A 72,089-nucleotide genomic window follows, 5' to 3' on the forward strand; every position below is an offset into this window, starting at 1 on the left:
AAAACGCGGGCGAAACACCAGAAAATGAAGCAGTTCTGCCGTGAAGCATTGCAGTTCCCAATGTAAAGACGATGCAGTTCACTTCTGTTGAGCGTGCAGTGCGGAAGTGTTGTCAGAATAACTATTCTGCTAATATTAGCATAACAGACTGGATGTATATATATATATAAATATATATAGACAGAGAGAGTAACACTATTCTGATCCCAGGATCAGAATAGTTATTCGGATCACGACGCCCTATATAGGGCCCGATGACTTGTTTCTAAACTCCCGAACCGAGCAGTGACAGAAACAAAAGCGCACCCTCCCTCGATCCCCCACCATTCCCCCAATCCCCACCTCCCACAGCTCCCGTCCCCAACGGCGACGCGCCCGCCGCCCCGTCCCTAACCGGCGGTGCCGCCGCCCGGCCGCCCCAACCCCCCTAACCAGAGACGTGACCGTCGCTGCCTAGCCACGCCACAACCGGAGACACCGCCGTCCCAAAATCCCACCTCCATCGCCACCTGCGCTCATCGCCGGCGTTGTGGTCCCTAGCTTTCCCCGTCGCCGCGCCCAGCCTCCCACGCGCTCGCCTCCTGCCTCTGCGCACTGCCGCCCTACCTCCCGCGCGCCGCAGCCTGCCTCTGCGCACCACCGTCCCCCATCCGGCCATCCCACGAGCCGCTGCTTCACCTCCGTGCACCGCTGCCTTCTTGGTTTCTGCCGCGTGCGTGCGTAGCATAGAGAGAAGCAGGGAAGCAGGAGGATGGTGCCGGGGGATCAGGCGGAGGAGTCCATCGTGACCATGGCGGATGGCGGCCATGGCGGTGGCAAGGAGGGCGCGCGTGTGATGGACGGCGGTGAGCAATCGGAGCACGGGCACGACGACGGTAGGTTCACCATGAAGGACATGCTCTGGCATGGCGGATCTGTGTGGGACTCCTGGTTCAGCTGCGCTTCCAAACAGGTACGCACTTCTTCTCCATGCAGTTTAACGATGGAAGGCATTCCTCATCATTGCCGGTTGGTCTAGATCGGATCCGCGTGCGTGGGTGCAGGTGGCGCAGGTGCTGCTGACGCTGCCCTACTCCTTCTAGCAGCTGGGGATGGCCTCCGGGCTGCTGCTGCAGGTGTTCTACGGCCTCATGGGAAGCTGGACCGCCTACCTCAACAACGTCCTCTATGTTGGGTACCGCGCCCGCAAGGAGAGGGAGAGCCTCAGCTTCAAGAACCATGTCATCCAGGCCGGCCCGTCATACGTCTCCAACGTATCTTTAATTTTTGATTGCTCCATGCTATTATGTTATCTGTTTTGGATGTTAATGGGCTTTATTTTACACTTTTATATCATTTTTGGGACTAACCTATTAACCAGAGGCCCAGCCCAAATTGTTGTTCTTTTTTCCCTATTTCAGTGTTTCACAAAAAAGGAATATCAAACGAAGTCCAAACGGAATGAAACCTTCGGGAACGTGATTTTCTCAACAAACGTCATCCAAGAGACTTGGTGTGGGTGTCAAGAAACAATCGAGGAGGCCACGAGGCAGGGGGCGCGCCTACCCCCTGGGCACGCCCTCCACCCTCGTGGGCTCCTCGTTGCTCCACCAACCCACTTCTTCCTACTATGTAAGTCCATGTACCCCGTAAACATCCACGAGCACCACGAAAACCTAATTCCACCGCCGCAACCTTCTGTACCCGAGAGATCCCATCTTGGGGCCTTTTCTGGAGCTCCCCTGGAGGGGGCATTGATCACGGAGGTCATCTACATCAACTCCATGGCCTCTCCGGTGATGTGTGAGTAGTTTACTTCAGACCTTCGAGTCCATAGCTAGTAGCTAGATGGCTTCTTCTCTCCCTTTGGATCTCAATACAAAGTTCTCCTCGATTCTCTTGGAGATCTATTCAATGTAATCTTCTTTTGCAGTGTGTTTGTCGAGATCCGATGAATTGTGGGTTTATGATCCAGATTATCTATGAACAATATTTGATTCTTCTCTGAATTCTTTTATGTATGATTGGTTTATCTTTGCAAGTCTCTTTGAATTATCAGTTTGGTTTGGCCTACTAGATTGATCTTTCTTGCAATGGGAGAAGTGCTTAGCTTTGGGTTCAATCTTGCGGTGCTCGATCCCAGTGACAGCAGGGGAAACGACACGTATTGTATTGTTGCCATCGAGGATAAAAAGATGGGGTTTATATCATATTGCATGAGTTTATCCCTCCACATCATGTCATCTTGCATAAGGCATTACTCTGTTCTTATGAACTTAATACTCTAGATGCATGCTGGATAGCGGACAATGTGTGGAGTAATAGTAGTAGATGCAGGTAGGAGTCAGTCTACTTGTCGTGGACGTGATGCCTATATACATGATCATGCCTGGATATTCTCATAATTATTCGCTTTTTTATCAATTGCTCGACAGTAATTTGTTCACCCACCATAATACTTATGCTATCTTGAGAGAAGCCACTAGTGAAACCTATGGCCCCCGGGTCTATTTTCCATCATACAAGTCTCCAATCTACTTTATTTTGCAATCTTTAATTTCAATCTATATCATAAAAATACAGATAATATTTATCTTATTATTATTATCTCTATCAGATCTCACTCTTGCAAGTGGCCGTGAAGGGATTGACACCCCATTTATCGCGTTGGTTGCGAGGTTCTTATTTGTTGGTGTAGGTACGAGGTGACTCGCGCGTGGTCTCCTACTGGATTGGTACCTTGGTTCTCAAAAACTGAGGGAAATACTTACGCTGCTCTACTACATCACCATTTCCTCTTCAAGGGAAAACCAACGCAGTGCTCAAGAGGTAGCAAGAAGGATTTCTGGCACCGTTGTCGGGGAGATCTACGCCAAGTCAAGACATACCAAGTACACATCACAACTCTTATCCTCCGCATTACATTATTGTCCATTTGCCTCTTGTTTTCCTCTCCCCCACTTCACCCTTGCCGTTTTATTCGCCCTCTTTTTCCATTCCCCTTCTCTTTTTGCCTGTTTCTTATTTGCTTGTGTGTTGGATTGCTTGCTTGTCACGATGGCTCAAGATAATACTAAATGATGTGACTTTAACAATACCAACAATAATGATTTTATTAGCACTCCGATTGCTCCTCTTACCGATGCTGAATCTTGTGAAATTAATACTGCTTTGCTGAATCTTGTCATGAAAGATCCGTTTTCTGGCCTTCCTAGTGAAGATGCCGCTACCCATCTAAACAACTTTGTTGATTTATGTGATATGCAAAAGAAGAAAGATGTGGATAATGATATTGTTAAACTTAAGCTATTTCCGTTTTTTCTTAGAGGTCGTGCTAAATCTTGGTTTTCATCTTTGCCTAAAAATAGTATTGATTCATGGAATAAGTGCAAAGATGGTTTTATCTCTAAGTATTTTCCTCCCGTTAATATCATCTCTCTTAGAAACGATATTGCGAATTTTAAGCAACTTGATCATGAACATGTTGCACAATCTTGGGAGAGGATGAAATTAATGATACATAATTGCCCTACACATGGTTTGAATTTATGGATGATTATACAAAAAAATTATGCCAGATTGAATTTTGCTTCTAGAAATCTTTTACATTCGGCCACGGGAGGCACTTTTATGGAAATCACTTTAGGAGAAGCTACCAAACTCCTAGATAATATTATGGTTAATTATTATCAATGGCACACCAAAAGATCTACTAGTAAAAAAGTTCATGCAATTGAAGAGATTAATGTTTTGAGTGGAAAGATGGATGGACTTATGAAATTGTTTGCTAATAAGAGTGCTCCTATTGATCCTAATGATTTTCCTTTGTCTACTTTGATTGAGAATAATAATGAATCTATGGATGTGAATTTTGTTGGTAGGAACAATTGTGGTAACAATGCGTATAGAGGTAATTTTAATCCTAGGCCGTTTCTTAGTAATTCGTCTAATAATTATGGTAATTCCTACAACAATTCTTTTGGAAATTATAATAAGATGCCCTCTGATTTTGAATCTAGTATTAAAGAATTTATTAGTTTGCAAAAGAGTTTCAATGCTTTGATTGAATAAAAATTGCTTAAGATTGATGAGTTGGCTAGGAACGTGAATAGAATTTCTCTTGATGTTGATTCTTTGAAACTTAGATCTATTACACCTAAGCATGATATCAATGAGTCTCTAAAAGCCATAAGAATTTCCATTGATGAGTGCAAAGAAAGAACCACTAGGATGCGTGCTAAGAGAGATTGCTTTGTGAAAGCGTGTTCTTCTAGTTTTCATGACAATAAGGATGAAGATCTAAAAGTGATTGATGTGTCCCCTATTAAATCTTTGTTTTGCAATATGAATCTTGATAATGAGGGGACTGGAGATCAGTCAACTTTAGATAGAAGGCGTCCCAATAATTCAGAGTTTTTAGATCTTGATGCAAAAAATGTTAAAAGTAGGATTGAAGAGGTTAAAACTTTAAATAGCAACGAACCCACTATCTTGGATTTCAAGGAATATAATTATGATAATTTCTCTTTGATAGATTGTATGTCCTTGTTGCAATCCGTGCTAAATTCTCCTCATGCTTATAGTCAAAATAAAGCTTTTACTAAACATATCGTTGATGCTTCGATGCAATCTTATGAAGAAAAACTTGAGTTGGAAGTTTCTATACCTAGAAAATTTTATGATGAGTGGTAACCTTCTATTAAAATTAAAATTATAGATAATGAGTGCTATGCTTTTTGTGATTTGGGTGCTAGTGTTTCCACGATTCCAAAAACTTTGTGTGATTTGCTAGGTTTCCGTGAATTTGATGATTGTTCTCTAAACTTGCACCTTGCGGATTCCACTATTAATAAACCTATGGGAAAGATTAATGATGTTCTTATTGTCGCAAATAGGAATTATGTGCCCGTAGATTTCATTGTTCTTGATATAGATTGCAATCCTTCATGTTCTATTATTCTTGGTAGACCTTTCCTTAGAAAGATTGGTGCAATTATTGATATGAAGGAAGGGAATATTAAATTCCAATTTCCATTAAGGAAAGGCATGGAACACTTCCCTATAAATAAAGTTAAATTACCATATTAATCTATTATGACAGCCACTTATGGATTGCCTACCAAAGATGGCAATACCTAGATCTATCTTCGCTTTTATGCCTAGCTAAGGGCGTTAAACGATAGCGCTTGTTGGGAGGCAACCCAATTTTATTTTTATTCCTTGATTTTTGCTCCTGTTTAGTAATAAATAATTTATCTAGACTCTTTTTAGGTTGTGTTTTTTGAGTTTAATTAGTGTTTGTGCCAAGTAGAACCGTTGGGAAGACTTGGGGCAAGTCTTTCTGATCCTGCTGTAAAAAACAGAAACTTTAGTGCTCACGAGAATTGCTCCCATTTTTTTATTGGAGAGTGATATTTAATTAATTCTTTTTGAAGATGATTAATAGATAAATTCCTAACGTCCAGAAATTTATTTTAGAATTTATGGGGTTCAAGAAGTTAGCGTTAGTTACAGATTACTACAGACTGTTCTGTTTTTGATAGATTCTGTTTTTCCTGTGTTGTTTGCTTATTTTAATGAATCTATGGCTAGTAAAAGAGTTTATAAAGCATAGAGAAGTTGGAATACAGTAAGTTTAACACAAATATAAATATATAATGAGTTCATTACAGTAGCTTGAAGTGATGTTTTGTTTTCTTTCGCTAACGGAGCTCACGAGATTCTCTTGTTAAGTTTTGTGCTGTGAAGTTTTCAAGTTTTGGGTAAAGATTTGATGGATTATGGAACAAGGAGTGGCAAGAGCCTAAGCTTGGGGATGCCCATGTAACCCCAAGGTAAAATACAAGGACACCAAAAATCCTAAGCTTGGGGATGCCCCGGAAGGCATCCCCTCTTTTGTCTTCGTTCATCGGTAACTTTACTTGGAGCTATATTTTATTTCGCCACATGATATTTGTTTTGCTTGGAGTGTCTTGTATGATTTGAGTCTTTGATTTTTAGTTTACCACAATCATCCTTGCTGTACACACCTTTTGAGAGAGACACACATGAATTGGAATTTATTAGAATACTCTATATGCTTCACTTATATCTTTTGAGCTATATAGTTTTTGCTCTAGTGCTTCACTTATATCTTTTAGAGGACGGTGGTCATTTTCTTTTTATAGTAATAATTGATCTCTCATGCTTCACTTATATTATTTTGAGAGTCCTTTAGAACAACATGGCAATTTGCTTTTAGGCATAATAAAAACTTTCATAGAAGTGCATTGAATACTATGAGAAGTTTGATACTTGATGATTGTTTTGAGATATGGAGATGGTGATATTAGAGTCATGCTAGTTGAGTAGTTGTGAATTTGAGAAATACTTGTGTTGAATTTTGTGATTCCCATAGCATGCACGCATGGTGAACCATTATGTGATGAAGTCGGAGCATGATTTATTTATTGATTGCCTTCCTTATGAGTGGCGGTCGAGGACGAGCGATGGTCTTTTCCTACCAATCTATCCCCCTAGGAGCATGCGCGTAGTACTTTGTTTCGATAACTAATAGATTTTTGCAATAAGTATGTGAGTTCTTTATGACTAATATTGAGTCCATGGATTATACGCACCCTCACCATTCCACAATTGCTAGCCTCTCTAGTACCGCGCAACTTTCGTCGGTACCATAAACCCACCATATACCTTCCTCAAAACAGCCACCATACCTACCTATTATGGCATTTCCATAGCCATTCCGAGATATATTGCCATGCAACTTTCCACCGTTCCGTTTGCTAAGACACGCTTCATCATTGTCATATTGCTTTGCATGATCATGTAGTTGACATCGTATTTGTGGCAAAGCCACCGTTCATAATTTTTTCATACATGTCACTCTTGATTCATTGCGTATCCCGGTACACCGCGGAGGCATTCAAATAGAGTCATATTTTGTTCTAAGTATTGAGTTGTAATTCTTGAGTTGTAAGTAAAAAGGAGTGTGATGATCATCATTATTAGAGCATTGTCCCAATGAGGAAAGGATGATGGATACAATGATTCCCCCACAAGTCGGGATGAGACTCCAGACGAAAAAAAGAAAAAAAAAAGAAGGCCCAAATAAAAAAGGAAAAAAATGAAATGAGAGAGAAAGAGAGGAGGGACAATGTTACTATCCTTTTTCCACATTTGTGCTTCAAAGTAGTACCATGATCTTCATGATAGAGAGTCTCTTATGTTGTCACTTCCATAAACTAGTGGGAATTTTACATTATACAACTTGGCTTGTATATTCCAATGATGGGCTTCCTCAAATTGCCCTAGGTCTTCGTGAGCAAGCAAGTTGGATGCACACCCACTTAGTTTCTTTTGTTGAGCTTTCATACACTTATAGCTCTAGTGCATCCGTTGCATGGAAATCCCTACTCACTCACATTGATATCTATTAATGGGCATCTCCATAGCCTGTTGGTATGCCTAGTTGATGTGAGACTATCTTCTCCTTTTTTGTCTTCTCCACAACCACCATTCTATTCCACCATAGTGCTATATCCATGGCTCACGCTCATATATTGCGTGAAGATTGAAAATGTTTGAGAACATCAAAAGTATGAAACAATTGCTTGGCTTGTCATCGGGGTTGTGCATGATTTAAATATTTTGTGTGGTGAAGATAGAGCATAGCCAGAATATATGATTTTGCAGGGATAACTTCTTTGGCCATGTTATTTTGAGAAGACATGATTGCTTAGTTAGTATACTTGAAGTATTATTACTTTTATGTCAATATTAAACTTTTATCTTGAATATTTCGGATCTGAACATTCATGCCACAATAAATAAAAAATACATTGAGAAATATGTTAGAAAGCATTTCATATCAAAAATTATTTTTTATCATTTACCTACTCGAGGATAACCAGGAATTAAGCTTGGGGATGCTTGATACGTCTCCAACGTATCTATAATTTTTGATTGCTCCATGTTATTATATTATCTATTTTGGGTGTTAATGGGCTTTATTTTACACTTTTATATCATTTTTGGGACTAACCTATTAATCGGAGGCCCAGCCCAAATTGTTGTTTTTTGCCTATTTCAGTGTTTCGCAGAAAAGGAATATCAAACGAAGTCCAAACGGAATTAAACCTTCGGGAACGTGATTTTCTCAACAAACATGATCTAGGAGACTTGGAGTGGGCGTCAAGAAACAATCGAGGAGGCCACGAGGCAGGGGGCGCACCTACCCCCCTGGGCGCGCCCTCCACCCTCATGGGCCCCTCGTTGCTCCACCGACCTACTTCTTCCTACTATATAAGTCCACGTACCCCGCAAATATCCAGGAGCACCACGAAAACCTAATTGCACCGCCGCAACCTTCTGTACCCGAGAGATCCCATCATGGGGCCTTTTCCGGAGCTCCACCGGAGGGGGCATTGATCACGGAGGGCCTCTACATCAACTCCATAGCCTCTCTAGTGATGTGTGAGTAGTTTACTTCAGACCTTCGGGTCCATAGCTAGTAGCTAGATGGCTTCTTCTCTCTCTTTGGATCTCAATACAAAGTTCTCCTCGATTCTCTTGGAGATCTATTCGATGTAATCTTATTTTTCGGTGTGTTTGTCGAGATCCGATGAATTGTGGGTTTATGATCCAGATTATCTATGAACAATATTTGATTCTTCTCTAGATTCTTTTATGTATGATTGGTTTATCTTTGCAAGTATCTTCGAATTATCAGTTTGGTTTGGCCTACTAGATTGATCTTTCTTGCAATGGGAGAAGTGCTTAGCTTTGGGTTCAATCTTGCGGTGCTCGATCCCAGTGACAGTAGGGGAAACGACACGTATTGTATTGTTGCCATCGAGGATAAAAAGATGGGGTTTATATCATATTGCATGAGTTATCCCTCTACATCATGGTATCTTGCTTAAGGTGTTACTCTGTTCTTATGAACTTAATACTCTAGATGCATGCTGGATAGCGGTCGATGTGTGGAGTAATAGTAGTAGATGCAGGCAGGAGTCGGTCTACTTGTCGCGGACGTGATGCCTATATACATGATCATTCCTAGATATTCTCATAATTATTCGCTTTTCTATCAATTGCTCGACAGTAATTTGTTCACCCACCGTAATACTTATGCTATCTTGAGAGAACCCACTAGTGAAACCTATGGCCCCCGGGTCTATTTTCCATCATACAAGTTTCCAATCTATTTTATTTTGCAATCTTTACTTTCAATCTATATCATAAAAATACCAAAAATATTTATCTTATTATTATTATGTCTATCAGATCTCACTCTTGCAAGTGGCCATGAAGGGATTGACAACCCCTTTATCGCGTTAGTTGCGAGGTTCTTATTTGTTTGTGTAGGTACGAGGTGACTCACGCGTGGTCTCCTACTGGATTGATACCTTGGTTCTCAAAAACTGAGGGAAATACTGACGTTGCTCTACTGCATCACCCTTTCCTCTTCAAGGGAAAACCAATGCAGTGCTCAAGAGGTAGCAGCCCGTCCATCCATCACTCCATTTCCACTCCACTCCACTCTGCCTCAGTCAGTTTTTCAGTTTCCTTCTTTCTTCTCCGGCTTTCCTGCATACATTCCAGTCTTAGTATGTACTACCAGAATTGGATCCCTCCGCCCCTCGGGATGATTGTGTTGGGGAAGAAAAGGCACTTTGCATGTTGACCACTTCCTTATCGCTGAAGCAAAACCGCAGTGGGATAAGCATGCATTGCATGCACCCATCCTTATCCATCCTCGCATCAAACTCGAATGTTACTAAAGTGGTAAATTATTATGTTTCCTAGGGGTACTGAATTGAATTGAATTGAATTGATTGCTTTGCTCTCTTGATGGGATACAGTGGTTCGAGGTCCTGGACGGGCTGCTGGGCCCGTACTGGAAGGCGGACGGGTTGGCCTTCAACTGCACCTTCCTGCTCTTTAGCTCCGTCATCCAGCTCATCGCCTGCGCAAGGTTCTTCATCCACTTCCTTCCTTCACACCTGTTAATCTATGTATATCTGTTGGAGACTCATGAAATAACATGTGGATTGCTGAAAAACCATCATACCTATTGTCTATGACAGTAACATCTACTACATCAACCACCGGCTGGACAAGAGGATGTGGACGGCACGCTCCTCTGTGACCGCTGACCTCACCAGCGTCATTTTTATTTTATTTTTCTGAAGTTTAGATTTAGCATATAGAGAAGATTTAGCGTTCAGAACACAGACTCCTATCAACATGGATTTAATTTTTCGCATTCCTGATTCATGTATCTTGTTTCTATGTTTTGTGTTTGGGAAGTGCAAATTTTTGTGTTGGTGAGGTTAATTCATGGATTGTTGAAGTGTGTGCGTCCAAATTTTGCAGCAACAAATCACACAACATGTTTTTAGGGATACTGAAGTTCAGAATGAATGAGCATTAATGTTCAGAGATGTATTTTTCATTACATATAGAGATGGTTGGCAGAACCTACAACTTCTGCGCAAACTTCCTTCCAGCCTCCGGGGCAGAAAGATCCAGGGACTTTTCGCCGGGCGCGAACGTAGGCTGGCGGGCCCGTCTAAACCTGGCCGTCAGTTAGGATCGGCCGGACACGCGCGTGGGCTCGAGTGTCATGGCAGGTGCAAGAACGAGATGGCAGCAGATGGCGATACGAGGTGGACGGGCGAGCCGCCGGGCGGACGCGTGTGCAGCGGCAGCGTGTTCCTTGCCGCTCCAACTTCGTCCATAGGCACATGACGCGAAACGCTTGTTGGTTACTACTGCTGCATGCCGTCTTCGTTTTCTCTCCTGCTGGTACGAGGATGGAGCCACACTCCGGGGTGGCACGCCGAGAGGTACGAGTGTAGACTTTGAGATTTGCAAGTTTGAAGTTTTCAGGAAAGTGTGCTCTCGTACATACATTTCTCAGTCTCGCAGTGTGCGGGCTGCATTTGGCGTCGCTCCATCGACTGCTTTTGTTCATCCAAATGGTGGTTCTCTAGAACTTAGCTACTAGCTAGAGCCTATGGGAAGGGACTCCTGCTTGGCAGTATCCCAGGTCCCGACTAGTAACAAGAGCTTGTGTGAGCAACATGTAGGCACGCCCTCACACTTGTCAGTCTTGCAATTTCGGAAATACTACCTCTGTATCATTTGTAGTTGGAGAAGCTAGTAGCTTCCCCCAGTATGTTTTTTTAAAATGCAACTGCAATTTTGTTGTGCTTGTACTAATGGGTGATTTATTTGGCTTAATTTTTTTGTTTTTGCGAAGGTCAAAATGTTGTGTTGCAGAAGGTCAAAGTGTGTATTGTATATGTGTGTGTGTGTGTTTTTTTAAAATGCACACCTTCATTGCAAAATAGTATATTCATTCTTTGATGTGAGGATGGTTCCCCGTGCAAAAGAATTGCAAAAGAAATTGCTATTTCCTTTATTGTGTTGTGCTGTTATTAGAAGAAAAGAAAAATAGAAGTTCAGTTTCTAAACATGACGTTGTTCAATGTGCAAACGAATGGAAAAATTGTACATGTTCGCCTACCAAAATGTCCAAACAATTCTTGTGGAAAAAAATTCACTCTGTTTTTTGAACTCTGCGTGAGAACTTTATGCTCTTTCAAATGTGTGCACTTGTATTTGTTTAAAATGCATGTAGCACACGAAGTGTATGTGTGTTGCTGTGTGTAATTTTCTTGAATTATAATAGCATGCGAAGTTCATTTTTCAGAAATTCATAAGTTCGCGTGTACCACATACTGAAGAAATTCATCAATGAAAAAAATGACTGCCTAGGCTATTTCACCGACAGCAAAAAAAATTGTTTTGTAAGTTCGTAGAAATGGTGGAAAACATAATTTTGTTTTGTAAGTTTAACCATTTCTAAAAAATACCATGAAGTTCAAATTTAAATAATAGGGCGGTTCAATGTTAATTACAAACCTGTAATTTTCCCCGTTACTATAGAATAAACCAAGAAGTTCAAAAACTAAAAATGGAGCAATTTGAAAAGTTTATAGAAAATGGTGTTTCTACATTTTATTAAAAAAATTGAGAAGTTCAAATTTAAAAAACATAGAAGTTCAAAATGGTTATAAAAAGCCAAGAAGGTCCAAATAAAAAAACGAGCAGTTTAAAAAGTTTGTAAACATGGATTTGCCACAGTTTTTTAAGATTTGGAAGTTCAAATTTAAAGAAGTGAGCGGTTAGATGTTTATTACATAACTAGGACTTTTCCCTATAGTAATGAATAACACCAAAAAAGTCCTATAGTCCTAATTAAAAAATTCCTTATATTTCAATTGGAAAAGGCGGAGCAGTTTGATATTATATTTAAAAAATTAGATTTTTCAAGTTACTAAAGAATAAAACCAATAAGTTCAATTTCAATCAACGAAGAAGTTCGATGTTTCTAAAAACCTCCAATTTTCACATTTCTAAAAATACAAAAATGAAGTTCAAGTAAAAAAGGTAGAGCGCTTCAATGTCTATAAAAACTCAGATATTTTCACGTAACCGAGAGAAGTTCGGCTTCATAACTGCCAGAAGTTCACGTACTACTTGGTGTGCATTTGTATGAAAAAAGAATGAAAAAGCAAAGGCCGGAGGTTTTGTTGCTAGAAGTTCAAGTGCTCGGCCCGAGAAAGTTAAAAAAATTCTTGTGAGAGATGTTGAACAAAAATATGTGACAGAAGTTCAAGGTGAAAACAACGGGAAGTTCAAACTACTACACGGAATGCATTTCAGATAAGAATATAAGAATAGAAAATAAAAATCTTAAAAGGTTTGTTGCAAGAAGTGCACATGCTCCTTCGTGCATGGTTCAGAATTTATATCGCGGGACGTCCGACCTCCAATTACATGTGTTAAAATGGCAAAAACTGACGTTCGACCTTCAATTGCATGTAATTCGATGTATACACAAAAATGTGACAGAAGTTCATAGTGAAAACAACGAGACGTTCAAGTACTGCAAGGAATGCATTTCAGGTGAGAAAATTTTTTAGAAAAATAAAAACTTAAAAGGTTTGTTGAAAGAAGTTCAAGTGCTGTGTCCAGAGAAGTTCAAAAATTCTTGCGAGAGAGGTTCACTTTGTATTTCCATGTTCAATTTTTTTCCATATAAAAATCCAATACAATTCTTTACTCAAAAATATAAAAAGGTGAAGTTCAAATTGAAATAGCAGAGAAGTTCGGAGTTTATTAAAACATAGAATTTACCTGTTCAAAAATAATAAACACAATGCCATTTTTTGCACTTTTAAAAACAACTCATAAATGAAAAAAATGGTTGCTAGAAGTTCAAGTGTTGCGACGAGGAAAAGTTCAAAAATCCTTGTGAGAGAGGTTCACCGTGTATTTAGATGTCCAAAATACATAAAAAAACATGTTGTTTTTTGTGTTTTAAAAAAATTATCTCAAACGAGAGAGAAGTTCAAAGTGATAACATGTAACATCCCAAATTTTCAATTTGGAATGTTATACAATAGATCGTCTTTGCATATCATATTTTATTTGCATTTTAGGGTTGATCCTAGAAATTCTACACAACTCAAGGACCCTCACAGAGAGTTGGGGATTTCGTTATTTTCATATTTGAGTTTTCTCAAATTTTGAAAATAGGATCATTTGATTTTATTTATTTTTATCTTCAATTATTTCTATTATCAAAATATGAGAGAGGGAATAAAATGACTTTCCCAAAATAAAGAAATATTGAGGATTTAAATGATAAAATCAAATAAGATTTTATTTTGGTTTTATTTGCTATTTTATTGAATTTAGGAAAAATGCATGTTTTTCAAAATTGCATTTAGGCCCCTAAATGTTCATCTTGTGCGTCTTGATTTTAGAAGCCGAGGAAAATTTATTTCGCGATTTTGGAGTCCGTTTAGTATTCCTTTTGTTTGTTATTCTGCACATAATAATTTAAAAAAAAGGAGTGAACCGACTACGGGCCGGTTTCGGCCAGGACTCCCTGGCCGGGGCCTTTATATAGCGCGACCCAAGGGCCCGACTAGCCCAAAGCCCCCGCCGCCACCAAACCCTAGCCCCGCCGCCCGCCGACGAGGTCGATCTCGCCGCCGGCGGTTTTTTTAGAAAATCGTTGATTTTCATTTGGTTTTTTAGATCCTTTTTTAGATAGATCGATTTTTTTCGGTTTAGTTTAATTAGCGAGCGTTCGCTCGTTCGTTCGTTTTAACGAACACGTTCATCATTTAGATCCAGATAACGAACGTTCGTTCGTTAATCTGTTCATTGTTTTTCTGTTTATTGGATTCATTCCGCGATTTTTCTGATCGTGATATCTGATCCGATTTTCGTTCTAGTATAACTTTTCGCTCGTTTATCGGAATCAGGCAATTCAAGTGCCTGGAGTTTCGTCTCGAAACCCTCTTTCCGTTTAACCAACTCAAAAAAGTTTTTGCCTCTGTAAAATTTGACCTAGATTCAGATTAGTAAACGAAGCTTATTTCTTTTGCCGTTTGTCTTTCCTTGCTTCGTTCGATTTGATTCTTTTTGCCAACCGGAGTTCTTAAGTTGAACTTTCTGGTTAGATCTCTTATTTGAGTTTTACCTGTGCATTAGTTGAGTACTTATTGTATGCTTGTTTGTTTGCGATAGAGTACCCGGAGTGCGCCACCTGCTACTTCGAATCGCTAGGTTTTGCGGATCATCAGCAAGGCAAGTAACACTTTGATCATACTTCCTATTACCCAGTTTTATTGCATTAGATCAACACTCACACATTGCATGATTAGGATCTAATTAAATTGTGGGTTTGGGAAGTAGATGAAGTAGTACCTATTACCTGTTATTATCAAACCTTTGGGAGTTACTTCTATGTTTGCTTATTATGCCATGCTATGCTAGTAGACGTGGATTGGGTGAGTGTATCCATGACAGATGTGAGTTTGTTAAATTAATGGTTTATCTAAGGTGGCAACTTAAATACACATCTGGGTGGATTGAGGCACCTGGGTATTCCAGCGATTGCCTGTTTTTCTTTTGGACCGCCACCCAGGCTCAAAGGGATCATGAGATTATTCATACTAGAAACTTCCGTGTGCAGCCACAAGCTACTATGGGCTCTAACATAGTTGACTAAGTTGTGCGAACTCTTAAAGTGGTAGACTAGCAGATGTAGGGGAAAGTAGGTGTAACGTTCAACCCATTCGTAAGGTGCTAGCACTTCTGAAAGACTGTGTCTCGGTCATCCGTTTCTCAAACACCATGTAGTGCGAGAATCCCAACGGAGGCGATCGATTCTTGTGGGGAAAAGTGCGCAAACCTCTGCAGAGTGTATAAACTAATCATGGTTAGCAGTGTCCCCGGTTATGGACAACTTGAGTATCTAGTACTTGGATTATCATGTGAATCTCATCATGTTACTCTAATTAATTTTGTTGGGTTTTAATGATGATGTTTAATTGGGATTGAGAGGGTGTCTACACTCTCAATGTTTAACAACCACCATGATAGTTAAATAAAATGTATTCCTTTGCAGTAGGGAAAAATTGGCTTTACGCAAAACTGTAACCATAGAGTTTTCCACCAGCCAAATATGCATGTAGTATAGCCTTATTCTTTCATTGTTCTATATGTGTTACCTTGCCAGCATATTCCATGTGCTGACCCGTTTCGGGCTGCAACGTTCATGTTGCAGACTTTTCAGATGACGAGTAAGGTGCCTTTAGGTTGTGGTTCTATACTCAGTGATGTCGTTGGAGTTGATGGACTCACTTATCTTCCAAGCCTTCCGATGTTATCGTCATTAGATGGCCTTAATCCATATTTATTGTAATAAGTTCTCTTTTGAGACACTCGATGTAATAAGTGTGTGATTGCCACTCTGTTATAAATCCTTCAAGTACTATGTGGTGTCAGCATTACTAATCCAGGGATGACACCGGAGCACAGAGATTGGACCGTTTAAGGTCTGGTCGCTACAAGATGGTATCAGAGCACACACTGACTGTAGGACACGACCACTAAGCTAAAGCCCTAGATCACTACTCACTCTTCTCATTCTGACTCCTCATCTTTTCTACTCTTTTAGGATGGCGGATGCAAGGAACAAGTTCACGCAACCGGATGAAGATACACCCTTTGGACGTCACTTGAAGGAAGTCACTAGATATCTGAACATAGGAGTACCAAGCTTCACCGGAACATACAACGCCACTTTACCGGAAGAGGAGCGCTGGATGATTCAAGTTCAAGTTCCAGGAAGGACGTTCATGCCAGTCACGGAGCCCATAGAGTTTTCCTTTGATGCACCAACCTGGAGTCTAGGAAAGAGCATGGCAGCTCACATTGCCATGGGATGTATTGGAGAAGTTTACCGCAATGATCTCAAGGATACTATCTACCAGATTTGTGGGCACCGTGATGAGCACTGGGAGATGATCAGCACCAGGAAGGATAGATCAATTGCAGCTTTTATCCAGGAGTTAAACCAGCACATTCGACGTCAGGAGAACCAGATGTGCGCCGACATGGTAGATCTGAAGAAGGCGAGGACAAGAATCAAGGAACTGGAGGAAGAACTCAAGGCTACACGTGAAGATTATGAAGAGGAAATCGAAGTATTAGTGGAGAAGAATGACGATCTGATCAAGAAGATCGGAATATTTATGGGAGGCCCTACACCAGTAGAAGAAGACGAAGAACCCAAGGAGATTCGCCCTGAAGACTACATCATCATCGACGACACCGACTCGGATCCAGATGATAGCGATGATGACTATGTTGATGAAGCAGGAGCAGATATCATGGAGTCTACAACCGAAGAATATTTCTAGTAAACCATCCCAACAGTAGTAGTAGTCCACCATGTAAATATAGTAATATGAGCACTTTTGCGATAGTTAGATCGATTGTATGCCCTCGTTTGATTGAATGAAGTGAATTGTTTGCTTTTGCCTGATATGCATATGGGTAGTGTTTTCTCTCTAGACCCCCCTCTATTCTTAAATCTCATCTTTTCTAAACCCTCAAATGCCTCCAAGACGTGACCACGGATTTACCTTTCCACCGGAGCTCACTCAGTTGATCCAGCAGCAGAACACGTTGATGCAGTTGCTAGTCCAGAATCAGAATCGGGGGAACAACAACAACAACCCACCACCACCAGCACCTGTTGATCACTTAGCCCGTTTTCTTAGGCTGAATTCGCCGGTGTTTTCCAGTAGCACCGAGCCTATAGTAGCAGATGATTGGCTCCGCAAGACAGCTAGGGAGTTGACCACGGCAAGATGCACAGGTGCGGAAAAAGTGAAGTTTGCCGCACATCAGCTTGACGGACCTGCAGCCTCATGGTGGGAGAATTTCACCGCCACTTTCCCTATCGACACTGTCACATGGGACCAGTTCCAGCAGGCTTTAGGTGCTGCCCATGTTTCAGCAGGAGCTATGGCCATGAAGAAGCGTGAGTTTCGCAACTTGCGCCAAGGAAGACGGATAATTGGCCAGTATGTGGAGGACTTTAGTAAGCTAGCACGTTATGCCCCAGATGACGTTGCTACGGATGCAGCTAAGTAGGAGAAGTTTCTGGAAGGACTGAATGATGAGTTGAGCATGCAGTTGATGGTAGAAACCTTCAACAACTACCAGGATTTGGTAGATCGTGCTCTTATGATTGAAGGGAAGCAGCAGCAGATTGAGAATCGCAAGAGGAAGTATGGACAAGGGAAGTACAATTCAGGAGCTCAGCAGAAGCCACGTTTTACCCCTAGACCGGGAGGACATTTTCAGCATACCCATGGAGGAGGTAGCTCGCACAATCATAATGGCCCCAAGAATGGTAATGGGAATGGGGAAAGCAACGGCCAGAACCGTACCAACCCATCAACCCCAGCCAAAAGAGACCTGAGCCAAGTCACTTGCTTTAAGTGCCAGAAGACCGGACATTATGCCAATGAATGTCCTGAATCTCAGAATGGAAATGGCAACGAAAGCTCTGGGAAGAAGCCGAACCCTTTCAATAGGGGACAGGTGAACCACGTTAACGTGGAGGAGGTTGAAGAGCAGCCGGATGCAGTAATCGGTAAGTTTTTGGTTAAGTCATTTACTGCAATCGTTCTTTTCGATACTGGTGCATCGCATTCATACATATCAAGGGGATTTGTGGATAAGTATAACCTGCCACTAAGGTTCTTAGAACACCCATGTTAGTAAGCTCACCAGGAGCGGAGTATATGGCTAGTAAGGGATGTATTCAAGTGCCATTGAGTATAGGTAGGCATGTGTTTCCCTCGGATTTAATCATTTTGGAATCACAAAGTTTGGATGTAATTCTGGGTATGGATTGGCTATCGATGTATGGAGGGAACATCGATTGCGCCAGTAAGTCAATTTTGCTTACCACCCCAGAAGGGAGAAGGATCAAGTATGTATCCCGGCATGTGCCTAAAAGGACTCAAGTAAATTCGTTAACAGGAGTTGTGCAGGAGGAAGTACCAGTAGTGAAGGATTTCCCTGATGTATTTCCAAAGGAGTTGCCAGGCATGCCACCGGATAGAGATATTGAGTTTTTGATTGAGCTTTTGCCACGCACAGGGCCAATATCTAAGAGACCATATAGGATGCCGGCAAAAGATTTGGAAGAGATTAAGAAGCAGATTAAGGAGTTACTGGATAAAGGATATATCCGCCCAAGTTCTTCGCCTTGGGGATCGCCAGTACTTCTAGTGGAGAAGAAGGATGGATCGTTAAGGATGGTTGTTGATTATCGAGGATTGAATGAAGTAACCATCAAGAATAAGTACCCACTACCGATGATCAATGATCTGTTTGATCGATTGCAAGGATCTAAGATATTTTCCAAGATCGATCTGCGATCAGGATACCATCAGTTGAAGATTCGAGAACAGGATATACCTAAGACGGCTTTTACCACCAGGTATGGGCTGTACGAGTATACCGTTATGTCATTTGGTCTGACTAATGCACCTGCATATTTTATGAACATGATGAACAAAGTATTTATGGAGTTTTTGGATAAGTTCGTCGTAGTGTTCATTGATGATATCCTGGTTTACTCGGAAAATGAAGAGGAGCATAAGGAGCATTTGCGTTTGGTACTTGGTAAACTCAGAGAACATCGGTTATATGTCAAGTTTAGCAAATGTGAATTTTGGTTGAAGGAAGTTGGATTTCTCGGACACGTTATCCGGAGATGGTATAGCAATAGATCCCACCAAGGTTGACACAGTGACAAATTGGGAAGCGCCAACCACAGTTGGAGAGATCCGGAGTTTTGTTGGACTTGCAGGATACTACTGAAGATTCATTAAAAATTTCTCGAAGATTGTGAAGCCTATGACGGAGTTGTTGAAGTATTGATAAGACCGTTCACAATTTCTTGAAGCTTGATCTCCCCCCCAGATGAACCATATAGCCAAGAGAAACCATGAACCAGAATAGAAGAGCTTGCCCCACCCATGAGTAAATATTTCATAGTAGCCTCATTAGACCGTAGATCTCTCTTGGTATATCCAGACAATAGGTAGGAACATAAACTGAAACATTCTGGAGCTACAAAGATAGTTATTAAATCGTTAGCACTGATACCAAGTTCATATGGACCGAGGAATGTGAGGCCAGTTTCCAGGAGTTGAAGAAACGTTTGGTTACATCACCAGTGTTGATTTTGCCAGATCAGAACAAGGATTATGAGGTATATTGCGACGCTTCACGTCGAGGACTTGAAGCAGTGCTTATGCAGGAAGGAAGAGTTGTTTCATATGCCTCACGACAGCTTAAGCCTCATGAGTTAAATTATGCCACACATGATTTGGAGTTAGCAGCCGTAGTGCATGCATTGAAGACTTGGAGACACTTTCTCATTGGAAATCATTGTGAGGTGTACACGGATCTCAAGAGTTTGAAGTATATTTTCACGCAGAAGGAGTTGAATCTCAGGCAAAGGAGATGGTTGCAGCTCATCAAGGATTATGATATGAGATTGCATTATCACCCCGGAAAGGCTAACATAGTAGCCGATGCGCTGAGCCGTTAAAGTCATGTCAACACCCTAATGACGAGAGATTTACCAAGGGAGTTAGCCGAAAATCTTCGTGAGCTATGTTTGGAGATAGTCCCGAGAGGCTATGTAGCAGCATTGGAGATTCAGTCTACTTTGATGGATAAGATCGGAGAAGCTCAAAGGACTGACAAGGAGATTGCTTCTATTAAGGAGAAAATGAGCAAAGGAAAAGCTAAAAGATTTCGTGAGGATGAGCACGAAACCTTATGGTTTGAAGATCGTGTTTATGTGCCTAATGATTCGAAGATCAGGAAGTTGATTCTGCAAGAGGCCCATGATTCACCATATTCGATTCACCCAGGAAATACCAAGATGTATTTGGATTTGAAGGATACTTTCTGGTGGACCGGAATGAAGAAGGATATTGCGGAGTATGTAGAAGTTTGTGATGTATGTCAGAGAGTAAAGGCAGAGCATCAGAAGCCAACAGGATTGCTACAGCCATTGCCGATTCCCAAATGGAAGTGGGATAAGTTAGGCATGGATTTTATTACAGGATAACCCAGAACTCGTTCAGGCGATGACTCGATATGGGTTGTAGTCGATCGTTTGACAAAGGTAGCTCATTTCATTCCAGTGAAGACTACCTACACTAGTGCCAAGTTGGCAAAGATATACATGACCAGGATCGTATGTATGCATGGAGTTCCATGGAGCATTGTATCATATAGAGGAACCCAGTTTACCTCAAAGTTCTAGAATCAGTTGCATGAAACTTTGGGTACCAGGCTAGAGTTCAGTACAGCTTTCCATCCGCAGACAGATGGACAGACCGAGAGAGTTAATCAGATTTTGGAGGATATGCTGAGAGCTTGTGCACTAGATTACGGATCTATTTGGGACGAGAATTTGCCATACACAAAGTTCTCTTACAACAACAGTTATCAATCCAGTTTGAAGATGGCCCCTTTCGGAGCCTTGTACGGAAGGAGGTGCAGGACCCCATTGTCGTGGGATGAAGTTGGAGACCGACAATTGTTTGGACCAGATTTGATTAAGGAGTCGGAACAGAAAGTGAAATTGATTCGCGATAGGCTCAAGGTAGCCCAGTCCAGGCAGAAGAGCTACGCAGATCCTAAACGCAAGGAGACAGTTTACGAAGTCGTAGACCGAGTTTATCTTCGAGTATCTCCACTTCGGGGAGTTAAGCGCTTTGGAGTTAAGGGAAAGTTAGCGCCATGTTTTGTAGGATCATACAAGGTTTTGGAGCGTATGGGAGAAGTGGCTTATAAGTTGGAATTGCCCGAAGGATTGTCAGGAGTTCACGACGTGTTCCACATTTCATAGTTGAAGAAGTGCCACGCGGAGATGGCTGATATACCGCTGAGATACAATGCCGATGGAAGCGATTCAGTTGGACAGTGATTTGACCTACGAGGAGAAACCAGTTAAGATTCTTGAGTATGCCAGCCGAGTCACCCGCAGCAAGGTTATCAAGTTTTGCAAAGTTCAGTGGAGCCACCACACAGAGGATGAAGCCACCTGGGAACGAGAGGAAGAATTGCTGAAGGACCACCCTCACCTATTTTCTAGCCAACCCGAATCTCGAGGGCGAGATTCATCTTAAGGGGGGTAGGTTTGTAACATCCCAAATTTTTAATTTGGAATGTTATACAATAGATTATCTTTGCATATCATATTTTATTTGCATTTTGGGGTTGATCCTAGAAATTCTACGCAACTCAAGGACCCTCGGAGAGAGTTGGGGATTTTGTTATTTTCATATTTGATTTTTCTCAAATTTTGAAAATAGGATCATTTGATTTTATTTATTTTTATCTTCAATTATTTCTATTATCAAAATATGAGAGAGGGAATAAAATGACTTTCCCAAAATAAAGAAATATTGAGGATTTAAATGATAAAATCAAATAAGATTTTATTTTGGTTTTATTTGCTATTTTATTGAATTTAGGAAAAATGCGCGTTTTTCAAAATTGCATTTAGGCCCCAAATAAATGTTCATCCTGTGCGGACTGATATTAGAAGCCGGGGAAAATTTATTTCCGGATTTTTGGAGTCCGTTTAGTATTCCTTTCGTTTGTTTTTCTGCGCGTAATAATTTTAAAAAAAGGAGCGAACCGACTACGGGCCGGTTTCGGCAAGGACTCCCTGGTCGGGGCCTTTATATGGCGCGACCCCGGGGCCCGACCAGCCCAAAGCCGCCGCCGCCCCCAAACCCTAGCCCCGCCGCCCCAACCGCTGCCGCCGCCGCCGCCCGCCGCCGACGACGAGGTCGATCTCGCCGCCGCCGGTTTTTTTAGAAAACCATTGGTTTTCGCCGGTTTTCGATCGATTTTTTTTAGATCCGTTTTTTAGATAGATCGTTTTTTTTTTTGCCGGTTTAGTTTAATTAGCGAGCGTTCGCTCGTTCGTTCATTTTAACGAACGCGTACATTGTTTAGATCCAGATAACGAACGTTCGTTCGTTAATCTGTTCGTCGTTTTTCTTTTTCTCGGATTTATTCCGCGATTTTTCTAATCGCAATTTCTGATCCGATTTTCGTTCTAGTATAACTTTTCGCTCGTTTATCGAAATCAGGCGATTCAAGCGCCTGGAGTTTCGTCTCGAAACCCTCTTTCCGTTTAACCAACTCAAACAAGTTTTTGCCTCTGTAAAATTTGACCTAGATCCAGATTAGTAAACGAAGCTTGTTTCTTTTGTCGTTTGTCTTTCGTTGCTTCATTTGATTTGATTCTTTTTGCCAACCGGAGTTCTTAAGTTGAACTTTCTGGTTAGATCTCTTATTTGAGTTTTACCTGTGCATTAGTTGAGTACTTATTGTATGCTTGTTTGTTTGTGATAGAGTACCCGGAGTGCGCTGCTTGCTACTTTGAATCGCTAGGTTTTATGGATCATCAGCAAGGCAAGTAACACTTTGATCATACTTCCTATTACCCAGTTTTATATTGCATTAGATCAACCCTCACACATTGCAGGATTAGGATCTAATTGAATAGTTGGTTTGGGAAGTAGATGAGGTAGTACCTATTACCTGTTATTATCAAACCTTCGGGAGTTACTTCTACGTTTGCTTATTATGCCATGTTATGCTAGTAGACGTGGATTGGGTGAGTGTATCCATGACAGATGTGAGTTTGTTAAATTAATGGTTTATCTAAGGTGGCAACTTAAATACGCATCTGGGTGGATTGAGTCACCTGGGTATTCCAGCGATTGCCTGTTTTTCTTTTGGGCCGCCACCCAGGCTCAAAGGGATCATGAGATTATTCATACTAGAAACTTCCGTGTGCAGCCACAAGCTACTATGGGCTCTAGCATAGTTGACTAAGCTGTGCGAACTCTTACAGTGGTAGACTAGCAGATGTAGGGGAAAGTAGGTGTAACGGTCTACCCGTTCATAAGGTGCTAGCGCTTCTGAAAGACTATGTCTCGGTCATCCGTTTCTCAAACACCATGTAGTGCGAGAATCCCAACGGAGGAGATTGAGTCTTGTGGGAAAAAGTGCGCAAACCTCTGCAGAGTGTATAAACTAATCACGATTAGTCGTGTCCCCGGTTATGGACAACTTGAGTATCTAGTACTTGGATTATCATGTAAATTTCATCATGTTACTCTAATTAATTTTGTTTGGTTTTAATGATGATGTTTAATTGGGATTGAGAGGGTGTCTACACTCTCAATGTTTAACAACCACCATGATAGTTAAATAAAATGTATTCCTTTGCAGTAGGGAAAAATTGGCTTTATGCAAAACTGTAACCATAGAGCTTTCCACCAGCCAAATATGCATGTAGTATAGCCTTGTTCTTTCATTATTCTCTATGTGTTACCTTGCCAACATATTCCATGTGCTGACCCGTTTCGGGCTGCAACGTTCATGTTGCAGACTTTTCAGACGACGAGTAAGGTGCCTTTAGGTCGTGGTTCTATACTTAGTGATGCCGTTGGAGTTGATGGACTCACTTATCTTCCAAGCCTTCCGATGTTATCATTATTAGATGGCCTTAAGCCATATTTATTGTAATAAGTTCTCTTTTGAGACACTCGATGTAATAAGTGTGTGATTGCTACTCTGTTATAAATCCTTCAAGTACTGTGTGGTGTCAGCATTACTGATCCAGGGATGACACCGGAGCACTGAGATTGGACCGTTTGAGGTTTGGTCGCTACATAACAACCGGAAGTTCAGTACTACATGGTGTGTATTTCATATAAGAAAAATACAATAAAGTGAAACAGAGTGAAGTTCAAATAGACATGCCCCAGAAGTTCAACTACTTCACGCAGTACAAAAAACAACAAGTCAAAAATAGAGTGAGGTTCAAACAAACATGCCCGAGAAGTTCTACTACTTCGCGCAATGCGTTTCCATTCGCAATGAAGGCAGAAATCATGATCTCATCATTTCTCTAATTTACTTCAAAACAACAGGAATATCATTTGTGTAAATTCAAGTCCTCGGTCGGAGAAAGTTAAAAAAAAATATTGTGAGAGAGGTTTGTACAAAAAGAATATCATTTGTGTAACACTGGCGAAAATGGATGGGAAAATTAAAAACGAAATTCGTCACAGAAGTTCAACGTGAAAATAGCACGAAGTTTGACTACTATAGTGAATGAATTTGAGATGAAATACTTTTAAAATTGTCGCGAGTATGAAAAAACGATCAACTCGGAAAAGTTGCGTGTTTACACCAGCTTTCCAGCGGTATATCACTTGCTCAATTCCGGTGAGTGGATGGAGAGCTACGAGCAGTGGATGGAGATCTACGAGCAAAAAAAGCACGTGAAAAACAGAGTGAAGTTCAAGTAGACATGCCGAGAAGTTCGGGTTCTTCACAAGGTGCATTTTCGAAGAATCTATTTCGCGATAAAGGTAGAACGAATTATCTCGCCATTTTCGAAATTACCTGAAAACGGCTAGGAATCATAGAAAACCATCAACATGAAAAACTTTCGCATTTTTCTTAGCTTTTCAACGGTATATTATTTGCCCCATTCTGATAAAGTTTATAGAAATTACGGCGAAAATACATTTTTAGCCATTTCCAAAATTGACTTAAAACAGTAAGGAATTGGGAGAAACAATATATACCAAAAAGTCCTGCATTTTCTCAAGCTTTCCAACGCCATATCGTTTGTTGCATTCAGACATACAGTTAAAAACATAGATCGAAAATACGAACTCGGTGCAACTTGTACCGTTTTCTAAATTACTCTTAAACCGTTCAAAATTAGAAAAAACTTTTTACATGAAAAAGTAGCGCATTTTCATAAGCTTTCCAATGCCATGTCATTTGCCTCAATTGGATTAGCCGTTTACAAATGAAATTGAAAATACGAACTCGGTTGTTCGGTTTGCAAAATTTTACGATTTTCCAAATTACTCTTTACGGTTTTGCAGCAGCTTTCCAACACCATATTATTTGCCTCATTCCGATAAATGGTTTAGAAATGCAATCGAAAATAAGATTCACGTTTTTGTATGAAGAAAAAACGGTTTTTGAAACTACTCTTAAACCGCTTATATTTTGCCAAAAAATTAACTTGGGTCATGATACTGGTATCCATAGTTTTCCAACGGTATATCACAAGCCCCATTTGGGCAATGTTGGTCGAAGTTCAACCTAGCACTGGGAGAAGTTCAGGTCGAACAACTCAGGCAGTAAAATTGCAAAAAACGCAATTTCATCACGGCCCGAGAGAAAAATCCGCCAATGAGCGAGATTCCTATTTAAAACTGGTATTTAGTTACTTAAAAACTTTTCTAGATTACACTAACATCATATAGAACATGACTAACAAGAATAATTCGGCGGGGAAGCCACGGTTGCGAAGATAGCCCGAAGCGATAACCCTTTTATTAGTAGGTATATATACTACGAAAAGGATCCGTGCGTTGCAACGGAAAAAAAATTCATAATATTAATGGTCAGGACCACATTTTGCTGCATCACCAAGGTACGCTATCACTCTCGATTTCATGAAATAATGAAAAAAATCTTGAACATATTTCTAATTCTGAACAGTTTTTAAATTAATGTACACTTTTACAATTTTTCAAATATTTTTAAAAATTAAGAACTTTCATAAATTCATGAAAATTTTATACGATTTGCAAAAACATTTCTTTTAACTATGAACATTTTTATGAAACCATTTTCTTGAATCTATGAACTATTCCAGAATCCACGGACATTTTTCTGGAAATTAGCGAACATATTTGAAATGCGTGATAATTTTTTGAATTTGTGAACACTTTATGAATGAATAAACTATTTTGTAAGTCACGAACAGTCTTTGAATTTTTATATTTTTCCATTCTTGACCATTTTTTGAATTGGCAAAATTTTGTTCAATTTCATTAAAAAATACACAAACTTTTTAAAAATCATGAATTTTTTTATTTCACGTGAATTTGTTTTTGATATTTCGAATATTTTTTGAATAAGCTAACATTTTTTGACAAAAACGCAAACATTTTTTAAATTTGTTAAACATTTTATTTCAAATTTCTCATTATTTTAAATTTTCGAAACTTTTGAAGTCCACTTTTCCTCTTTGCCACCATCAACGTTGTTACTTTGTCCATCTATACACGTCTAACGTGAGGCGTTGAGCTTGGTCATCACAACATAGCACCTCATTTTCACAAGCCCCTCCATGCATCGACTTGTAATCATGGGGCCTTGTAATGATAGTAGGTGACACTCATGTCTCATCCACACTTGCTGGATGCCTGGATGCAGTATCCCCGCGAACGACGATTGCTTTCCGCTAATAATTACAGGGAAAGGGTGCATCTTTACGGGCGTCGGCGCCGCGCGTGCAAGCTGGGACACTCGCTTACATCGCAAAAAGTATTTATGTCTGGGGCGAGGGCAGTGGCCATCACGCGAGGAGATTCATGGCACCAGTGGCAACATCCGACGCTAATGAGTTTGGGGAACACCAATGGTTCCCGGTTAGCATCTACAGTAGCACCGAGGCAGTGGCCCCGATGGTATGGTGGATGCTTCAGTGTGTCTCGCACCGTTGTGGAGCGACATGGAGTAAAGGCAGCCCCCCTCCTATGGTTGTGGTGATGGTCTAAGGTGGAGAGTCGTCTCACCAATCTGCCAGGCACAAACTGATAGTTGCCATGAATAACAAAAGGTAAAATAAATATGAACAGTACTCGAGTTATAGGTGAAGAAATCATATGAACTGTAGCCCACTAAAAATATTTGCCTACCACAGAAGGGCAAAGAAACTTGCCGCAAAATCGACTTTAATGTGTCCACACTATGACCCCTCGAACCAAGTGACCTCCTTAGATAAAATTAAGCTATTTCAAAATCGTCAATCAATAGTAATCTGGTTTTGGAGTGTTAATCTAAAGTTTATGTGTTGTTCTCAACTTCTTCATGCTTCCTTTCTAAAAATATCAATTACAATTTTCCTTGGAAAAATAATGAAAGCACTTTTTGTTATACACCAATTCTTGATTTAAAAGTAAGAAAAAAAGTTGCAGTTTCAGAAATACATAGAAAGGAGGCCAACTACATGCACTGGAAAATATTTTGAGTTTGCATGGCAACAATACTATCCTTGACAGTATCAACACTTCAACATGATAAGTTTCTTGTACAATATAGGTTGGATATGGTAGCCATGACCCCTGCTTTAATTGTCTACCCAGAGCAAAAGTCCCAACCTGCATAATGCGTAATCAGTTGAGGATGGGATGCTTGATGTCCTTGAATTTGGAAAGAGGATTTCAGCGGCAACAGTACAAAGAGTTTAGCGAACGGGGTGTGAAGACCACTCCGAAGCTCCAATTTTTATAGCCATCAACCTCCCCTCTTTTGACATGCAAATTCTATATATGTTCAAGTTGGAGGCTGCAATTTGAAGCCATGCACTGAACGTGTAGCATTCTGAGAATGCATTATATCAGCCATGATCATTTTTGGCTAGATTTAAATCTCAGATAATGGCTCATTCAAAATTATAGTTCAGAAGAACATTCTAGGTTATGTAAAAAATTACTATCTGCTAGATACTCTGTAGCATTGGTAAAACATAACTACACATGTGACAATTCTAGTCCTCTATGTCAACAACTGGAGCTACGCACTTACGCAACTGACGTAATCTTGGAGCAGTCTATGATTCCGATCAAAGTATTTGCTATGGATGCACATATGATGAAAGTATGCTAAGAATTTGCAGACAGTCAGGGCCGGTCCTGAGATTTTGGAGGCCCGGGGCGAAACTAAAATTCGGGGCCATTAATACAGACACCATAACAATAACGATCATTATATATATAGGATGCGGATATTTCAAACATAGGGCAAATGCACCTGAATTGGAAAAAAATATTAGAAAACTAAAGGAGTCAAAAAGTTTCGGGCAGAAACTACTCTCATGGTATTCTCAGCGAAAATAATTGCAGGCCCAAAAAATGTGAATGGTAACATTTATAGAGTACTATCAATTTTGTCTTTTTGTCCAGGATACCATGGTAGTCATTCCTTGGCGAAATTTTTCATGCATTTATATAGTACTACGCGAAGTCATCTTTGTTAAAGTAAAAGTTTCACTTTCTTTTTACTCTTCTCATTACTTTTAAAATATAAAATTCAGTTCGGGTGCAATGGGACCAAAGACACATTGGCTATTTCTGTTATATATTGGACTATTACCAGCTAACACTTGAATGCAAATTAAGGTATTATTTATGTCACGTAACCTGTACATATTACCTTAATATAATTCTACATCCCTCGATGCAAAGCAACATGTGATGCAAAGTTAACCTAAAATTAACTGGCGGACTGTGTCGTGCATCCAATGTGTTAAGAGTGTTCTCAGGGTCACTTACACTCACATTTTCTCCATGTATTCCATTAGCTTGCCCATCCATAGCTACTGTCGCAAACTCTATATTCGTCCAAGCATCAATGGCATTCTCAAAAAAATTATCAATGGATCATCTTTGTGATTTTATCAACTCATCCACAAATCCTTTCCATAGTTCTGAAATCCATAAAACGCAGAAGATCCACAAACCAATTATAATGAAATATCTTAATATAATTGACCTATATAGATAACTAATTAGTGATTGATGGTATTACCCGTGTAGGTACAAAGGTTCCGGCCGGCAAGACAAGAAGTGGTTAACTGGTGATCGATTGATGCCCTGGTTGGATCCAAGAAGGAGTTCCCTAGAGCTCTAGGCGCAGCATTAGAGAAGCGATCAGATCACACAAAGAGGCGCCAAGCCGGAGCACCAGAGTAACAATCTCTCCGTTGGCCGAAGCTCTCCGATCTCTGCACCGTAGCCGCCGCCGATTGCCGCTTTCATCGCGTACAGATAGATCGTGGTCGCGTAGTTGCATCGCGAAGGAAAATTTTAGGAAACGAGCAAAAGAAGATGAAAGAACGACCGTAGATAGCTCTCGGGCTCCCGTAACGTGTGCCCTTTGACTATGCGATACCCATACAGGCTGGCAATCGCACGTCGCAGTAGCGAAAAATTAGGCCATGGGCTACCGGCCGAATGCATGCATACTAGGCGTGGGGGCCCCTGTAAGGTGGGGGCCCGGGGCGACCGCCCCTCCTGCCCCCCCTCAGGGCCGTCCCTGCAGACAGTAAGGCCTACAAACTGAACTGAAACAAAATATTAATCCTCTCCACATTGAAACTGATTCCTACATGAGGAACGTCACACAAAGCAAATCTGAATCCAAAAAATACTAACATCAAGCGACAACAACATAGAGGGCTACCTCATCGCCGTTGAGATATGCACAAAATGGTTTGCTAGCTATCCATCCAGATAACTGCAATACTGATGTTCAAGCAAACAAAAAGGTGTAATCCAATCCAATTAATGTCAAATAAACAATACTCATGCTAGAGTTCGTGTAACAACTAATTATCCTTGTCATTATCCAGTATTTCATCAGCAGCAGCGACTATGTGCACTATAATGCCAGGACCAATAAATGCATCTTCTAAAATCAGCTATCATAGACCTTCCACAGGTATCCCTTAGAATCTGAGGAATGCATCGTACACTCTTGTATTACAGAGTTCCATCATGTGGTTAGATGTATGCTGCTGATGAAAACGGCCTAGTAGTTTTGAAGTGTTGTAGTAGCATTCCTCAAAAAGGTCAAACCCAATTAGCAGATACTTCTATGCAACCCAGTTTGATGTTACCAAAATGATCAAAATAATTCAAGACATGTGAACTAAACCAAGGATGGTGCTTGCCAATACCTGAACCCATAAAACTAACTACTTGTCATAGACGGGAGCAACTTGAGGCCAAAGTTGGAATCAGCTCATGTGGTCTAGCAAAGGAAGATGTGATATAAACAATGGCAGATAGCTCATTCAAAATTTTAAATACAATGGCACAATATTGAATCCCCAACAACCATATATCTTGACAATTTAAATCCTTGAATCTGCAACAAATCGAGAAATGAAATAATTGTATAGAGAAGAAAAAATGGAAGACATTGAGAATGCAATCTCTATCTGATGCATCTTCATGGGTGCAAATAATAGATTAACCTATCCAGAAAGTGCAATGACAACCTTAAGAATATGCTCTCCTGATTCAGATTGGGATTGGACGGAAGAAGCTCACCTTGGCCTCTTCACATAAGTCGATGCTTGATGCTCCCCAAGCCGAGCCATGGTCTTTATTGCCGCATCCAAACCTGCTGCGGCACGTAGCACACTCCTATATTTCGGCAAGCCCAAATTCACCTGCATTATTAGATCTACAAAAAAATCATTACCAGGATTGCAGAACAAATACACAAGGTTTGGCACTTTTGCTGGGACTAAGCTACATAGTACATACTGAGACATAAGCCATGTACTGAAATAACTACTCTGTACCCAAAACCAAATAATTATCTAACCCAAAATAGCTCTTCCATGCATCACATGTTTAGATTCAAATACTGCAGCTGTCGACACCTCTACAACAATACTATGTTACCCGCCATTAATCATTCATATGATCCTTAGATCATCGATCCACCAGTACTGGTACTACATGAGTCAGGAAAGAAATCTTCCCTTTTCACAACAAAGATAGCACACTACCCACTTCCTTATTTGTACAATGTACTGTGTGTAATAGTACAAAGCCTATACCCCTTCATTAATCACTCACACTCTCCCACTCACTTTGTATTGTCCTCATTCTCTCTTCTCTACACCATCCCCTTGACTGATACTCCCTCCGTTCCAAAATGAGTCATCTATTTTGGAACGGAGGGAGTACATAGCAGCACTAACTAAATTTTGTCACTGGATCACACAATGTATCACACATTCAAACTGTCCATGTAAGATTTGGCACACAAGATCATCAACATGAGTCTCCCTCAATTGCATATACATGCACAAAAAAGAAGTGGAATTCAGAAATTAATCAAGTAGATGTTGTACCTGAACCTCCTGTAGGATTTGGGGGAGGTTGTCAGCGAGCCAGGCATCCAAGTCCTCATGCGACGACGGTGCGTCGACGGAGAACAGGATCTCGGCGGGCACCATGGTGGAGGTCATGGCGGGTTGGGCGGCGCCGGATCGGGTAGAGGAGGTGGAGGGCACGCAGATCCGGGAGGGAGCTGCCGGATCTGTCCAGTGGAGGTCCCGTGGCGGCGTTCGAACCTCCAAGGTGAGCTCGAGGACTAGGCATTGGCGCTGATCTCCTGGAGAGAAGGATAGAAAAGGAGATGAGAGAGAGAGAAGGCAGGGGAGCGGCGGCGTGACCTGGGAGTCGCTAGCGGTGGCGCCGGTCGCCGGATGATTCGCGAGAAAGGCCGGGTAGGAGGCGCACGGGAGGAGGAGCTTGGGGTCGGGCGCTCTGCGGGCGCTGGTGGTGGCGGCATATGGGAGCGGCACTCGGGCTGGGCGGGCCGGACCAAATGTTTTTCCACTTAAAAAGGAGCGCGGGTTGAATATCGAAAACCGTAGGCACTTTTTTGCAAAAATTGGTGACGACGTACAACTAGAAGCAATCGTTGGTTTATTAGTAGGTAAAGATAAAGATAAATAGTATATATATATAGTGTTACTATTCATCACCCAGGGTGCAAAATAATATATTCTTCATCGAGGTAATCTTACGTTCATTTCATAAATAAATTACATTTTAAATACAAATATTTACATTCATATTGATTTATTGCATAAAATTTGACATAACAAAAGAAATGTAAGTCAAAAATTCTATTTTATGTACATTTTACACTGTGTTTTTACATTTTTAAATTTACGTAACATAAAAAACAATTACGACAAAATTATAGGTTTTCTTACATTCTCTTTTTATGTCTAAAATAAGACAAAATTTACGAAACGTAAAATTACGGTGCATAGATGTTAAAATAGAGGTGGATGAAGAATAACTATCCCTCATACAGGTAGATGGTAAAACTGTGTCTACCATAGCTTGCCACAGAATTAGTTAAGTTTCCCTAAACTTCTAACGGTTCAAAAGTTATCAAAAAATATGAAATAAATATGAGAGCATCTCTCTAATGTAATAAGATGATCCAACGGAGGGATTGTCAAAATATGCATCTATGTGTTCTCGACAAAAATAATAAATATTTCAGCTCACTGCGACATAAATATATACTGAACTATTTGTTTTTTTGTCCAGGACACATACAGTCGTATTTTTTTAATCCCTCCGTTGGATCATGTTATATATTATAGGTGTGTTGGTTTAGTATTTTTTTCAAAAAATTTGAAAACTTTTGCACCGTTGAAACCCTTAACTAGTTCTGTGACAAGCACTTGTAAAAAATCCTACTCCTATATATATATATATATATATATATATATATATGGTCGCGCTATTCGTCACCCTAGGTGAGGAATAGTCATTCTTCACCCCTCTCTATTTTGACGTCAATGCACCGTATTTTTAGGTTCCATAAATTTTGTCTTATTTCATACGTAAAAAGAGAACGTAAGAAAATATATACTCGCCGTAAAAAATATTTTATGTTACGTAAAATTACGAACGTAAAACATAATGTAAAACATACATAAAATGCGATATTTCTGGTCTTATAACGTATTTTTTTGTTTTCTTATATCAAATTTTACGTAGTGAATCAATATAAATGTAACTATTTGTATTTCAAATGTAATTTATTTATGAAGCGGTCGTAACATTACGTCGGGTGAATAATAACTTATTCTGCATCCTGGGTGATAAATAGTATCACTATATATATGTGTATATAGAAGTATATGGTCATTTTCGAGTACAAGGCCAGCCAAAATTTTTTTTAATCTATCCTATATTTTCAATCTAATCAATATACTGAACACGTCAGAAGGACTCGGAGGTCGCAGTCTCCTACTTTTGCGGCAGATCGGAACGTGGACGACAAGCCGTCTAGCTACAAGATCGACTCTCTAGAATTGTTTTACTTTTGATCACCCTGCACACATTTTCTCTTTGTCGCGTAGCAGCAGCATGTGACGAATATTCCCCGTTTAAGATAACATATTTTAGTATACGGATTGCCTGCGGGTAGCTAGTCAAGCGCAAAACATATCATCTTATATTATCGCACACAGCGTCGAGCGGACACAAACATTTCTCAAGTTCTTACTAGTCTTCCGCTCTTCGCCATTGATCTCTCTCCACATCATTGAGAAGACACAAAGGCAACAGGAACGGGTATATACCCATACGGGCAGCGCAGAATATGTCGAGCTCTGAGATGGATTCCTCTTCGCTGAGCAGTGATACGTCTCCAACGTATCTATAATTTATGAAGTATTCATGCTATTATATTATCAACCTTGGATGTTTAATATGCTTTTATATGCTATTTTATATGGTTTTGGGACTAACCTATTAACCTAGAGCCCAGTGCCAGTTTCTGTTTTTTCCTTATCTTTGAGTTTTACAGAAAAGTAATATCAAACGGAGTCCAATTGACGAGCCGATTTTTGACAATTTTTTATGGACCAAAAGAAGACCCCGGAGTAAAAGAGTTGGGCCAGAAGAGTCCCGGGCTGTCCACGTGGGTGGGGGCGCGCCCACCCCCCTAGGCGTGGGCCCCTGCCTCGTGGACGCCTCGGGCACCTCCTTGACGTGAGTCCGACGCCAAAAATTCATATAAATACAGAAACCTTAGAAAATTAACCTAGATCGGGAGTTCCGCCACCAGAAGCCTCCGTAGCCACCAAAAACCAATCTAGGCCCTCTTTGGCACCCTGCTGGAGGGGGACATCATCACCGGAGGGCATGGAGGAGGATCCCGGAGGGGACATTATCGTCATGAAGGCCAAGGACCGGAGGGAGAACCTCTCCCCATCGAGGGGGAGGCCATGGAGGAGGAAGCACAAGGGCGAGAACGTCTCCTCCTCTCTCTTGGTGGCACCGGAGTGCCATCGAGAAGGGAATCATCGCCACGGTGATCGTCTTCATCAACATCACCATCATCATCACCATCCTCATCTCTTTTACGCGGTCCACTCTCCAGCACCCCACTGTAATCTCTACTTGAACATGGTGCTTTATGCCACATATTATGATCCAATGATGTGTTGCCATCCTATGATGTTTTGAGTAGATATCTTTTGTCTTTGGGTTGATTGATGATCTAGATTGGTATGAGTTGTATGTTTTACTTTTGTGTTGTCCTATGGTGCCCTCCATGTCGCGCAAGCGTGAGGGATTCCCGCTGTAGGGTGTTGCAATAAGTTTATGATTCGCTTATAGTGGGTTGCGTGAGTGACTGAAACACAAACCCGAGTAACGGGGTTGTTGCGTATGGGATAAAGAAGACTTGCTGCTTTAATGCTATGGTTGGGTTTTACCTTAATGATCTTTAGTAGGTGCGGATGCTTGCTAGAGTTCCAATCATAAGTGAATATGATCCAAGTACAGAAAGTATGTTAGCTTATGCCTCTCCCTCATATGAAACTGCAATAGTGATTACCGGTCTTGTTAACGATTGCCTAGGACAATTCCGCACACTAATCCACCATTATTCCACACTCGCTATTTATAATATTTAGTAATATATTCTAACTTCATGATAACAGCACCTACCTTTATATTTTAGCTCTCTGATATCATACAAAGTTATCCTCTTCATACCCACAACATTGTTTTATTTCTCGCTGCTAGCTGGTAGCAAACGTTCGGTGTATGTAGAGTCGTATCAGTGGCAGATAGGGCTTGAGAGAATATTGATATTACCTTTAGCTCCTTGTGGGTTCGACACTCCATACTTATCACTTCCACCTTTGAAAATTGCTACGATCATTCCTTGCACTTGGGGATTATCAAGCTCTTTTCTCGCGCCGTTGCCGAGGAGCAATAGCGTGGGATTGATATTCTCGTGTGTGCTTGTTTGCTTTCTTCACTAAGTAGATTTTGTTTTTCCTTTTTGTTTCTGTTTAGTTGTGGGTGAAACATACAAAAAAATTAAAAGAATGAAAATACCAAAAAAAATTACTTGCCTCTCATGCCTAAAAAGTTTTTTAAAAAGAGAAGTGATTGGAAAGTTATGCATTGAAGAAGTGAGGGTCGACCTTGAGCACTCGTGTTCATGCTCACAGAAACAATGTAGAATTTTTCATGGAAGTTTCTCTATAAATAGTTATCCCCTTATATATAAAAATAACGTGCCAAGCTTTGGTTTTAGGATGATTAGATTGCTTGTTTACTATGTGCAGAACAAAAACAGAAACTTTGGCTGTAGCGCGTGATTTTACATTTTTTACTGGAAAGTCAAATGGGTCTAAAACTTTTTGCACATTACTTCTGTGTAAATTGTTCAAATTTTCAAACTTATTGCATAATTTTTGGAGATAAAAAAGTTTATTAAACCTTCAGATTACTACAGACTGTCCTATTTTAGACAGAATCTGTTTTTCGTCTGTTGTTTGCTTATTTTGATGAATCTGTGGGTAGTATCGGGGGGTATACAGTAGATATAGTTCTAATATGAAATTGGAATGAGTTTGCAACAGTACCTAAAGGTAGTGATTTGCTTTATTATACTAACGGATCTCACAAAGTTTTTGTTAAGTTTTTTGTGGATGAAGTGTTCAAAGAACGAGGAGTTACCAATGTGAGAAGAATAAAGAGAGGCAAGAGCTCAAGCTTGGGGATGCCCAAGGGAAACCAAGTAAATATTCTAAGGATACTCAAGCATCTAAGCTTGGAGATTCCCCGGTTGGCATCCCATCTTTCTTCTTCAACAATTATCGGTATACCTCGGTTTTTGTTTCGTTCACATGATTTGTGTCCTTTGTTTTTGTTGTTCTTCCTTTATGAACCATGCTAGTATGTGATAGCCCTTAATTGATTTATAGAATGCTTCATGTGCTTCACTTATATCTTTTAAGTATGATCTTATAGAATTTCTCTTTGTGCTTCACTTAAATCTTTTGAGTATGGTTTTATAGAATGCTTCGTGTGCTTCACTTATACATTTTGAGCTTGGACATTGGTTAGTTTATATTAATTGTAGAAAGCTACATGAACTTAACTTATATCTTTTGGAGTATGAATAATACTATCATCTAAAGCGGGTTTGGAAGAGTGTCAACTCTAGGAACTAGTGATCCCGCTATTCCGAATGAGAAGAATTTTGCTTATGTGGAGAGTAGAAAATTTTCTATGCTTGTAGATCTTGAAAAGAATGTTTTATGTGATGGTTATATTGTTGAAATCATTCATGATGCTACTGAAAATTATTATGAGGGGGGAATACATGCTTGTAGGAGTGCAATAATATCAATTTTTTCTCTCTATGTGCTTAAAGTTTTGAAGTTATACTTGTTTTTCCTTCCTATGCTAGTTGATTCTTGTTCCCATAAATTGTGTGCTCACAAAATCCCTAGGCATAGGAAGTGGGTTAGGTTTAAATGTGCTAGTTATATTCTTCATGATGCTCTCTTTATGTTCAAGTCTTATCTTTCATGTGAGCATCATTGAAATCATCATGCCTAGCTAAAAGGCATTAAAGAAAAGCGCTTGTTGGGAGACAACCCAATATTTACCCTTACTATTTTTGTGTGTTCACATGATTAAGCTAATGTATTAATCATGTATTATAGCTTCTGTTTCAATAAAGTGCCAAGTAAGACCTTTGGGAAGACTTGGGTGAAAGTTAATGTGATCTTGCTGTAAAAAAACAGAAACTTTGCGCTCACGAGATTAGCTGCCATGTTTTACAGAAGAGTGCTTTGGTGCTGATTCTTTTTTTAAAGATTAATAGACAAATTCCTCACGTCCACCAATTTATTTCATAATTGTTTGAGTAGAAGAAGTATGGTTAGTGTTCAGATCATTACAGACTGTTCTGTTTCTGACATATTCTATTTTCATTGCATAGTTTGCTTGTTTTCTAGTTTCTATGACTTATATTTCTCAATATAAATTGTAGAAATGATATGGTACAGTAGGCATTGCATGAGAACAATTATGAACCTTGTCTTTGACAGTACCAAAGTGAATGGTTTACTCTTTATCATACTAACCTATCTCACGAAGTTCCGTTAAGTTTTGTGTGATTGAAGTTTTCAAGCTTTGGGTGAGATATCGATATGAGGAGAATAAGGAGTGGAAAGACCCTAAGCTTGGGGATGCCCAAGGCACCCCAAGGTAATATTTAAGGAAGACTCAAGCGCCTAATCTTGGGGATGCCCCAGAAGGCATCCCCTCTTTTCGTCTTCAAAACTATCGGTATACCTTACTCGGAGCTATATTCTTATTCGTCACATGATATGTGTTTTGCTTGGAGCATATTTTCAATTTTACTTGCTGTTTGAATAAAATCATTGGATCTGAAATATTAAATGAAAAGGAATCCTCCCATGGCTAGTTAATTATTTGACTACTCAGTGTCCTTCACTATTATCTTTTGGAGTAGTTTGTCATTTACTCACGTGCTTCACGTATATCCTATGAGTAAATGGTTGAATAATTGAATATCATAAGTATGCATTTATATATGTTTCATATGCTTATACCATGGGGAGTAATGACTTCACATAGAATAAGTATAGGTAGTAAACTTATTGAAAGTTAGCAAACGTAGAATTGGTCACTTGAACAATTCATGAAAGAATATTGAAGGAAGACAGATTTCACATATAAATATACTATCTTGGACATCTTTTGTAATTGTGAGCACTCATTAAAATATGACATGCTAAAAGGTTGATGTCGGACAAGGAAGACATCGTAATGGGTTATGTTTTCTTATATCCAAAATAAAGTATATTTTCTTGGATCATCCAACATGTTGAGCTTGCTTTCCCCCCTCATGCTAGCCAAATTCTTTGCACCAAGTAGAGATACTACTTGTGCCTCCAAACATTCCTTAAACCAGTTTTGCCATGAGAGTCCACCATACCTACCTATGGATTGAGTAAGATCCTTCAAGTAAGTTGTCGTCGGTGCATGCAATAAAAATTGCCTTCTAAATATGTATGATCTATTAATGTGGAGAAAATAATCTTTATACGAACTTGTGACGTGGAAGAAATAAAAGTGATGGACTGCATAATAAAGGTCCATATCACAAGTGGCAATATAGAGTGACGTTCTTTTGCATTAAGATTTTGTGCATCCAACCATAAAAGTGCATGACAACCTCTGCTTCCCTCTGCGAAGGGCCTATCTTTTACTTTTATCTTCTACCTTATGCAAGAGTCATGGTGATCTTCACCTTTACTTTTTACATTTTATCCTTCAGCAAGCAGATTGTGTTGGAAAGATCTTGATATATATATATATATGTATGCAATTGGATGTAAGTTATCATGAACTATTATTGTTGACATTACCCTTCAGGTAAAAGTTGGGAGGCGAATCTATAAGCCCCTATCTTTCTCTGTGTCCTATTAAAACTTTGAACCCATAAATATCACGTGAGTGTTAGCAATTGTGAAAGACTAAATGATAGTTGAGTATGTGGAGTTTGCTAAATCAAAGCTCTGACATCGACCCTTCCTGAAAATAAGATGAATTGCAATTGTTTGATCACTGAGAATATAGTTTGTTAGTTTCAAGAAAGTTTATGATCTATACTTTAACATGTGAATAGTTTGTTACTTGATCATGAAAAGTTTTATGAAGATGAGCTACTGTTATGATATATAATGATGCTATAAAAAGTGATTGAAAATATCATTGATGAAGCTTATGCCCTTGCTAGCATTCACACTTCATAAATTATTTCTTTTATCATTTACCTACTCGAGGACGAGCAGGAATTAAGCTTGGGGATGCTGATACGTCTCCAACGTATCTATAATTTATGAAGTATACATGCTATTATATTATCAACCTTGGATGTTTTATATGCATTTATATGCTATTTTATATGGTTTTTGGGACTAACCTATTAACCTAGAGCCCAGTGCCAGTTTCAGTTTTTTCCTTGTCTTTGAGTTTTACAGAAAAGGAATATCAAATGGAGTCCAATTGACGTGCCAATTTTTGACGTGTTTTTATGGACCAAAAGAAGACCCCGGAGTAAAAGAGTTGGGCCAGAAGAGTCCCGGGCTGTCCACGAGGGTGGGGGCGTGCCCACCCCCTTGGCATGGGCCCTTGCCTCGTGGACGCCTCGGGCACCTCCTTGACATGAGATCGACGCCAAAAATTCATATAAATACAGAAACCTCGGAAAATTAACCTAGATCGGGAGTTCCGCCGCCAGAAGCCTTCGTAGCCACCCAAAACCAATCTAGGCCCTCTCTGGCACCCTGCCGGAGGGGGCCATCATCACCGAAGGGCATGGAGGAGGATACCGGAGGGGACATTATCATCATGAAGGCCAAGGACCAGAGGGAGAACCTCTCCCCATCCAGGGAGGAGGCCATGGAGGAGGAAGCACAAGGGCGAGAACCTCTCCTCCTCTCTCTTGGTGGCACCGGAGTGCCATCGAGAGGGGAATCATCGCCGCGGTGATCGTCTTCATCAACATCACCATCATCATCATCATCATCACCATCCTCATCTCTTTTACGCGGTCCACTCTCCAGCACCCCGCTGTAACCCCTACTTGAACATGGTGCTTTATGCCACATATTATGATCCAATGATGTGTTGCCATCCTATGATGTTTTGAGTAGATATCTTTTGTCTTTGGGTTGATTGATGATCTAGATTGGTATGAGTTGTATGTTTTACTTTGGTGCTGTCCTATGGTGCCCTCCGTATCGCGCAAGCGTGAGGGATTCTCACTGTAGGGTGTTTCAATACGTTTATGATTCTCTTATAGTGGGTTGCGTGAGTGATTGAAACACAAACCCGAGTAAGGGGGTTGTTGCGTATGGGATAAAGAGGACTTGATGCTTTAATGCTATGGTTGGGTTTTACCTTAATGATCTTTAGTAGTTGCGGATGCTTGCTAGAGTTCCCATCATAAGTGCATATGATCCAAGTAGAGAAAGTATGTTAGCTTATGCCTTTCCGTCATATGAAACTGCAATAGTGATTGCCGGTCTTGTTAACGATTGCCTAGGACAATTCCGCACACCGATCCACCATTATTCCACACTCGCTATTTATAATATTTAGTAATATATTCTAACTTCATGATAACAGCACCTACTTTTATATTTTAGCTCTCCGATATCATACAAAGTTATCCTCTTAATACCCACAACATAGTTTTATTTCTCGTTGCTAGTTGGAAGCAAACGTTCGGTGTACATAGAGGCGTATCAGTGGCAGATAGGGCTTGAGAGAATATTGATCTTACCTTTAGCTCCTGGTGGGTTCGACACTCCATAATTATCAATTCCACCTTTGGAAATTGCTACGATGATTCCTTGCACTTGGGGATTATCAAGCAGCGACATCAGGTTCCGTGCGTACGCGGTGCTCGTGTCGTTCGGCGTAGTGGCCGTCCTCGCGGTGTGCTTCTGGCGGCTGTACAAGCTCATCGTGTCCGCACGCCCACAGGACATGCTGCCCATCTCCTCCCCATCTGGCTCCGGTGGTGGTAAGGTGGCGGTGACGCTGAGGCAGAGAAATATCATGTTGCTGCCGGTATTCGTTCACGGCGACACAGCGGACGTGGAGTGTGCGGTGTGCCTAACAGAAATGATGGACGGTGAGAAGGGCCGGTGTCGGGACCCCGATTCCAAGTCACATCGATCTAGCCGGTAACACCTCATATCACTTTGCGGCCTCATGCACGGTATTCCCACGGGTGTCTCCTTACCCTGGCCCGAGATCGTTTGCGCCTTTTGGCTCACGTATATGATTGTGTCGCTAGCATCCATATGACAGAGATCCCGGGCCGACATGGCTAGTCGTGAACCCAAGCGGCACTAACCTATGGGGACAGGCATACATGATTCACATCGAGCTTGTCGGTCAGCAGCGTGTGAATCCGGGCTGTAGCACTGGGCTAACAGGACTCCGGGGATCCCGGGCTGTAGCAGGCTAGGCAGGACTCCGGATGTCACCGCGTGACATTTCCCCGAAGGGACAGACACAGGAACGAAGTGAAACACATGCCGGCCAGTCGAGTGTCCTGAGCATTTTAGAGTATCCACTTTAAGTTGTCTATGTACCACGTAAGCATCCAAGAAGTCCATAACCGAGGACACGACTATTCGAATAGATCAAGATAACCCTGCAGGGGTGTACTTATTCACACACGCTCTCACCACTTATCACCATGTACACGTCATGTACCTCGGCAACCTTCAAGCGGAAGCCTGGCGAGGGTGTCAGCCACGACCTGACTAACCACACAAGTCTCTCATCCAGGTTTATCGCCTATTTAGGTTCCATCCGCAAGGAGATCCGGCCGGGGTGTCGCTCACGGCCCCAAACGATGTGAGCTGGGTTCCCAAGCCCACCATCCGGGTGCCACTTGGTACACCATGCCACTGTGCCTAGCATGTCCCAAGCCCACCTGGCCGGGTGCCACTTGGTAGACTACTAACACTACCTACAAACACCAGAAACTATTTGCAACTCCTGGACAGAGATCAAGTTGGCTAATAAGTCGAGAGAGCTTGGAGCGCCCGGAGCCCAATGTGTGGTAGTAACTGGTCATTGGACAACTTACACAGAACTCAGTTCTTAAGGACGGTTCCAGTGAGACAACCCACCATGTACTCCTACATGGCCTCTCACCGCTACCTTTACCAAATCGTGTTCACACGCTTAACTCTCAGCACCAAAACATATCGTACCACTCCAATTCATTCCTGATGAATCAGACCTGACACAACTCTAAGCAATAGCAGGCATGGCATGGCAAGAACACAACATGGCTCAGTCAACTCCTACACGTGCTAGTGGGTTTTAACTATTTACTGTGGCAATGACAGGTCATGTAGAGGAATGGGTTCAACTACCGCAGCATAAAGTAGCAGTTCAATTGTTGTTGTCCTAATGCAATAAATGGGAGCAGGAGCGAGAGAGTAGGATTGTATCGGAATGAACAAGGGGGTTTGCTTGCCTGGTACATCAACAGGGGGCACTGCTCCTCTGGCAAGTACTCTGGATCGGTCTCCGGAGCAGGACCTATCGAGAAGGAACGGTGTCGACAATCAAACACAAGCATATGCAACAGTATGATGCATGATCATGGCATGAGTATGTGATGTTTGTTTGAGTTAATGCAACTAGCATTCATTTGCATGAAGTCCATTTGAACCAAAGTTTCAAATGCAACTCCGAAATAAGCTCTTATAAATGCCATACATGTATTTTCATATATACAGCATGTATAGGTTGTTTTGTCATGCATGAAAATGATACAGATGGATAGATTGAATTTTTTTGATAATTTTTCATATATAAATTATTTAAATCTGAGTTACGGTTGAATTTCTATGAATTTTTGAAGTTTTGGGCATTTTCTAAAAATAATAAATCATTTAAGATTTATTTAAATTCCAGAAAGAAAATATTGCGTCAGCCTGACATCATCATGATGTCAGCAGGTCAACGGGCACGGTCCAGGTCAAACCTGACCAGTGGGACCCACTGGTTAGTGACACGGTGTCAACTACAGAGGCTGACGTGTGGGTCCAGTCGAATTAGATTAATTCTAACTAATTACGTTAGCTGGTTAACTAAACCGGTGGGGCCCGTCTGTCATTGACCCTTGGAGTTAAACTAATATGTGATTAGTGCTAATTAAGCAAGTGCCATGTCAGCCTGCTGGAGTTTGGCCGGCGGCGACCAAAACCGCGGCGGACGCTCGCCGGAAACGCTGCTCCGGCGTCCATTCGACGCGCGGATGGTTGCTGAGGGTGGCCGGCGCTCGCGCGCATCTAACGGAGCACGTGGGAGGCCGTGGGGTGGACGGAGCTCGCCAGAAGTGAGCTCGTGGCAGCGCCAGAGTTCGGATGAGTGCGGGGTTGCGGCTGCAGCGCTTGAGCGTGCAAACGGAGTGGCTAGGCGGCCTCCTGGAGGCGCCAGGAGCGTGTCAGTGCCCCTGGAGCGAGCAGGAGAGGCTCTGGAGCACGGGCTCACCGGCCATGGCGGACGGCGGCCTCGGTTTCATGGGCGATGAGGCTAGAGGAAGAAATCAAGCAGGGAAGGATGGGGGAAACGACCAGTAGCTCACAGCGGTTTTGTTGGTGCAGCTGGCGAGCTCGGGGACGGGCTGTGGACGATGAATCGGCGATGGTGATCGGCGGCGCCCGAGGTCAAAGGCGAAAGCGATGAGGACGCTATGGTGCGTCCCGGCTTGCCTGGCTCGATGGAGAAGATGAGGACAACGTCCCAGAGCTCGTAGACACGTCAGAGGGGCGAGGCGGAGACGGTGGCCGCGACAGCAGCGATCGGCGGCGACGAGCTCGCTCGGATGCGATGGAGAGAGATCCAGGAAAGGGGGTGAGAGCGAGGGAGAGTGAGAGAGAGAGTCGAGGGGGTCTGCGTGGTGTCTCCAGGGGTCGCGGGAGCAAGCAGGGAGGCAGGAGGTGGCGTGCGGTGGCCCTGCGCGCGTCGGGCACGCGATGTGCATCCGACTGGCGGGAGGAAGAAGACCTCCTTGCCCCTGGTGGGTTGGGCCGGCCAGATGGGCTGCCAGGTGAGCGCCAGGTAAGTGCTTTCTCCCTCTGTCTCTCTTATTTGTTTCAGTTTTTCTAATTTCTGCTACTGTTTTGCAAATAAAATACTAACCAAAACACTTTGGTTAATTCTGTAAATTTTTGTGAGGAATATTTGAATTATTTTCAAACCACACAACAAATTTCAGAATATTTGGCGCAACCAATATTTAATGGTAAATTTTAAACTCCAACTCAAATACCATAATGATTTAATTCAATGACCAAAATGTCATGGAAAAATATGCATCATCTCTGGTAGAGGCTTTCACCCTTTTCCATAAATCATGAACATTTTAAAAGGATATTTTGAGGTCATTGAAAATATTTTGGTTGAACCAATTTCAATTGCATTTGTGCTAGGGTTTATCAATCCCCAATTCAAATTTAAATGGAATTTAAACATGATGCACAAATGACTAGCTGGTCTAGGTCATACCAGAACAAGGGATGTGACAACTCGCCCCCACTCGAAAAAATCTCGTCCCGAGATTCAAGAGTCGGCGGAAAGAAAGTGGGGTACTCAAGTCGAAGATGATCTTCACGCTCCCAGGTAGCTTCGCTCTCGGAATGATGAGACCACTGAACCTTGAGAAACTTGATGTTATGATGTCGGGTGACTCGCTCTGCTTGATCAAGGATGCAAACAGGGTACTCTCGATAAGTGAGGTTATCTTGGAGATCAAGCGTTTCGTGGTCCACTCTGCGAATGGGATTCGAGAAGCAACGCCTGAGTTGAGAGACGTGTAAGACATCATGTACTCGAGAAAGATGTCGGGGTAGTTCCAACTGGTAGGCAACCTCTCCTCGTTTAGCGAGAATGCGAAAAGGACCAATGTAACGAGGAGCCAACTTGCCCTTGATACCGAAAAGATGGGTACCCTTCAAAGGGGTAACCCAAAGGTAAGCCTTGTCGCCAACTTCATAAGCCACTTCCTTATGACGACGGTCATACTGGCTCTTTTGACGAGATTGGGTTGTTTTCAAATTCCTATGAATGATGCAAACTTGCTCTTCTGCCTCCTGGATCTTGTCCGGTCCAAACAATTGTCTTTCACCGGTTTCTGACCAGTTCAAAGGTGTTCAACATCTTCGTCCATACAGAACCTCAAAAGGCGCTTTCTGGAGGCTGGATTGGTAGTTGTTGTTATAAGCAAACTCGGCGAAGGGAAGACACTTCTCCCAATCCATACCAAATGAGATAACACAAGCTCTAAGCATGTCTTCGAGAATTTGGTTGACCCTTTCCACCTGACCACTTGATTGAGGGTGGAAAGCGGTACTGAAGGAAAGATGGGTGCCCATGGCAGTTTGGAAACTCTCCCAGAAATGAGAAGTGAAAAGACTACCACGGTCTGAATTGATCTCTAGTGGAACACCATGAAGTGACACTATTCGAGAAATATATAAGTCAGCGAGCTGACTAGCAGTGTTACTCTCTCGAACAGGTATGAAGTGAGGCACTTTGGAAAGACGATCAATGACTACGAGGATAGCATTATTCCCTCTCTTGGTCCTGGGAAAACCAGTGATGAAGTCCATACCAACTTTATCCCATTTCCACTCAGGAATAGATAGAGGTTGAAGGGTGCCAACAGGCCTTTGATGCTCTGCCTTAACGCGACGACAAACGTTGCAGTTAGCAATAAACTGAGCAGTTTCTCTCTTTGTCCTAGTCCACCAGAACCTCTGGCGTAGGTCCTGATACATCTTAGTACTACCGGGATGAATCGTGAGAGGAGATTCATGCGCCTCCTTAAGGATTAATTGTCGAAGATGTTGATTCTTGGGAACCACCAAGCGACTCTCAAAGAAAACAACACCACGATCATCTATAGAGAAACTACCACCAAATCCCTTGTTAATGTTTCTCTTGATCCGGGAAATTCCCGTATCCCGCTTCTGAGTAGAGATGATCTGATCCACAAGAGTAGGTTTCGCCACCAAGGTAGAAAGGAATCCGTGAGGAGCGATGTGAAGGTTTAGCTTATAGAATTCCTCATGGAGAAGTGGTTGGCCCTGTTGCAACATGAGATTGTTGCAATAGGACTTACGACTTAGTGCATTAGCCATGACATTTCCCTTGCTTGGGGTGTAGGTAATCCCTAAGTCGTAATCTGAGATCAACTCCAACCAACGTCTTTGCCTAAGGTTCAAATCTGGTTGGGTGAAGATATACTTTAGACTCTGGTGGTCGGTGTAAATGTCGCAACGCTTACCAAGGAGGTAATGTCGCCAGGTCTTAAGTGCATAGACCACGGCTGCAAGCTCTAGATCATGTGTAGGATAATTCTCCTCATGTGGATGCAACTGTCGAGATGCATAGGCAGTCACATGGCGATCTTGCATAAGAATGCAACCTAGTCCCTGTCGTGAAGCGTCGCAGTAGATAACAAAGTCTTTAGTGAAATCCGGTGGCACAAGTATGGGAGCAGAAGTCAGGCGTCTTTTCAGTTCCTGAAAACTGTGCTCACACTGTGGGGACCACTCAAACTTTTTAACTTTCTTGAGAAGTTCCGTGAGTGGTTTGGCCACTTTGGAGAAGTTCTCAACGAAGCGGCGAAAATAACTGGCTAGGCAAAGGAAACTCCTAACTTACTTAACCGTTTCAGGCGGAGTCCAATCAAGAACGGCCTGAAATCTCTCGGGATTGACAGCAATGCCCTTACCAGAGATTACGTGGCCGAGATAGGTCACTTCTGGTAACCAAAATTCGCACTTGGAGAACTTGGCATAAAGGCGGTGCTCTCTGAGTTTTTCTAACACAAGTCTAAGATGTTCGGCGTGCTCTTCCTTGTTCTTTGAGTAAATAAGAATATCATCGAGGTAAACCACGACGAACTTATCTAAGTACTCCATGAAGATCGAGTTCATCAAGCGTGAGAATGTAGCTGGAGCATTGGTTAGACCAAAGGACATGATGGTGTACTCGTACTGGCCATAACGAGTGACAAAAGCCGTCTTAGGAATGTCCCCATTTCTGATCTTGATTTGGTGGTAGCCTAACCTCAAATCCATCTTTGAAAAGAATGAGGATCCAGCGAGGTGATCATACAGGTCGTTGATCCTGGGGAGTGGATACTTGTTCTTTATCATGACCAAATTAACGGGACGATAATCTACAACCATCCGGTCCGTACCATCCTTCTTCTTGACGAAGAGGACGGGGCAAGCCCAGGGAGAAGAACTAGTACGGATGAAACTCTTTTGCAAGGATTCATCGAGTTGTTTCTTAAGCTCATCTAGTTCTAAGGGTGCCATCTTGTAAGGTCTCCTAGAGATTGGAGCGGTTCCTGGGATAAGATCTATGACAAACTCTACATCTCTGTCAGGTGGAATACCTGGCAGTTCCTCTGGAAAGACATCCGGAAAGTCACGGACTACCGAAATATCTTCAAGGTCTGGAAGAGGGCTGGCATTAAGAGAATAGAGTTGACGCTTTGCAACTTTAGTGGAGACAATGACTATCTTGCCAAATGGGTGTGTAAGCTGAACAGACCTTGTGTAACAATCAATCTTGGCATAATGAGCTTTCATCCAGTCCATACCCAAGATGATGTTAATATCTGTAGACTTGAGGGCTATAAGTGATGCAAGGAATACAAGTCTGTCAACAAGGATTTCATTACCATGGCTTACACTAGAAGTTTTCCATTTGGATCCAGGAGTTTGAATGACTAGAGGAGAGGGCATATCACAAAATGACATGTTGTGCAAATTAGCGTAGCTTTCGGAAATGAAGGAATGAGTTGCTCCAGTATCGAACAAAACCGATGCTGGATGGCAATTGACAAGGAGTGTACCAAGAACGACATCTGGATCGTCATGGGAGTCTCTAGCTGAGACGTGATGCACACATCCACGTTCAGTGGGAGCTGACTTGACACTGATCATCTTGCGTGATGGCTTACCACGGCCAACGGACTTCTCAGGCTGGGGTGGAGCATAATTGGTTTGAGAGCAGTCACGTGCATAGTATCCTGGCTCTCCGCATGTGAAGCAAGTCCCTGAGGTAGGACGTGGACCCGCTTTGACAAGCGGTCTACCAACAGGCTTGGGTGGAGCATGTAACTGAACTGGGTGAGGCGCCACATAAGAGGGCCTCGGTGAATAACCGGGTGGAAGAGCAGAGTTCGGAACCCAAATTCGGCGCTTCTGCGAAGTAGAACCGGAGGAAGAACCCAAATCACGGGTGTGCTTACGAGACTCCTCGTAAGTGAGTTGAGCTGTCTCTGCATTAATGGCCTTGTTCACAAGAGCCTGGAATGTATTGCAATGATGCAAGTGGAGATCACGACGCAACTTGGGGTTGAGACCCTTCTGGAACCTAGCCTGCTTCTTGGCATCTGTGGACACCTCTTCTGTAGCATAGCGGGCGAGGTTTTCAAACTCTCTACTGTAAGCATCAACAGCCATCTTATCCTGGGTGAAACTACAGAAATCTTCTCTCTTGCGGTCAATGAGAGCCTGAGGAATGTGATGCTCGCGAAAAGCCTTAGTGAAATCTCTCCAGGTGGTTATCTGGCTAGCTGGAAGCATAGCCTCATAGTTCTGCCACCAAAGACTAGCAGGACATTCCAGGTGATAAGTAGCATAGGTGACCTTGTCACCTTCAGCTACGTTCGTAGAACGCAGCTTGTGTGTGATACTACGGAGCCAGTCATCTGCATCAAGTGGTTCAATGGAATGATGGAAGGTAGGTGGTTTCAGACCAACGAAATCATAGATGGACGCTGACTCTTTGCACTGATGGGAGGTGTTCTCCTCAATACGTGCTAACAAGCGTTTAGTCTCTCGCTTGTTCTTCTCAACCTCTAGCATGAACTTCAACAACGAAGGCTTGTCGGGAGGATCCTCATCCCTACCATCTCCGTGGTTCCGACTATGAGCAACAGAACTTCGGTTAACCGGCAACATCCTGAAGAACGAAACCAAGGAAAACAAGGATGGATTCAGCATCATCATAAGGATTAGCACAAAAATTTAGTATCTCCCAAACTCCTAGGACAATCCCGGCAGCATAACGGCAGTAAAATGCTCAAAATGAGACATTCTGCAAAAGACAGGGTAGTACCATAATCAACATCATCACTCAAGGTTCTGAGATATTACTAAACAGAGTACACCGGAAGTACTTGAACTGGGATAAGACTCAGATCAACCAACCCTTAGAGACTACGGAGTAGTAACACGTGATCCTGATAGACGGAAAAGGAAGCCTAGTTCCTTAACCCCGTAGGAAGGATAGGATGACTCAGATCAGATGGGCATGAGGTATAAGGAGTAAAAATAGCCTTACGTTCCCTTCCACAATCAATAACCTTACATAACTAAATAATTTCTAGACTCAACTTCGACCAGGTTGGCTTGGTAATCCAACAGGCAGTCAGGCTCTGATACCAAAGCTGTCGGGACCCTGATTCCAAGTCACATCGATCTAGCCGGTAACACCTCATATCACTTTGCGGCCTCACGCACAGTATTCCCACGGGTGTCGCCTTAGCCTGGCCCGGGACCGTTTGCGCCTTTTGGCTCACGTATATGATTGTCTCGCTAGCATCCATATGACAGAGAACCCGGGCCGACATGGCTAGTCGTGAACCCAAGCGGCACTAACCTACGGGGACAGGCATACATGATTCACATCGAGCATGTCGGTCAGCAGCGTGTGACTCCGGGCTATAGCACTGGGCTAACAGGACTCCGGGGATCCCGGGCTATAGCAGGCTAGGCAGGACTCCGGATGTCACCACGTGACATTTCCCCGAAGGGACAGACACAGGAACGAAGTGAAACACATGCCGGCCAATCGAGTGTCCTGAGCATTTTAGAGTATCCACTTTAAGTTGTCTATGTACCACGTAAGCATCCAAGAAGTCCATAACCGAGGACACGGCTATTCGAATAGATCATGATAACCCTGCAGGGGTGTACTTCTTCACACACACTCTCACCACTTATCACCATGTACATGTCATGTACCTCGGCAACCTTCAAGCGGAAGCCTAGCGAGGGTGTCGGCCACGACCTGACTAACCACACAAGTCTCTCATCCAGGTTTATCGCCTATTCGGGTTCCATCCGCAAGGAGATCCGGCCGGGGTGTCGCTCACAGCCCCGAACGATGTGAGCAGGGTTCCCAAGCCCACCATCCGGGTGCCACTTGGTACAGCGTGCCACTGTGCCTAGTCTGTTGTGACGCCCTCGATTTGATCGTACACTAATCATACACGCAATGTGTACGATCAAGATCAAGGACTCACGGGAAGAAATCACAACACAACTCTAGACACAAATTAAAATAATACAAGCTTTATATTACAAGGCAGGGGCCTTAAGGGCTCGAATACATAAGCTCGAATACACAAGAGTCAGCGGAAGCAACAATATCTGAGTACAGACATAAGTTAAACAAGCTTTGCCTTGAGAAGGCTAGCACAAAAGCAACATTGATCGAAAAGGCAAGGCCTCCTGCCTGGGAGCCTCCTAACTACTCCAAGTCGTCGGCGGTCGTCATGTAGTAGTAGGCACCCTCGGGGTAGCAGTAGTCATCCGTGGCATCGTCTGGCTCTTGGGATCCGTCATCTGGTCGCAACAATCGGGTATGGGGGAAAAGAAGTAGCAAAGCAACCGTGAGTACTCATCCGAAGTACTCGCAAGAATTACATCAGATCTAAACTAAGTATGCATCTGTATCAAAGGGAAAGGGTTGTATATGTGGACTAAACTGCAGAATGCCAGAAGAGAAGGGGGAAAGTCTAGCCTATCGAAGACTAGCATCTTCTGGAAACCACAATCTTGCAGCAACAGGAGGGAGTAGAGTAGCATAAAGTAAAGTAGCAGTAATGTTATCAACCTCGGCCAGAGATCCTTCCTCGACTCCCTGCGAGAAAGCAATCCCAGAGCCATACTATCCAGTTATCATCTCATATCCAAGTCTCATCTCCATGTCTCATCTCAAGTATCCAGTTCTAGTTGTATCGATCGGGATACAACTCCAAGTATCCATTATCGTAGGACAGGCTATCGACAGATGTTTTCTTCCCTACAGGGGTGCACCAACTTACCCACCACGCTCGATTAACTCTGGCCGGACACACTTTCCTGGGTCATGCCCGGCCTCGGCCAAACAATACGCTGCAACCCGACCTAGGCTTAATAGAGAGGCCAGCACGCCGGACTAAACCTATGCCCCCAGGGGTCATGGGCCATCTCCCCGGGAACTCCTGCACGTTGCGTACGCGGCCGGTGAGCAGACCTAGCTACCTCCTTCAACAAGGTAGGTGCCTTCCAGTCCAACCCAGCGCGCGCCGCTCAGTCGCTGACGTCTATTAAGCTTCGGCTGATGTATATGACACAGAACGCCCATACTATGCCCACGTGATGGTTAGTGCTATCAGGCCAGAGGCCCCTCGGATCAAATATCCAAATCGTAGGGGATTAGGAACGTGCGGTAACGAGCGGAGACTCACGATCAATGTGACCCCGTCGCCCCGTCTCGAGTACTTGCGGCAAGGGCTAAGAATGCCCGGCCATGCCTCATAAGTATCTCGCGGGCACCTTCCAGGTCAACCCGACTCCACATCACTCGCTATTAAGCTCGCGCGGGTACCCCTCAGGGTCGACCCATCTTTAGTAACATGGCTCAGTGTAAGGTCATAGTAACCATAGTAACTGTGCGTCTAACACCAAGGGGAAAACCCGAGGAATCACCCCTGGAGAATTCCACTCGATGTTATCATCAAGGTGAACGTAAGAGGATCCACCCTCGAGGTTCACACTTGAGGGGTTGCACAATAGAGCCATAACGGAAGTGGTTAAGGAGGAAATCACCCTCGATGACCTTGACCGTATAGCTACACTACAGAGATCTCATCAGGAGTGATGTATGAGGTTCACCCTCGGCACTCGATAGTAACTCTGTAGAGTTGTACAACTAGGGGGGGTGATGTGCGGTGTCGGGGCCTGGACGTCGATCACATTGATCACGTCATCGAACATAAAGCGGGGCAACTGGGACAAGGTGGGGGTCACTGATGGATCTCTAACCAACCTATACTAAGCAGTTTAGGATAAGCAGGTAAGGTATGAAAGCAGGTAACAACAACAGGCTATGCATCAGAGTAGGATCATACAGAAAGCAGCAGCAGTTCTAATGCAAGCATGAGAGGGAAAGAAATGGGCGATATCGGAATGCTCAAGGGAGGTTTGCTTGCCTGGTTGCTCTGGCAAGAGAGAGGGTCGTCAACTCCGTAGTCGTACTGGGTAGCAACGGCGTTGGTCTCGGTGTCTAGCGAGAGAAAAGGGGGAAGAAACGATAAATATAATGCAAACAAATGCATGACGATGCATGACATGACAAAGCGTGAAGCTAGGTGTGCCCTAACGCGGTATGAGGTGATACCGACGAAGGGGGAAAACATCCGGGAAAGTATTCCCGGTGTTTCGCGTTTTCGGACAAATGAACCGGAGGGGGAAAGTTGCGAGTTCGATAGGTTAGGGATGCGTGGCGGACGAGCGGGCTGCGTATCCGGGTTTGTCTCGTCGTTCTGAGCAACTTTCATGTACAAAGTTTTTCCATCCGAGCTACGGTTTATTTTATATTAATTTTAAAAGATGTAAATCATTTTTAGAATTTATTTAATTATTTTAATTTAACATTATCCAGAACAGTGCACGCTGACGTCAGCATGACGTCAGCAGTCAACAGAGGCGTTGACTGGTCAACTGACGTGTGGGTCCCGTTCATCATTGACTGTTTAGTCTAATTAGGGTTTAACTAACTAATTATTGTTTAACTAAACTAAGAAGTTAATTAGATTAATTAATTTAATTAATTAATTTAAGTATTTGTTTAATATATTATTTTTATTAATATATTATTTATCTAAACTTTTTTTTATGGAAATGTTCTGGAGGCGGGGCCCTCCTGTCAATGGCCCAGAGGGGCCAAACAGGCGTTGGGCGGCGGGCGCCGGCCCATGGGTGCGCACCCGCCTGGGCGCCGCGGGTTGGCAGACGAGCAGCAACAACGGCAGCAGTGGAGCGGGGCACGGGCGTGCGGTCGTGCCGCGGCAGCGGAGGGCGGAACCGGTGCGGCCACAGCGCGACGGGGCAGAGGTTGGCGGCGCGGCTGCATGGCGCGGGCGAGGCAGCAAGATGCAGGGGAGGCGGCTTGCGTGGTGCAGGGGATCATGGCTACCGGCGCGCAGCAGGGCGACCGAAGGCGGGACGTGGGCGGCGACAGCGGGGCCATGGGCGCGGCGAGCAGGGGAATCAGGGCACGTCGGCGGCAGCGCAGTAGCGCAGTGACCACGCGCGCGAGCAGGGGGCGGCGCGGGGCGTGGCCGGCGCGAGTGTGTACGGTGGCGCGGGACACGACCGGCTCTTGGCTGGATGGCGCGGGTCGCGCGCGCGGGGTCGCAGGGGAGCGCGTGGGCGCGTGCTGGGTCGAGCAGGGGCGAACGGGGTGTGGTCACGGTGGCTGCAGGGCGCGCGAGGGGGACAAAGAGGAGGGAGTGGAGGCCGTGGCCTCACCGGGGTCGTAGGGTCAGGGGCAATGGGGGGCGAGGAGGAGGGCGGAGACGACGTGATGCAGGGGATGCAGTCTGGCGGGGAAGTGCTCCGGCGATGGCGAAGCGGTCCGGCGAGTCGAGGTGGCTCTCGAGCGGCAGTGGACGGGGCGCGGTCATCGGGGTCGGGGCGCAGCGAGTGCAGGGGCGCCGCCCCAATCCAGGACGTCTGTGGGGGAGTGCGGGGGATGCTTAAGCGTTTGTCGTGGGGGGGGGTTAGTTGTAGGCGGGTGGGCCGGCCTAGGCGGTGCCCTGGTGGGCCGAGGCCCATGGGAGGGGGGCTTTTGTCTTCTTCTTTTTTTCTTTGGTTTGTTATTCTTTTATCCATTTTCTCTTTACTGTTTTATTTTATTTTATATTTACTAAAGTTTTATAAAATATATAATTTGTTCCTAAAATAGTGTTACTACTTATGCTAATGCCACAATAACTTGGGCTCCCAAATAAATTAGTTTAATATTTTATATATTACAAAAAGCATTTGATTTTTGGTTATAGCTACTAATTTAATTAGTTTAGTGCATTTAAACATTTTATAAAAACTTGTTTTCTCCACCAATATATCTTGTGAATTATTTGTCAGAATAAGAACATTTTAGTTTTGACCTTTTGAAAACTTTTGTTGTTTGCCATATTTCTAAATTTGAATTTGAATCGGTTTTTGAACTAACACGAGATTAGCAACAGAAATCGAGGTGACGTGGCATCATTAGCAGAGGTTACTGTAGCTTAATTACCCGGGTGTCACAATTCTCCTCCACTGCAAGAAATCTCGTCCTGAGATTTTAGGAGGTAGAGTAAGGGGGAAAGACTCGGAAAGGACGGAGCTGAACATAAGATAGGTACGTGGGGGCTATCCCAGTGAACGTGGCATAGAGGCATCTCTCGAGTTGAAATTCAAGAAAGTCATTGAGAGCAAGAAGGTACCATAAGAAGTTTCAAGCGGATAGACAATCGTTCGGTGCCTGAAACGAGTGTGAGAAAGCAGTTCAGAGCATCAGGAATAGATCATCACTCGGAAGGTGGTTCGTGACATGATACGAAGCCAAGCATGAGGAATAACCTTAGAAATAGGGGGTACAGGAGAGTCAGGTTTCGATCCTATGGAACTGTGGGTTATGGGCTCACCATGTGGGTTAAAAGTAGGAAGAGTGCTGACATCTTGCACGATTATGATAGCAAGGCATGTCAGAGGGTAGCCTGTCAGTTATGTCGGCAACAACGTTGGTACCAAGGGCGAGGGACGAAGAGAACCATTTTCCTGCTCGTTGAACGAGGCGGACCAATAGGCAAAGTTCTCGTCCATCGGTGGCTACCGGAATGCCACCATCAATAGTAACAGGCGTATTCTGACCAAGTAGTACATCGAGGTGTTTATAAAAGCAGTGACGTATTACTTCTTAGATCATATAAACCTCAAGAAGGTTGAACAGAACAATGGAAAGGAAAATATGATTATCATATTAAACAGAACAATGGAAAGGGAAATGTGCTTAAACACATATTTCAGGGGTATATCCTTCCCAAGAACAAGCAGAGTATGATATCCAATACCGGATAGAAGGTAGAAAACCACTTAGGTAAGAGGAGAGGAATTTCATGACATTACCCATAAAGTGGTGTTTGGGTAATTGAGCAGGAAACATTTAGCATTGGGATCATTGAAAATCGGAGTACCACAGACAAGCTGCGAGATAGCATTGACATGGTCTTCAAGAAAGGTCGGACTTTGGATACACCAAGGATCCATCGGAAACAACTTAGAAAATAAGTCATACAATTTTAGCAGGGAAAAGATGAGGGTGTGGCCGACGGGCTCAGCCACAATCCATCGACATGCCAAAAGGATGTATTTCCGAAATTATATGAACAAGTTTGTGTTGGGGAAGGCAAGAATGTTATGATGATAACATAAATCATCGAGGGGGGGATTGTATTTCTCACCATGAATTCGATTGATATCCTGGAAAAGCTCAGAATGTTGATGATGATCACGACACATTTGTCGAGAGATTTCATGAAGATGTCACCGAGCAGAGAAGGAAGGAAGAAGTGAAGGGCTATGAGAACCACGGATTTGACACAAGCTCAAAGTCAAGATTGTTGTTCGAGGTGAAATGATAAGATGAGGAAGATCAACGTAAGCTTAGCTCATCGCTGGAAGTTGCTCTGGGCATAAGGACCAGGTAGCATAGTTAAAAAGTTGACATGACAAACATATAGCCGATTAGGCTAGGAATGATGTGATGGGGTATAAAGCTTCCCAGTATCAAGTACTAGGTGTAATGCCAGAAGGTAAATCGGAGTAGAGGTTGGACAAGGGATTTTTTTTTGTAGAGGATAAGTAATTTTAACTTACCCAGTAAATGGGATCAAGGAGGAAATATGGTCGGGACCATAACTGCAAGGGATCCAATTTACGATACCGGAAGAATTACCCAAATGATTAAATATCCTTGCAAGAAGCTTTCATGATAAGTTCCACACCGTGTCCGTGGGCATGAACACAAGGTTCAGGGTTGACTCCCACTTCTACAATGCATAACCTTTCATTTTACTTCTCGCTCTTGGTGAAGCTGTAGTATTGAAATTTTATCTGACGAAAACCAGTAGAGTATAATCCGCATAACTTTCGAGTTCTCACAGATTAGGGAAGGCATAGGTTCAACCCATCGGGGCATCTTAGGAACATATATCATAAATTTCAAGAATAATAACTCAAGCTCGGTAGTAGAGCATGCTTGTGAAAGTGGAGGATACAATTTACCAAAAGCATTACGTATCCGAGGAAAGGCTCACAAGCTTATTGAATATGAAGGGCGTTGTCGGATAAAATCCGAAAAATGGGGGGGGGGGTCTTGTGGTCCACAAGGGATTTGATGTGAGCATCAGTATTCAACCAGAGGAAGAGAGAATGCAAGGAGATCAAATTATAGAAACAACTGAGTAACTCAAGGCTCAATTGCAAAGGAATTATGAATTCCAAGACAAGGGATCAGAAGCAATGCTCTGATTAGGGATGGATAGGTAGAATAGCCATAGGGGTACAATCGATGGTGATTTGATTGGTCGAGATCCAGCACATGTTAAAATGACGTCTGAGCTGGAAGGATGAATTCTAGGATCTGATTGAGGATTGCGAGCATTCGCAACATATTGTATCTACGGACTCAAAATGATAATGACAACGGATGACAATAAGATTACTAGACTTATGGTATTAACCATAATGCAAGCAAGCAAGAAATTCAAGAACAATAGGCTGTTGAGGATCTTCACAAGAACGAATAGGATTTCGAAGATTTTTGTGAAACACTCAAACAACTGGGGATGAAGAATCTTCGGTAATAGAGAGGAATTATTCGTAGGGGTATTCAGATGACAAGGAACTGCAAGGCAGTAAGCTCAAAGGATTCTTAAAAAGTCGGAGAATAATTCGATGTATCTTGTAATAACAAGAGCAGCTGGGAATGATTGTATGAACAACAAGTGTATTTAGTTATCCATAAGGATATTTCGGTGGTAGGGAATTGCAAAGGCAACAGGCACAAAGTCTCGAGAGAAAATCGTTGAGTATCTTTGGAATCTTCTGATGCAGCAGGCGATCATCTGAAATAAGGGGCTCTTCGGGCGGATGTGATCACGAGATCCTAATGTTCGAGTTAGTAAAACCATTTAACCCGAATAGAAGAGAGATTAGGGTCCCAGAGTATAGACGAGGAGTAAAAGATCCTAATACCACCCATATGGCGACGTGGGCCCGTAAGACACACAACCAATGTTAGTAAAAGTTTTTCAGTGACTAGACTCAACTTCGGCCAAGGAGTTGGAAAGGCGGATCCTACAGGCAGTCGGCTCTGATACCAACCTGTGACGCGCTCGATTTGACCGTACACTAATCATACACGCAAATGTGTACGATCAAGATCAAGGACTCACGGGAAGATATCACAACACAACTCTAGACACAAATTAAAATAATACAAGCCTTATATTACAAGGTAGGGGCCTCGAGGTCTCGAATACATAAGCTCGAATACACAAGAGTCAGCGGAAGCAACAATATCTGAGTACAGACATAAGTTAAACAAGCTTTGCCTTGAGAAGGCTAGCACAAAAGCAACATTGATCGAAAAGGCAAGGCCTCCTGCCTGGGAGCCTCCTAACTACTCCAAGTCGTCGGCGGTCGTCATGTAGTAGTAGGCACCCTCGGGGTAGCAGTAGTCATCCGTGGCATCGTCTGGCTCTTGGGATCCGTCATCTGGTCGCAACAATCGGGTATGGGGGAAAAGAAGTAGCAAAGCAACCGTGAGTACTCATCCAAAGTACTCGCAAGACTTACATCAGATCTAAACTAAGTATGCATCTGTATCAAAGGGAAAGGGTTGTATATGTGGACTAAACTGCAGAATGCCAGAAGAGAAGGGGGAAAGTCTAGGCTATCGAAGACTAGCATCTTCTGGAAACCACCATCTTGCAGCAACAAGAGGCAGTAGAGTAGCATAAAGTAAAGTAGCAGTACTGTTATCAACCTCGGCCAGAGATCCTTCCTCAACTCCCTGCGAGAAAGCAATCCCAGAGCCATACTATCCAGTTATCATCTCATATCCAAGTCTCATCTCCATGTCTCATCTCAAGTATCCAGTTCTAGTTGTATCGATCAGGATACAACTCCAAGTATCCGTTACCGTAGGACAGGCTATCGATAGATGTTTTCTTCCCTGCAGGGGTGCACCAACTTACCCACCACGCTTGATTAACTCCGGCCGGACACACTTTCCTGGGTCATGCCCGGCCTCGGCCAAACAATACACCGCAACCCGACCTAGGCTTAATAGAGAGGCCAGCACACCGGACTAAACCTATGCCCCCAGGGGTCATGGGCCATCTGGCCGGGAACTCCTGCATGTTGCGTACGCGGCCAGTGAGCAGACCTAGCTACCTCCTTCAACAAGGTAGGTGCTTTCTAGTCCAACCCGGCGCGCGCCGCTCAGTCACTGACGTCTATTAAGCTTCGGCTGATGTATACGACGCAGAACGCCCATACTAAGCCCACGTGATGGTTAGTGCTATCAGGCCAGAGGTCCCTCGGATCAAATATCCAAATCGTAGTGGATTAGGAACGCGCGGTGACGAGCGGAGACTCACAATCGATGTGACCTCGTTGCCCCGTCTCGAGTACTAGCAGCAAGGGCTAAGAATGCCTGGCCACGCCTCGTAAGTATCTCGCGGGCACCTTCCAGGTCAACCCGACTCCACATCACTCGCTATTAAGCTCGCGCGGGTACCCCTCAGGGTCGACCCGTCTTTAGTAACATGGCTCAGTGTAAGGTCATAGTAACCATAGTAACTGTGCGTCTAACACCAAGGGGAAAACCCGAGGAATCACCCCCAGAGAATTCCACTCGATGTTATCATCAAGGTGAACGTAAGAGGATCCACCCTCGAGGTTCACACTTGAGGGGTTGCACAATAGAGCCGTAACGGAAGTGGTTAAGGAGGAAATCACCCTCGATGACCTCGACCGTATAGCTACATTACAAAGATCTCATCAGGAGTGATGTATGAGGTTCACCCTCGGCACTTGATAGTAACTCTGTAGAGTCGTACAACTAGGGGGGGGGTGATGTGCGGTGTCGGGGCCTGGACGTCGATCACGTTGATCGCGTCATCGAACATAAAGCGGGGCAACATGGACAAGGTGGGGGTCACTGATGGATCTCTAACCAACCTATACTAAGCAGTTTAGGATAAGCAGGTAAGGTATGAAAGCAGGTAACAACAACAGGCTATGCATCAGAGTAGGATCATACAGAAAGCAGCAGCAGTTCTAATGCAAGCATGAGAGGGAAAGAAATGGGTGATATCGGAATGCTCAAGGGAGGTTTGCTTGCCTGGTTGCTCTGGCAAGAGAGAGGGGTCATCAACTCCGTAGTCGTACTGGGTAGCAGCAGCGCCGGTCTCGGTGTCTAGCGAGAGAAGAGGGGGAAGAACCAATAAATATAATGCAAACAAATGCATGACGATGCATGACATGACAAAGCGTGAAGCTAGGTGTGCCCTAACGCGGTATGAGGTGATACCGGCGAAGGGGGAAAACATCCGGGAAAGTATTCCCGGTGTTTCGCGTTTTCGGACAAATGAACCGGAGGGGGAAAGTTGCGAGTTCGATAGGTTAGGGATGCGTGGCGTACGAGCGGGCTGTGTATCCGGGTTCGTCTCGTCGTTCTGAGCAACTTTCATGTACAAAGTTTTTCCATCCGAGCTACGGTTTATTTTCTATTAATTTTAAAAGATTTAAATCATTTTTAGAATTTATTTAATTATTTTAATTTAACATTATCCAAAACAGTGCACACTGACGTCAGCATGACGTCAGCAGTCAATAGAGGCGTTGACTGGTCAACTGACGTGTGGGTCCCGTTCGTCATTGACTGTTTAGTCTAATTAGGGTTTAACTAACTAATTATTGTTTAATTAAACTAACAAGTTAATTAGGATTTATTAATTTAATTAATTATTTATTTAATATATTTTTATTATTATATTTATTTATTTATTTATCTAAAGTTTTTTTATGGAAATGTTCTGGAGGTGGGGCCCTCCTGTCAGTGGCCCAGAGGGGCCAAACAGGCGCTGGGCGTCGGGCGCCGACCCGTGGGTGCGCACCCGCCTGGGCGCCGCGGGTTGGCGGACGAGCAGCAGCAGCGGCAGTAGTGGAGCGGGGCACGGGCGTGCGGTCGTGCCGCGGCAGCGGAGGGCGGAACCGGTGCGGCCACAGCGCGACGGGGCAGAGGTTGGCGGCGCGGCAGCATGGCGCGGGCGAGGCAGCGAGATGCAGGGGGGGCCGTTAGCGCGGTGCAGGGGGTCATGGCTGCCGGCACGCAGCAGGGCGACTGAAGGCGGGACATGGGCGGCAACAGCGGGGCCATGGGCGCGGCGAGCAGGGGAATCGGGGCACGGCGGCGGCAGCGCAGTAGCGCAGCGACCACGCACTCGAGTAGGGGGCGGCACGGGGCGCGGCCGGCGTGAGCGCGTACGGTGGTGCGGGACACGGCCGACTCTTGGCTGGATGGCATGGGTCGCGCGCGCGGGGTCGCGCGGGAGCGCGTGTGCGCGCGCTGGGTCGAGCAGGGGCGAACGGGGTGTGGTCACGGTGGCTGCAGGGCGCGCGAGGGGGACAGAGAGGAGGGAGTGGAGGCTTTGGCCTCACCGGGGTCGTAGGGTCAGGGGCAATGGGGGCGAGGAGGAGGGCGGAGACGACGTGACGCAGGGGATGCAGTCTGGCGGGGAAGTGCTCCGGCGATGGCGAAGCGGTCCGGCGAGTTGAGGTGGCCCTCGAGCGGCAGTGGACGGGGCGCGATCGTCGGGGTCGGGGCGCAGCGAGTGCAGGGGCGCCGCCCCAATCCAGGACGTGGGGGGGGAGTGCGGGGGGGGATGCGGTTAGGGTTTGGTTCGTGGGGGGGGGTTAGTTGTAGGAGGGTGGGCCGGCCTAGGCGGTGCCCTGGTGGGCCGAGGCCCATGGGAGGGGGGCTTTTGTCTTCTTTTTTTTCTTTGGTTTGTTATTCTTTTATCTATTTTCTCTTTACTGTTTTATTTTATTTTCTATTTACTAAAGTTTTATAAAACATATAATTTGTTCCTAAAATAGTGTTACTACTTATGCTAATGCCACAAATACTTGGGCTCCCAAATAAATTAGTTTAATATTTTATATATTACAAAAAGCATTTGATTTTTGGTTATAGCTACTAATTTAATTAGTTTAGTGCATTTAAACATTTTATAAAAACTTGTTTTCTCCACCAATATATCTTGTGAATTATTTGTCAGAATAAGAACATTTTAGTTTTGACCTTTTGAAAACTTTTGTTGTTTGCCATATTTCTAAATTTGAATTTGAATCGGTTTTTGAACTAACACGAGATTAGCAACAGAAATTGAGGTGACGTGGCATCATTAGCAGAGGTTACTATAGCTTAATTACCCGGGCGTCACATCTGTCCCAAGCCCACCTGGCCGGGTGCCACTTGGTAGACTACTAACACTACCTACAAACACCAGAAACTATTTGCAACTCCTGGACAGAGATCAAGTTGGCTAATAAGTCGAGAGAGCTTGGAGCGCCCGGAGCCCAATGTGTGGTAGTAAATGGTCATTGGACAACTTACACAGAACTCAATTCTGAAGGACGGTTCCAGTGAGACAACCCACCATGTACTCCTACATGGTCTCTCACCGCTACCTTTACCAAATCGTGTTCACACGCTTAACTCTCAGCACCAGAACATATCGTACCACTCCAATTCATTCCCGATGAATCAGACCTGACACAACTCTAAGCAATAGCAGGCATGGCATGGCAAGAACACAACATGGCTCAATCAACTCCTACACATGCTAGTGGGTTTTAACTATTTACTGTGGCAATGACAGGTCATGTAGAGGAATGGGTTCAACTACCGCAGCATAAAGTAGCAGTTGAATCATTGTTGTCCTAATGCAATAAATGAGAGCAGGAGCGAGAGAGTAGGATTGTATCGGAATGAACAAGGGGGTTTGCTTGCCTGGTAGATCAATAGGGGGGCACTGCTCCTCTGATAGGTACTCTGGATCGGTCTCCGGAGCAGGACCTATCGAGAAGGAACGGTGTCGACAATCAAACACAAGCATATGAAAGAATATGATGCATGATCATGGCATGAGTATGTGATGTTTGTTTGAGTTAATGCAACTAGCATTCATTTGCATGAAGTCCATTTGAACCAAAGTTTCAAATGCAACTCCAAAATAAGCTCTTATAAATGCCATACATGTATTTTCATATATACAGCATGTATAGGTTGGTTTGTCATGCATGAAAATGGTACAGATGGATAGATTGAATTTTTCTGATAATTTTTCATATATAAATTATTTAAATCTGAGTAACGATTGAATTTCTATGAATTTTTGATGTTTTGGGCATTTTCTGAAAATAATAAATCATTTAAGATTTATTTAAATTCCAGAAAGGAAATATTGCGTCAGCCTGACATCATCATGACGTCAGCAGGTCAACGGGCACGGCCCAGGTCAAACCTGACCAGTGGGACCCACTGGTTAGTGACACGGTGTCAACTATAGAGGCTGATGTGTGGGTCCAGTCGAATTAAATTAATTCTAACTAATTACGTTAGCTGGTTAACTAAACCGGTGGGGCCCGTCTGTCATTGACCCTTGGAGTTAAACTAATATGTGATTAGTGCTAATTAATCAAGTGCCATGTCAGCCCGCCGGAGTTTGGCCGGCGGCGACCAAAACCGCGGCGGACGCTCGCCGGAAACGCTGCTCCGGCGTCCATTCGATGCGCGGATGGTTGCTGAGGGTGGCTGGCACTCGCGCGCATCTAACGGAGCACGTGGGAGGCCATGGGGTGGACGGAGCTTGCCGGAAGTGAGCTCGTGGCGGCGCCGGAGTTCGGGTGAGTCCGGGGTTGCGGCTGGAGCGCTTGAGCGAGCAAACGGAGTGGCTAGGCGGCCTCCTGGAGGCGCCAGGAGCATGTCAGTGCCCCTGGAGCGAGCAGGAGAGGCTCTGGAGCGCGGGCTCGCCGGCCATGGCGGACGGCGGCCTCGGTTTCATGAGCGATGAGGCTGGAGGAAGAAATCAAGCAGGGAAGGATGGGGGAAATGACTAGTAGCTCACAGCGATTCTGTTGGTGCAGCTGGCGAGCTCGGGGACGGGCTGTGGACGACGAATCGTCGACGGCGATCGGCGGCGCCCGATGTCGAAGGCGAGCACGATGAGGACGCTACGGTGCGTCCCGGCTTGCCTGGCTCGGTGGAGAAGACGAGGACAACGTCCCAGAGCTCGTAGACACGTCAGAGGGGCGAGGCGGAGACGGTGGCCGCGGCAGCAGCGATCGGCGGCGACGTGCTCGCTCGGATGAGAGGGAGAAAGATCCAGGAAAGGGGGTGAGAGCGAGGGAGAGTGAGAGAGAGTCGAGGGGGTCTGCGTGGCATCTCCAGGGGTCGCGGGAGCAAGCAGGGAGGCAGGAGGTGGCTTGCGGTGGCCGTGCGCGCGTCGGGCACGCGCTGTGCATCCGACTGGTGGGAGGAAGAAGACCTCCTTGCCCCTGGTGGGCTGGGCCGGCTAGATGGGCTGCCAGGTGAGCGACAGGTAAGTGCTTTCTCCCTCTCTCTCTTATTTGTTTCGGTTTTTCTAATTTCTGCTACTGTTTTGCAAATAAAATACTAACCAAAACACTTTGGTTAATTTTGTAAATTTTTGTGAGGAATATTTGAATTATTTTCAAACCACACAACAAATTTCAGAATATTTAGAGCAACCAATATTTAATGGTAAATTTTAAACTCCAACTCAAATACCCTAATGATTTAATTCAATGACCAAAATGTCCTGGAAATATATGCATCATCTCTGGTAAAGGCTTTCACCTTTTTCCATAAATCATGAACATTTTAAAAGGATATTTTGAGGTCATTGGAAATATTTTGGTTGAACCAATTTCAATTGCATTTGTGCTAGGGTTTATCAATCCCCAATTCAAATTTAAATGGAATTTAAACATGATGCAAAAATGACTAGCTGGTCTAGGTCATACCAGAACTAGGGATGTGACAACTCGCCCCCACTCAAAAAAATCTCGTCCCGAGATTCAAGAGTCGGCGGAAAGAAAGTGGGGTACTCAAGTCGAAGACGACCTTCACGCTCCCAGGTAGCTTCGCTCTCGGAATGATGAGACCACTGAACCTTGAGAAACTTGATGTTATGACGTCGGGTGACTCGCTCTGCTTGATCAAGGATGCAAACAGGGTACTCTTGATAAGTGAGGTTATCTTGGAGATCAAGCGTTTCGTGGTCTACTCCGCGGATGGGATCCGAGAAGCAACGCCTGAGTTGAGAGACATGGAAGACATCATGTACTCGAGAAAGATGTGGGGGTAGTTCCAACTGGTAGGCAACCTCTCCTCGTTTAGCGAGAATGCGAAAAGGACCAATGTAACAAGGAGCCAACTTGCCCTTGATACAGAAACGATGGGTACCCTTCAAAGGGGTAACCCAAAGGTAAGCCTTGTCGCCAACTTCATAAGCCACTTCCTTATGACGATGGTCATACTGGCTCTTTTGACGAGATTGGGTTGTTTTTAAATTCTCACGAATGATGCGAACTTGCTCTTCTGCCTCCTGGATCTTGTCCGGTCCAAACAATTGTCTTTCACCGGTTTCTGACCAGTTCAAAGGTGTTCGACATCTTCGTCCATACAGAACCTCAAATGGAGCTTTCTGGAGGCTGGATTGGTAGCTGTTGTTATAAGCAAACTCGGCGAAGGGAAGACACTTCTCCCAATCCATACCGAATGAGATAACACGAGCTCTAAGCATGTCTTCAAGAATTTGGTTGACCCTTTCCACCTGACCACTTGATTGAGGGTGGAAAGCGGTACTGAAGGAAAGATGGGTGCCCATGGCAGTTTGGAAACTCTCCCAAAAATGAGAAGTGAAAAGACTACCACGGTCTGAATTGATCTTTAGTGGAACACCATGAAGTGACACTATTCAAGAAATATATAAGTCAGCGAGCTGACTAGCAGTGATACTCTCTCGAAGAGGTAGGAAGTGAGCCACTTTGGAAAGACGATCAATGACTACGAGGATAGCATTATTCCCTCTCTTGGTCCTGGGAAAACCAGTGATGAAGTCCATACCAACTTTATCCCATTTCCACTCAGGAATAGCTAGAGGTTGAAGGGTGCCAGCAGGCCTTTGATGCTCTGCCTTAACGCGATGACAAACGTCGCAGTTAGCAATAAACAAAGCAGTTCTCTCTTCATCCTAGTCCACCAGAACCACTGGCGTAGGTCCTGATACATCTTAGTACTACCGGGATGAGTCGTCAGAGGAGATTCATGCGCCTCCTTAAGGATTAATTGTCGAAGATGTTGATTCTTGGGAACCACCAAGCGACTCTCAAAGAAAACAACACCACGATCATCTATAGAGAAACTACCACCAAATCCCTTGTTAATGTTTCTCTTGATCCGGGAAATTCCCGTATCCTACTTCTGAGCAGAGATGATCTGATCCACAAGAGTAGGTTTCGCCACCAAGGTAGAAAGGAATCCGTGAGGAGCGATGTGAAGGTTTAGCTTATAGAATTCCTCATGGAGAAGTGGTTGGCCCTGTTGCAACATGACATTGTTGCAATAGGACTTACGACTTAGTGCATCAGCCATGACATTTCCCTTGCCTCGGGTGTAGGAAATCCCTAAGTCGTAATCTGAGATCAACTCCAACCAACGTCTTTGCCTAAGGTTCAAATCTGGTTGGGTGAAGATATACTTTAGACTCTGGTGGTCGGTGTAAATGTCGCAACGCTTACCAAGGAGGTAATGTCGCCAGGTCTTAAGTGCATAGACCACGGCTGCAAGCTCTAGATCATGTGTAGGATAATTCTCCTCATGTCGATGCAACTGTCGAGATGCATAGGCAGTCACATGGCGATCTTGCATAAGAATGCAACCTAGTCCCTGTCGTGAAGCGTCGCAGTAGATAACAAAGTCTTTAGTGAAATCCGGTGGCACAAGTATGGGAGCAGAAGTCAGGCGTCTTTTCAGTTCCTGAAAACTGTGCTCACACTGTGGGGACCACTCAAACTTTTTATATTTCTTGAGAAGTTCCGTGAGAGGTTTGGCCACTTTGGAGAAGTTCTCAACGAAGCGGCGAAAATAACTGGCTAGGCAAAGGAAACTCCTAACTTACTTAACCATTTCAGGCGGAGTCCAATCAAGAATGGCCTGAACTCTCTCGGGATTGACAGCAATGCCCTTACCAGAGATTACGTGGCCGAGATAGGTCACTTCTGGTAACCAAAATTCGCACTTGGAGAACTTGGCATAAAGGCGGTGCTCTCTGAGTTTTTCTAACACAAGTCTAAGATGTTTGGCGTGCTCTTCCTCATTCTTCGAGTAAATAAGAATATCATCGAGGTAAACCACGACGAACTTATCTAAGTACTCCATGAAGATCGAGTTCATCAAGCAGGAGAATGTAGCTGGAGCATTGGTTAGACCAAAGGACATGACGGTGTACTCGTACTGGCCATAACGAGTGACAAAAGCCGTCTTAGGAATGTCCCCATTTCTGATCTTGATTTGGTGGTAGCCTAACCTCAAATCCATCTTTGAAAAGACTGAGGATCCAGCGAGCTGATCATACAGGTCGTTGATCCTGGGGAGCGGATACTTGTTCTTTATCGTGACCAAATTAACGGGACGATAATCTACAACCATCCGGTTCGTACCATCCTTCTTCTTGACGAAGAGGACGGGGCAAGCCCAGGGAGAAGAACTAGGACGGATGAAACCCTTTTGCAAGGATTCATCGAGTTGTTTGTTAAGCTCATCTAGTTCTAAGGGTGCCATCTTGTAAGGTCTCCTAGAGATTGGAGCGGTTCCTAGGATAAGATCTATGACAAACTCTACATCTCTGTCAGGTGGAATACCTGGCAGTTCCTCTGGAAAGACATCCAGAAAGTCACGGACTACCGGAATATCTTCAAGGTCTGGAAGAGGGCTGGCATTAAGAGAATAGAGTTGGCGCTTTGCAACTCTAGTGGAGACAGTGACTATCTTGCCAAATGGGTGTGTAAGCTGAACAGACCTTGTGTAACAATCAATCTTGGCATAATGAGCTTTCATCCAGTCCATACCCAAGATGATGTTAATATCTGTAGACTTGAGGGCTATAAGTGATGCAAGGAATACAAGTCTGTCAACAAGGATTTCATTACCATGGCTTACACTAGAAGTTTGCCATTTGGATCCAGGAGTTTGAATGACTAGAGGAGAGGGCATATCACAAAATGACATGTTGTGCAAATTAGCGTAGCTTTTGGAAATGAAGGAATGAGTTGCTCCAGTATCGAACAAAACCGATGCTGGATGGCAATTGACAAGGAGTGTACCAAGAACGACATCTGGATCGTCATGGGAGTCTCTAGCTGAGACGTGATGCACACATCCACGTTCAGTGGGAGCTGACTTGACACTGATCATCTTGCGTGATGGCTTACCACGGCCAACGGACTTCTCAGGCTGGGGTGGAGCATAATTGGTTTGAGAGCAGTCACATGCATAGTGTCCTGGCTCTCCGCATGTGAAGCAAGTCCCTGAGGTAGGACGTGGACCCGCTTTGACAAGCGGTCTACAAACAGGCTTGGGTGGAGCATGTAACTGAACTGGGTGAGGCGCCACATAAGAGGGCCTCGGTGAATAACCGGGTGGAAGAGCAGAGTTCGGAACCCAAATTCGGCGCTTCTGCGAAGTAGAACCGGAGGAAGAACCCAAATCACGGGTGTGCTTGCGAGACTCCTCGTAAGTGAGTTGAGCTGTCTCTGCATTAATGGCCTTGTTCACAAGAGCCTGGAATGTATTGCAATGATGCAAGTGGAGATCACGACGCAACTTGGGGTTGAGACCCTTCCGGAACCTAGCCTGCTTCTTGGCGTCTGTGGACACCTCTTCTGTAGCATAGCAGGCGAGGTTTTCAAACTCTCTACTGTAAGCATCAACAACCATATTATCCTGGGTGAAACTACAGAACTCTTCTCTCTTGCGGTCAATGAGAGCCTGAGGAATGTGATGCTCGCGAAAAGCCTTAGTGAAATCTCTCCAGGTGGTTATCTGGCTAGCTGGAAGCATAGCCTCATAGTTCTGCCACCAAAGACTAGCAGGACCTTCCAGGTGATAAGCAGCATAGGTGACCTTATCACCTTCAGCTACGTTCACAGAACACAGCTTGTGTGTGATACTACGGAGCCAGTCATCTGCATCAAGTGGTTCAATGGAATGATGGAAGGTAGGTGGTTTCAGACCAACGAAATCATAGATGGACGCTGACTCTTTGCACTGATGGGAGGTGTTCTCCTCAATACGTGCTAACAAGCGGTTAGTCTCTCGCTTGTTCTTCTCAACCTCTAGCATGAACTTTACCAACGAAGGCTGGTCGGGAGGATCCTCATCCCTACCATCTCCGTGGTTCCGACTATGAGCAACAGAACTTCGGTTAACCAGCAACATCCTGAAGAACGAAACCAAGGAAAACAAGGATGGATTTAGCATCATCATAAGGATGCAGAAGGTAGGACAAAAATTTAGCATCTCCCAAACTCCTAGGACAATTCCGGCAGCATAACGACAGTAAAATGCTCAAAATGAAACATTCTGCAAAAGACAGGGTAGTACCATAATCAACATCATCACTCAAGGTTCTGAGATATTACTAAACAGACTACACCGGAAGTACTTGAACTGGGATAAGACTCAGATCAACCAACCCTTAGAGACTACAGAGTAGTAACACGTGATCCTGATAGATGGAAGAGGAAGCCTAGTTCCTTAACCCCGTAGGATGGATAGGATGACTCAGATCAGATGGGCATGAGGTATAAGGAGTAAAAAGAGCCTTACGGTCCCTTCCACAATCAATTCCCTTACATAACTAAAGAATTTCTAGACTCAACTTCGACCAGGTTGGCTTGGTAATCCTACAGGCAGTCAGGCTCTGATACCAAAGTTGTCGGGACCCCGATTCCAGGTCACATCGATCTAGCCGGTAACACCTCATATCACTTTGCGGCCTCACGCACGGTATTCCCACGGGTGTCGCCTTACCCTGGCCCGGGACCGTTTGCGCCTTTTGGCTCACGTATATGATTGTCTCGCTAGCATCCATATGACAGAGAACCCAGGCCGACATGGCTAGTCGTGAACCCAAGCGGCACTAACCTACGGGGACAGGCATACATGATTCACATCGAGCATGTCGGTCAGCAGCGTGTGAATCCAGGCTGTAGCACTGGGCTAACAGGACTCCGGGGATCCCGGGCTATAGCAGGTTAGCCAGGACTCCGGATGTCACCACGTGACATTTCCCCGAAGGGACAGACACAGGAACGAAGTGAAACACATGCCGGCCAGTCGAGTGTCCTGAGCATTTTAGAGTATCCACTTTAAGTTGTCTATGTACCACGTAAGCATCCAAGAAGTCCATAACCGAGGACACGGCTATTCGAATAGATCATGATAACCCTGCAGGGGTGTACTTCTTCACACACGCTCTCACCACTTATCACCATGTACACGTCATGTACCTCGGCATCCTTCAAGCGGAAGCTTGGCGAGGGTGTCGGCCACGACCTGACTAACCACACAAGTCTCTCATCCAGGTTTATCGCCTATTCGGGTTCCATCCGCAAGGAGATCGGGCCGGGGTGTCGCTCACGGCCCCAAACGATGTGGGCAAGGTTCCCAAGCCCACCATCCGGGTGCCACTTGGTACACCATGCCACTTTGCCTAGTCTGTCCCAAGCCCACCTGGCCGGGTGCCACTTGGTAGACTACTAACACTACCTACAAACACCAGAAACTATTTGCAACTCCTGGACAGAGATCAAGTTGGCTAATAAGTCGAGAGAGCTTGGAGTGCCCGGAGCCCAATGTGTGGTAGTAACTGGTCATTGGACAACTTACACAGAACTCAGTTCTTAAGGACGGTTCCAGTGAGACAACCCACCATGTACTCCTACATGGCCTCTCACCGCTACCTTTACCAAATCGTGTTCACACGCTTAACTCTCAGCACCAGAACATATCGTACCACTCCAATTCATTCCCTATGAATCATACCTGACACAACTCTAAGCAATAGCAGGCATGGCATGGCAAGAACACAACATGGCTCAATCAACTCCTACACATGCTAGTGGGTTTTAACTATTTACTTTGGCAAGGACAGGTCATGCAGAGGAATGGGTTCAACTACCGCATCATAAAGTAGCAGTTGAATCGTTGTTGTCCTAATGCAATAAATGAGAGCAAGAGCAAGAGAGTAGGATTGTATCAGAATGAACAAGGGGGTTTGCTTGCCTGGTACATCAACAGGGGGCACTGCTCCTCTGACAGGTACTCTGGATCGGTCTCCGGAGCAGGACCTATCGAGAAGGAACGGTGTCGACAATCAAACACAAGCATATGCAACAATATGATGCATGATCATGGCATGAGTATGTGATGTTTGTTTGAGTTAATGCAACTAGCATTCATTTGCATGAAGTCCATTTGAACCAAAGTTTCAAATGCAACTCCAAAATAAGCTCTTATAAATGCCATACATGTATTTTCATATATACAGCATGTATAGGTTGGTTTGTCATGCATGAAAATGGTACAGATGGATAGATTGAATTTTTCTGATAATTTTTCATATATAAATTGTTTAAATCTGAGTTATGGTTGAATTTCTATGAATTTTTGAAGTTTTGGGCATTTTCTGAAAATAATAAATCATTTAAGATTTATTTAAATTCCAGAAAGGAAATATTGCATCAGCCTGACATCATCATGATGTCATCAGGTCAACGGGCACGGTCCAGGTCAAACCTGACCAGTGGGACCCACTGGTCAGTGGCACGGTGTCAACTACAGAGGCTGACGTGTGGGTCCAGTCGAATTAGATTAATTCTAACTAATTACGTTAGCTGGTTGCCGGTGGGGCCCATCTGCCATTGACCCTTGGGGTTAAACTAATATGTGATTAGTGCTAATTAAGCAAGTGCCATGCTAGCCCGCCGGAGTTTGACCGGCGGCGACCAAAACCGCGGCGGACGCTTGCCAGAAACGCTGCTCCGGCGTCCATTCGACGCGCGGATGGGTGCTGAGGGTGGCTGGCGCTCACGCGCATCTAACAGAGCAGGTGGGAGGCCGTGGGGTGGACGGAGCTCGCCAGAAGTGAGCTCGTGGCGGCGCCGGAGTTCGGGTGAGTGCGGGGTTGCGGCTACAGCGCTTGAGCGAGCAAACGGAGTGGCTAGGCGGCCTCCTGGAGGCGCCAGGAGCGTGTCAGTGCCCCTGGAGCGAGCAGGAGAGGCTCTGGAGCGCGGGCTCACCGGCCATGGCGGACGACGGCCTCGGTTTCACGGGTGATGAGGCTAGAGGAAAAAATCGAGCAGGGAAGGATGGGGGAAATGACCAGTAGCTCATAGCGGTTTTGTTGGTGCAGCTGGCGAGCTCGGGGACGGGTTGTGGACGATGAATCGACGACGGCGATCAGCGGCGCCCGAGGTCGAAGGCGAGCGCGATGAGGACTCTATGGTGCGTCCCGGCTTGCCTGGCTCGGTGGAGAAGACGAGGACGACGTCCCAGAGCTCGTAGACACGTCAGAGAGGCGAGGCGGAGACGGTGGCCGCGGCAGCAGCGATCGGCGGCGACGTGCTCGCTCGGATGCGAGGGAGGGAGATCCAGGAAAGGGGGTGAGAGCGAGGGAGAGTGAGAGAGAGTCGAGGGGGTCTGCGTGGCGTCTCCAGGGGTCGCGGGAGCAAGCAGGGAGGCAGGAGGTGGCGTGCGGTGGCCGTGCACGCGTCGGGCACGCGCTGTGCATCCGAC

The 72,089-nt window shown here is 44.0% G+C and overlaps 1 protein-coding gene across 1 annotated transcript; it reads right to left on the reverse strand.

Annotated features, from left to right (window-relative positions):
- Positions 1–27,370: 27,370 nt before the first annotated feature.
- Positions 27,371–41,038, reverse strand: LOC125554725. Its single transcript, XM_048718174.1, has 4 exons — positions 40,875–41,038; positions 31,448–32,009; positions 30,633–30,754; positions 27,371–27,677 (listed from the first exon to the last, which is right to left on the reverse strand). Exons 1-4 carry the CDS (start codon positions 41,036–41,038, stop codon positions 27,647–27,649), a joined length of 879 nt encoding a protein of 292 aa, XP_048574131.1. The 3' UTR covers positions 27,371–27,646.
- Between the last annotated feature and the right edge of the window lie 31,051 nt (positions 41,039–72,089).

Source organism: Triticum urartu, chromosome 4 (genome assembly GCF_003073215.2).
Source record: "Triticum urartu cultivar G1812 chromosome 4, Tu2.1, whole genome shotgun sequence".
NCBI lineage: Eukaryota > Viridiplantae > Streptophyta > Magnoliopsida > Poales > Poaceae > Triticum > Triticum urartu.

Excerpts from the sequence above, each read along its gene's own strand:
- LOC125554725 (XM_048718174.1), bottom strand. The coding sequence starts at position 41,038 with ATGATATTTCTCTGCCTCAGCGTCACCGCCACCTTACCACCACCGGAG. Across the intron at positions 30,755-31,447 it reads AAATCCTACAGGAGGTTCAG|GTGAATTTGGGCTTGCCGAA; the intron begins GTACAACATCTA and ends CTAATAATGCAG. Across the intron at positions 27,678-30,632 it reads ACTTATGTGAAGAGGCCAAG|GTTGGGACTTTTGCTCTGGG; the intron begins GTGAGCTTCTTC and ends CGCATTATGCAG.